Genomic DNA, 72,089 nt, shown 5'->3' with positions numbered 1-72,089 from the left:
TCTTGGTCCAGTTTTTTCAGATAGATATTCGAGCCCTTTAATATGTAGATTATTCTCCCTTTACTTCTAGAGAGCTAATTTTTTTGCAAAAATCTGTAATGATAGTCTGCATATATGTCATTTTACTATTCCAATATTTTATTTCTTTATGTGTGTTGAGTATGCCCATTTTAACTTTTACTTTAAAACTCTTTATTTTTCCCTTTATATTTTTGCTTTAACGTTTCCAAATATTTTCTTTTATCTTCTCTACCTTAGTTTTTATTTTTAGTTAAACTTATCTTAATTTTAATAACTTGGAATTTCAACCTTCACATCTCAGAAGACCTAGTCCTCTTCTTTTTCTTAGTTCCACCAACATTTATCCTAAAATTTTCTCCTCTTCTGTTTATTTCTATTCTGATTTTTTTTAATTTCCAAATTTAGATATTCTGAAATATTTTCAATTAGTTGTTTAATAATTGCATATAATTGCAGTTTTATTATGTTTGGGGCTATTTTAATTGAGAAGAGTATTTTCATCATGAAAACTTTAGCCCTTATATTGCTCATCTTATTCTGTTTGTTTTAACAGGTGTTTGAGAATTTGTGTGTGTGTTTGTGTGTGTCTGTTTGTGTGCTGTTGACTGTCTTTTTTTGGGTCACCAATATCCAAGTTGTTTATGAGAACTGGTAAACATATGAGTCAAATTGTCCAGTAGGTCAGCTTTACTGGTACCTCAGCTGGCAAAGAATACATCTGCAGGAGACCTGGATTCAGTCCCTGGGTTGACAAGATCCCCCCGGAGGAGAGCATGGTAACCCACTCCAGTATTCTTGCCTGGAGAATGCCCATGGACAGAGGAGCCTGGCATGCTACGGTCCATGGAGTCACAGAGGTGGACATGACTAAGCACATGAGTCAACTTATTGTTTTCTTAGCCAAAATCCATCCACTATGTTGGAACTGTGGAGTACAGTTTACTTATTTAACTATTTATTTATTAAGAAGAAATGAGGGAATTCATGCTTTTCTATTTTTTTTAATAGATATGGACTTTGGAATTTTCATTTTTGTAGTAGATTCATTAATTTGCACCTCATGCTCTCTTTTTTTCTTTCTTGCTAAGCCTGTAGACATAGTTTTCTTGTTTAGTTTGTACCACTTACTCCCAGAATCTCTGCCTCCCAGAGGCCCTGGTACATTTCTCACAATTTCTAAGCCTCAGTAGATCTTGCTCTGACCCATCACATCTCCAAACTGTTTTTAATTATCTTCCCACTCTGCGGATCATGCGTGAGGTTAACAAGATCAGGGCCACATCACAGATACCATGGCATGATTCTTTTCAATGTAGTCTCATCTCAACGTTCCTCTGGAAGTATTCCAGCCCTGGCTCTAGTAACTTCAGATTATCCCTCAGCCATTTGTAAGTGAATTAAAGTTTGTAGCACTCTGTGTCTTTTAGTTCTGCTTTAGGCATGGGTTATATGCAGTTTTATTTTCTGTCCTCTATATGTTTCAGTTCAGTTCAGTCGCTCAGTCATGTCCGACTCTTTGTGACCCCATGAATTGCAGCAGGCCAGGCCTCCCTGTCCATCACCAACTCCCAGAGTTCACTCAAACTCACTTCCATCGAGTCGATGATGCCATCTAGCCCTCTTATCCTCTGTCTTCCCCTTCTCCTCCTGCCCCCAATCCCTCCCAGCATCAGAGTCTTTTCCAATGAGTCAACTCTTCGCATGAGGTGGCCAAAATACTGGAGTTTCAGCTTTAGCATCATTCCTGCCAAAGAACATCCAGGACAGATCTTTAGAATGGACTGGTTGGATCTCCTTGCAGTCCAAGGGACTCTCAAGAGTCTTCTCCAACACCACAGTTCAAAAGCATCAATTCTTGGGCTCTCAGCTTTCTTCACAGTCCAACTCTCACATTCATACATGACCCCTGGGAAAACCATAGCCTTGACTAGACGGACCTTTGTTAGCAAAGTAATGTTTATATGTTTAGTTTGTACAAAATGTATTAGGAGATTTGGACATAGATAACTGACTTTGAGTGAGGTCTATTAACCCCTCTCACATGTCCAGAGGTCTCATTTTTCTCAGAGTGGTCTGAAATGCCCTTCCCATGCTGATCATTTCAATTGGGGTAAACAATGGAGAATGTGCTCAGGTTTCAAAGAAACCCTTTGATATTGACATGATGCATGCAATAATTCATCATGAACTATCCCCACCTCCTTCCTCTTATAGTATAGTTCATACATATGACAAAATCTTATACTTAAACACTCAATCTTTAGTCTTATTTTCTACAATGCTATTCAGGTTATTGATTATTTCATTTCTTCTGGGAATTAGCTATTTAATAACACCATTTTTGGAAATTGTTCCAGGTGTTACTTTATTAAGAATCAAGCTCTGAATTCTAAAGCCATCTGTACTTGTTGCACATATTTGTACAATTTGGTATACATTATTGACTGCAATCTAAAGTTTTGATAAACCTAGTATTAAAAGTGAGGCAATGATATATACATGCATGTTATTGACATTTGTAAACATTATGACAAATATTTAAAGAAAACATTATATAATCTTTAAAAATGCTGTAGAGTGTTTTAGTGTATAATAATGTTCTATGTTATTCTATTATTCTTATGAGGACACTGAAGTTGAATATTTAATAAATACTTAATCATGATGACAATTAAGTTAAAGATGAATGCTATTCATTCTTTCCTTATAATATTTCTATACCTGTTAGATATCGTACAAACAAGACATTAATATTCATGAAAGCCAATTAAGAATACATTATTATTTATGCCTTAAGGATTAAGGATTAAGGATTGTATCAGAACCACACAGCTAGCAAATAGCATTTAAGCCTAAGTCTCCTTGAATCAAAAGCTTTTGGTCTAAACAAGTGCATTATATTCTACTGATTAATGAAAAAAGAAGCTTCAGAGTTTAAAAATGCTTTTAATGTGAAATGGGGCTTATCTTAATTTACTGGAAGCAGAATGTATTTGTTTTTCTTTTATTGCTATATTCTGTAAACGCATCCTTTGCACTTGTAAATGGACCTCTTGTTACCTGTGAACTGTTCTTCCAAAGCCAAAAATAAATTGAAACTACCTTCAAATCTTAATTGCCTGAGATGTTTAATCTACACAATAAGGCCAATAACCTTGACACACTTCACAGGGCTGCAGAAAGAGAAAGCAAATAAAAGCACACATACAAACACAGTTGTAAAGCTCTTATAAATAAAATACAGCAATATAAGTGCAAAGTAGCAATAATAATTATAATTGCTCCTCAAACACTGGACTTTCACAATGCAGGTGTTGGTAAATATCTCTTTTTGTGAATTCACATTTGTAGTAGAATAGATAATTGTGTTTTCCCTAGTTTAACGTCAACCACCAATTGTATAAGTTGGGGACTAGCTACTTATGACAGTATACATGTTGTTTGAAGAAACATGTTGTTATTTATAAGAAATAAATCTCTAACCCCCCAGACCATACTTAGACAACTTTATATTTCTACTATTGCTTCAATCTTATGTTCATTGTTCTAAGATTCAAAACTATTCCTTTGAATAAATGAAATTCACCAGGACCTGGGATCATTTTTGTTTTTCTCTCAATTCCACACAGTCATTCGGGCTACACACTAGGGGTTCTTCACTATTCCTAGATTCCCTGCTGTCCTTTCCATCCTCTGAGCTTTTGTTTGTCTTTCTCCTTCCTAGAATCCTTTTCATGTCATTTTGCTCTCTCATGAAGTTTCTTAGCTGCTGTACAGTCTTTGGTGATAACATTGCTCTGCCCCTGTAAAGCATTCTATCTCTATTAGAACCCTCAGCAAAGTGTATCTTCTTTGTGGCTATTCCTCTTCCCAAAGACTTGAGGGGGAGAGTGCTGCCCTATGGTTGTATCTCTCACAGCAGTGCTCAGTTCAGTGATGTGAGGACAAAGATGTAAGTGCCTAATAATTAAGAGTAACACAGGATGCTAACTTAGGAAGATGTGGGAAGGAATGCTCCTTTTCTTTAAATGTGAGGAAATTGAGATGGAATTTTCCCTGGGCCTTTTGACAGAAACCAAAAGAAAAATCAAGAGTCTCATTCTTGATTAAAAAAAAAAAAAATCTAAGGTGCACAAACAAACACACATTCAGTCTTACACAAAGTGTCAGGTCAGTCTACAATGTAAGTATATAGTATGCGGCTGGGTAAATATCTAATAATACTTTATTGGAATTAAAGTCAATAACCTCTACCCCCTTGTACATTCCTACACTTAGAAAGTTAACAAAATATATGCAATTCTACCAACATATAGAAGCTTCCTAGGTGGTGTTAGTGAACCCACATATCAATGCATTAGGTATAAGAGATGTGGGTCCAGTCCCTGGGTTGGGAAGATGCCCTGCAGGAGGCCATGGCAACCCATTCCAGTATTCTTGCCTGGAGAATCCCCATGGACAGAGGAGCCTAGCAGTCTACAGTCCATGGACTCACAAAGAGTCAGACATGACTGAAGTGACTTAGCATGCACCAACATATAAAAATTCTAGATAACATATTTTAAATATTTAATTTATATATGAGTCTAGATAATTAAAATAGATTTCCTGGTATCAGACAAAAGGAGACTTGAAGACAGCACAGTCAACTTCCATACTAATGTAAAGGAAGTTGGGAATGCATTGGAAATGGGTATTTAACTAAGAAATTAGAGATCTTACAAGGAAAGGAAATTTTGGAGTTAGATACCTGCAAAACAGGGATCTGAAACTGAAATCACAACAAAAAGCTGAGACCAAAAAGAGTTGCCCTCTGATGGATCAGGGCCTATGGAGGAGTTCACTGTGCTAGGGAACCACAAGGCAGCTTTTTGCTGCCTCAGGTCACTGCTGGCAAGAGAAATGTCTTTTGGGAAATACAAACTCCGAGTGTATAAAATCAAACTTTGCATTATCCACATGCTTTGGAGCACTCCAACTTGAGATATTATTTTAAAACCTGGACTCAGTCCAGTGATTCTTCAGAGCACCTAGCAGAGGTATTGTACTGTCATGCTGCAGGAACATTTTCTACCAAAGGGAACAGGCCCTGAAGGAGAAACAGAGGTAAATATGACTTTATACCCTTACTCAGAAATTATAGACTAGATGACTAGTGAGAATCATAGCATCAGTCTTGAGGCTGAATGCCTTACAAATGTTTTTAATAGTGTAAACCACAATAAAATAAACATATTTGGTATAAGGAAATAGAGAATTAAAGGTATGTAAAACATCATGAAAGGGTGGAATATCATGGAAAAGTAGGTGGATATATAAAGAAAACAGTAAAATTTGGGAAAAAACAATTATTGAATTTTAAGAATCAATGAGATATAGAAATCTTAGTGAAAGGCATGCTATTATCTCTATTATTTTTTTTAAGATTTTTTTGATGTGAACCATTTTTAAAGTCTTTATTGAATTTGCTACAATACTATTTCTGTATCATGTTTTGCTTTTATTTGGCTTTGAGTCATGTGAGATTTTAGCTCCTTTACCAAAGTTTGAACCTGCAACCTCCTATATTGGAAAGAAGAGTCTTAACCACTAGACTACCAGGGAAGTCCCTCTATTCTATTCTTTGCAACGTCGTGCAAGTCTTTTTTTTTTTTTTTCCCCAAGTATTTTATTTTGTTATTATTATTATTTTGGCTGTGTCTTGCAGCATGTGGTATCCTTGTTCCCCTCCCAAGGATCAAACCCCCACCCCCTGCACTGGAAGCATACTGTCTTAACTACTGGATAGCTAGGGATATCTCTGCAAGTCTCAAATTTAAGTTGTTTCAAAAAAAAAATCAGCGAGAGTTCTGGTTCAAGAAAGAGATGAAGGGAGATTCTGAACCCACAGACACACTGACTCTATAGCTACATATGGAAAAATTTCCTCTGCCATGAACCCTAAAAACTGGTGGAAGGACCTTTTCACATCAGGAAGTGAGTGGGGAAACACGATAAAGCAGGTGAGAAGGCTAAGAGACCATCTTGCTGTAGATCTCAGCAGCAGGGGAGGTAATTAGAAACCTGGGATTTCTCCCTGAAGAGAAAGGGCTCATCCCTCATCAGGCACCCTAACTTTGAAGACCAGCATCTGAAAGGAGAGCCCCTAAAATCTCTGACTTTAAAGGCCAGTGGGGCTCCCATTCATGAGATCCAAGACACTGCGGCAAAAGGAGGAATGTTTCTTAAAGGGCCCAGGCAGGGACTCATCAGGTTCAGAGTCCAGCACAGAGATAACTCTCAGAAAAGCACCCAGACTGTAGGTAAAAGTTTCATTTCCTAATTGTGAGGAATTAGCCGAAGGGGCAGGGGCACCTGTGGTGATAGTCTCCAGGGAACAAAGCTGGCAGGCAGTACCTTCACCCTCTCCTTCATCCTTGAGGAAGTTGCAGGTACCAATCATGTATCCTTACCCCCCAACAGGTGCCATTTTTATGATCCAGCTTGTGAGTACTATCTTTATTTTTTTTTAATTTTTATTTTTCTTTTGTTCTTTTATTTTTTTTTATTTGCCTTTCTCTCCTAGTTCTTCTTTCCCTTCTATTTTTCTTGTTTCTTTTCTTATATATTTATTGAGTTTTCATACTCCCTTTCTGCCTCCCTCCAGCCAGTGGGAGCCATCCATGCTCTCTTTCAATTGTGTTGAAGCTTCAGGTACTATCTTTTCTTTTTCTCTCCTGCAGGTGCCACTTTTATGTTGCAGCTTGTAGGTACAATCTTTTTTTGTTTTTTAATTTATCTTCCTTTTTTTTTAATATTTCTTATTTTCCCCCATTGTCTTTGGCCCAGTATCTCCTGGTGAAGGAAGCACTTACATGTGTCTGGTGTCCTAATTTTTACATCTGGTGACTTGATTTTTTGTGGTCTCCAAGTAAGGGATACTCCTTGATCACCTGTCTCTAGAGACCAGAGGGGCCTATATTCCTGGGTCCCCTGGGATTGTAATCATCAGAGAGATAGTCTTTAGATGACTTCCACACTTAGGGCACTACACAGATAGTTGACTAAAATACACCACTTGTCCTTCTGGGAAAGACACCTATTTGCTTGTTCAGGGGCTCTGGCCTGTGGGGCAGGTTTTTGGTTTGGCAAATATATAGATGTCTATGTATCTATCTATGTATCTATGTATGTGTATATATGGGACTGGGGGCTTCCCTGGTGGCTCAGAAGTAAAGAATCTGCCTATAATGCAGGAGAGACAAATTTGATCCTTGGATTGGGAAGTTCCCCTAGAGAAGGAAATGATGACCCACTCCAATATACTTGCCTGGGAAATTCCATAGACAGAGGAGCCTGGTAGGTTACAGTCCATGGGGTCGCAAAATAGTCAGATGACTTAGTGGCTAAACAGCAACAATAACATGAAAGAGGTAGGAAGGAATGGAGACTAGAGAGTCCAGTGTTTGTGCTTGTCTTCTGCCTCATTCCAGCTCACCAGCAACATAAAGAAAGAAGCTTATTGCCCCTTCTCTGGTGCCCTTATAATGGGATGCTGCCAGAGAACAATTCTGTGTTGCCCGATTCTGGTGGACAGTGGGACTACAGCTCACAGGTCTCCCATGACCCTAACCAACAAAGAAAGAGTTCCAGGCCATAGCAGAGTACTAGGCAACAAAAAGAGGAGCTCAGTCCATCTGGAAGGAGGCTTATTAGATTATAGCTTATAATTATAAACAGCCTGAGGGGCAGGCTTCTAATTAAACACACATCAGATGACTGTAAACATTTCTGGAGAGTTCAGAGAGTAGGCATTATCTTTTCACTTTCCCTCTGCTGTGCTTCAGAATGCCAGCAATTATCAGAGGGGAGCTCATACAATTTAATAGCAATAATAATCCATTTTAAAAATGAGCAAGGATTTCCCTGGCAGTCTAGTACTTGAGACTCCACACTTCCAATGCAGGGGATAGGGGTTCGATCCCTACTCCAGCAACTAAGATCCTACATTTAGCATGGTGTGCCAGAAAGATAAATAAATAAAATTAGAAAATGGGTAGAGGTTCTGAATATACTTTTTCTTTTCTAAGAAACACATATAGATGGCCCCAGTTACATAAAAATATGCTCAACATCATTAATCATCAACAAAATGGAAATAAAAACCACAGAATATCACCATATAACTTTTAGATTAGTTATCAGTAAAAAGATAAGAAATAATAAGTTTTGGCAAGGATATGGTGTCAAGGAGATCCTTGTTCACTGTTGTTTGAATATACATTGGTTCAGTCAGTATGGAAACTGTATGAAGGTTCTTCAAAAGATTTAAAATAGAACAGCCACTTGATCATCAGTGTAAGTGAGATTGTACAGTGTGTGTTTCCCCTTTTGACTTGTTTCACCCAAGTATTTCATAAGACCCAGGCAATACATGTAATATGTTAAGAAGTATCACATTTAAAAGAATACATCCATGTAGATGATGAATATTAAAAGTCATCATCAGATGCAGGATTATGGGCTTATCCTGGATTTAGCTGACAAAGATAGTAGTTTAAAACAGAGAGTTTTGACATTTTTGGAATCAATTCATTTCAATGCACTGACGTTCATTTCAGTCAGAGGAGCTAAAGGAACTTGGAGGGTAGGAGTAGAATTCCTTCCAAAATTTGGCCACTGATCTTCCTTTTTTAAAATTATTTAGCAGAAGCACATTAGATGATTCAGTCTAACCTGCCTTTTTCTTGGTATAGAAACAATGGATTTACATGGTTTGACATTCTCCAATGGGCCAGATGCCACTTAAATTCCCAATTGCTCCTGTAGTATCCAACTTTCAAATTATTCTTAAACGCAAAAATATATCCATCTAAGACCATCTAAACTACAGTTGTCATAAAAAAGACTTGATGGTGATGCTTCCAGAAACATTTCTGTTCTAGCTAAATCAACATTGTTATCAACATAGAAAAAATCATTACTGCTCTATGAAATATTTCCATGTTGAAAGTCTCTCAAGTAGGGAAGAATTAGATGTCACAGATCACCAACCATCTTGGAAGACCTCTCTCAAGGAGCAAATAGTCAGCAAAAGTCTTCAGTATGGTCTATGCTTATTAGGGGACAAAAATGTATATTAAGATTAATAGTAAGAGGCACTAACTGATTAATGAAGGAAATTAACACCAACATCCACGATTTCATTGGATCAGACTTAAAAGCATTCTTGTCCCTGCAAGTTTTGGTAGTTTTATTCCCATTTTACAGATGAGGAAACTGAGTCTAGGTAGTTTAAAGACTTAATCAGTGTTGCAATGAGCATATGTAACAGCACAATTGTGTGGAATAAAGTCTGTTTTCCTCAAAATCTCAATCTCTTTTTAAAGCATTCTGTCATATAGCACTTTCTTCTTGGAAATGTCTTCAGTAACATGTGCTTTCTCTCTCACATACATATATGTTTTTGGTGGTAGGCTACCTTTCTGATTGCTCTTATGTTGGGATAATGTTAGAGTTGGTGTTTCTCACACACACAGCAGTTGGCAGTGAATGTGCTGGATGTTCAGTGAAAACCATTTTGGACTTAAGAATTCTCCAAGGATGGCAATGAAAGTGTGAATGATGGAGTCACTCTTTTCTTCTTCATGCTACCTTCTTCCTGGCTATAACTTTATGCAACATGAGTACAAAGCTATTTATTTGAACTGTTTGAGTCCCCACTGATTAGCACTGCTCTTATAATTTTTTTTTTAATTTTATTTTGACTGTGCTGGGTCTCTGTTGCCATTTATGGGCTTCTCTTATTGAGGTGCAAGGGTTCTCGAGCGTGTGAGCCCAGTAGCTGTGGTGCATGGTCTTAGTTGCCCTGCAGCATGTGGGATCTTAGTTCCCAGACCAGGGATTGAACCCTTGTCCCCTGCATTAGAAGGTGGATACTTAACCACTGGGCCACCAGGAAGTCCCTGCTGTTTTAAATGTTTTTACCAGTTAATCACAGGCATGGTGCTTGGCTAATAATTTTTTACTTGCTTTGCACGGCAAAGCAAACAACAACAAAAAAAATTGAATTAGTATCTCCAATTCTTTTATTAATATTAACTCTGGGAGGTAATAGGACAAGTGAAATTCATGCAACTGCTAATTGGTCCAGGCAGAGAGTCCACATTTCTTATTTGAACACCCTCATTTTGCAGGAAAAGTTCATATTTCAGTTAGACTATAATCAATATATCACCTATATTAGTCTCATGTCAACATACAAGTGTTCATTACTAAGCAGATTCTGAAAGGTTCACTGAATATTGCACTTTGAAATGTGTGTCTGGTGCCGGGGAGTAATTTCCAACCTGTCTTCTGAAAACTAGGACACACTTAAAAGGATTTAGGAGTAGAAATCTTTCACTTCAGAAAATCCATTTCAGCAATTTACACATTAAGGAAATGGGAAATGTTTCTTTACCAATTTCACTGGCATTTGATGGGGGAATCCTCCAGTAAAACACAGGCAATTTTCTTCCACTTGTTACAGCAGTAGATGTATAAGAGGGTGCTTTGTCCTCCTCCACCCTCTTGCAAATATGGAACTGCACGGTCCATCATGGCCACTGTTTATTCATCCATATTCCAAGAACAAGTTTCTTTTAACTGAATTGTATAGTAAAGCCAGTGACTATTGTGCATTTAGTGAGTGTCCGACTTTTGCCAAGAACTTCAAAATGCTTTATGCTATTTAGTCCTTGGACTTCCTAGGTGGCACAGTGGTAAAGAGTCCACCTGCAAAGCAGGAGACAAAAGTTCGATTCCTGGGTCAGGTAGATCCCCTGGAGAAGGAAATGGTAACTTACTCCAGTATTCTTGCCTGGGAAATCCCATGGACAGAGACTGTTGGGCTATAGTCGATGGGGTCGCAAAAGAGTCAGACACAGCTTTGTGACTAGACAACATTTAGTCCTTACAAGAAACAAAAAATGCAGTTGCTGTCATATGTGTAATATGCAGTCATGGGAATTTGGAGTGGTTATGAGATCTGTCTAAAGTCACATGCTTAATATAGTACAAACTTGAATTTTTGATCCACTATTTCTCAAGCTAAAATTTATATCCTTAACCTGTGAATTATATTACCAAGAGAATGACATTAATAGCTGACATTTTTGTGTGTTTACATATGTTTACATATGTTTTACATATATTGACATAATTTTTTAGAAAATATATAGAAATGTGACTTTCAACAACAATAGGAAAAAATGCACAGTTTATAAATTTATTCAAATCAACAGCGAAAGGACCAGTAAAAATGATAGAGCTTGTCCCAAGAACATTTGAGGAGAAACTGGGAGTTCGCAGCATTAAAAAAAGAAAAAGAATGTTAGAATAAAACTGGATAATCCCATATAAGGCAATAAGAATATAATCTTGGAGTTTATCTTTACTACTTAAAATAAATTTGCAAGTTAGCATGCAAGTTCACAATACTGAGCTCTAGTCAAATTGTAAATTATAAATTTGAACCCAAATATATCCTCCAAAATAAATAATATTTTATTGGGCTTACTGTAAGATAGCATTATTTGATATTTAAAGAGTTTTGCCTAACCATCACTACCTTATTTACAAATTTGAGGTAATTTTTCTTAAGAATTTTCAAAAGTAATAATGATGGTATATATATTTTGTTATTTCCAAGCTTTCCAAAATATCTATTCTGAAAGACCGCAGAACTTGAATGGAACTTTGGTTAGACTGTAAGTAAATCAAATTTGTATCTGATTATGTCACTTATTTTTCTCATATCGACTCACTAATTTGGGGATTAAAATTGCACAATAGAATTATTTTTCTAAATTTAGCAATTAAGTTTGTAGGAAACTCCTTTAATTGGCATGTATTTATTAGAGTAGTAGAATAATCATCAATTTTTTTAAATTGTGAATAATGTTGTGGTCTGGGCACGTGTTGGAAAATAATTTCCAGACATGAAACAGAATGAGAAGGAAATAAAGTTTATTAGAGTGGGAGATGCTATTAGTACAGCAGACCAGCTCATGGCAGAACTGACACTGAACAGGGGACCTTAGTCCACTTTTATAGCCAGGGTACAAGGAGTAGGATAGGGGTCTTGCAGGTCATTTGCTGATTGAATGAGGCATGTATCCTGGGTAGTGTGAAGAGTAAGGCAAATACCTTCTCCCTATGGGTAGAAGAGGAGACAGGTTATACTGCCCAGGAGGACATGAAATCCAGTAATAGTTACAACCTTAATTACATTACAACATTATTGCAATATAATGTAATGTAATTACAACATAGGATGATAAGGGTCTGGTTTTTCGATACCTGCATTCCAAGAATTTCCTTGGTTTTATCTGCTCTTTTGTCCTTGGATTACCACAAATAATAGTGGCTTAGATGTAATATGTAAATTATAATATCTTAAAATTTGAAAATCAGTGGAAATAATACTTCAGCTCTTTGTTACTTTTCAATATACACTTGTCCTTCTATTAATCATGTAAAATAATGAACACAGATACAATTGTTCCTGAAATGGAAAAGAAAACATGTACACAGGCTTTGAGGTAAGCCTGCCATCACAAAATTCATGTGGTTCATTTACTAAGAATAGTCTTCACTAACAAGGAGAAATATTTGGTCATGTTAATATAGCAAGATAAAAATCAGTTTCACAATGGTAGATACTTAGTAGCCAAGATTTAAGCTTACACTACCAGTTTTGTCACTTTACATGAGAAACATAGCTGTTTGGGAATTTAGCAATCTATGGGGGCTCATAGTTTCTCTCGCTGGAGAAGGCAATGGCACCCCACTCCAGTACTCTTGCCTGGAAACTCCCATGGATGGAGGTGCCTGGTAGGCTGCAGTCCATGGGGTCGCTAAGAGTCAGACACGACTGAACGACTCCACTTTCACTTTTCACTTTCCACTTTCATGCATTGGAGAAGGAAATGGCAACCCACTCCAGTGTTCTTGCCTGGAGAATCCCAGGGACGGGGGAGCCTGGTGGGCTGCCATCTATGGGGTCGCACAGAGTTCGACACTACTTTAGCAGCAGCAGCAGCTGTGTCTCTCTCCTTGTGGAGAAAGAGTTGAGAAGTCACATTATATTCAATAACTCAAAGGTGCAAGGCTAACAGAGGCTTTCACACAAAAGCTAATGGATATATATTTAAGACATTTGCCTGCTTCAGGTTCTGAAGGTCTGATGTATCCACTCACAACAAGGTTCTCACCTCTCTTGGTCAGTCCTTGGAGAAGCAGCTGGCTCTTTGACTATTAAAGGTTTACTTGTCATTTGCTTGCCCTTCATCCTGGCTTCTTTAAAGTGATTTTGCTGTTAGCTAAATTACTATTGTCCATTTGGTTAACCCATTCTTATTCTGAGCATGCAGGGTATCTTCCCAACTCAGGGATCAAACCCTGGTCTCCTGCATTGAAATCAGATTCTTTACCACCTGAGCTACCAAGTAAGCTCTATTAAGAGCATAAAATAAGCAAATGTTTAGTTCAGTTTATAACATGCTGATTAGCTTATAGCAATAATGGAGATCATTACTAATAACAATTGACAGGAAAGTAGAAGGGGCCAAGCTAATAGCACTGGCAGGAACCTATACCTCAAAGGTGAATCAGGGCATTATTTTCATTATTATAATGGAAATTTACCAGTGATTCTGATGGAAGTAGATGGTTTTGCTTTTCCATTCTTCCTGACCATGACCTGCCGTGTGTAAGGGAGGTTTGTCATTGATGACATACAAAATAGTTCGTATGATCTAGAAGATTCATTATTCTGCCCTCTGTGATCTCCAGACTTTTTCCTCACACACACTCCATCTCACACCAAAAACCGCATTCATCTCTCCAAGCTCATAATACTCTTTATAGTCCCACTACTGTCTACACTGCCAAGTCCAATTGGCATGCCTTTCTCCACCTTTTCTACCTGGAAAATGTTTTGTAATCTTTTAAGATTTAGGGCTTAAGTGTCCCCTCAGCTATGAATCCTCTCCTAACATGTGCCCAGGAAGATTTATCCATATTCTGTTCTGTTCTTATACACTTCTATGACGTTAACTCTGTAACTCATTGCATTACCCTCTCTGTCTCTTTCTCTCCCCAATATAAATAAATTCGTAAGAATACAGATTAAGATCTGATTTCTAAACAAAGACAAAGTCAGTTCATATTAAATTGTTGATAAAACAACAGAAATCTGTAAAACAGAATTCTGGACATTGCCTCAATTTTTCTTCTCTGCACTTCCTGCATTATCTTCCAGGGAGTTAGGAATATTTTCTGTCCTTTGTCCTTATATTTCTGTACCTAAGAGAGTTCTTTACTCTCAGTTAAACTTATGACTGATATAGTAAAATGTCTCATATTACATTTCTTTCTCTGTTCATCTCAATAATACGTGCTATAGAATATCTTTTGTGAGCATGCTATTTCAGATAACAGCCCTGAGGGAAATAGAACACTGATCATTAGTGGTTTTGATTGTGCCAAACTGTGCCTTGGTCTCTTAGATTATTTTGGCTTTGTTCGTGCATTTTATCCTTATTATGAACAGTGTTGAAAACAACACATTGCAAGTGTTAAGGAAAACAATTTATAACTTAGAAATTGGACTAAAGTTGATCAACCGTAGGTACAAGTACACCTAAGAATTACCATTTACTGAAATGTACTTTGTTCAAATCACTATTTTTTTTTAATTAAATGTGCCAGACGTAATGAAACTGCACTTTCATTCATCAACTTTTTTGCTCGTAGAAAAGCAAATGCAAGGCACAGAAGGTTACCCTAAGAGATATGGTTTCTTGTCCTATAGGACAGGTAACAAAAAGATCTTATCTTATTCTAACATTTCTTATTATATTGCCTATAAGTACTCAGTTCCTTAACTATTCTTTGAACTACCATTCCCTTTTTAACTCTTTATGTCATTAATTAATGAATTAAATAACATATTTGACAAGAGTTTATTCTGTATTTATAGAATAATTTTTGAAACTTTTTATAATTATACTTTAAAGCTCCTCCTTTTTTCTGGGGTCTATTGTTCAGAAGGTCGAAAGGGTTCAGAATGGTGTCTTCATTCATGTATTTATTTATAGTATATTTCAACTTTATTGCAGCTTTGTGTGGTTAAAAGAATTTGCAAAGTATGCAATCTAATTTCAACAAAAATAACTGTTAAAAAATATACTGTAATTTCAAGAGATACCTGCAAGGAAACTATAAGGATTATAGTAATGATCTAAACCAACAAGCTAAACCAACAATAAAATACTTAGCAGAATTGACATTTTCTTCACTTGAAACACAGAAGTTAAAAAAATGAGGATGTAATCAGATATAGCAATAAGATCAGCAAAAATATTAAAGTCATAACATCTACTTGAAATATGGATACAAATCCATAGTCACTGTTATTAACAAGAAGTTTACCTAAGTAAATAATGTATAAGTTGTTCCTTGGTGAAGGTTTTTTTTTTTTTTAATGTATGACAATCATTAAAAACAGTATCCATATAAATTAAACTTCAAATCAAGTCTTTGAAATGTTGTATGAAAAATGTTACTAATGTTTTAAAAATAAGCAAAATAAATCACACATATGTATGCTTCATATATATGTGAATATAATGTATATAAACAGACATCCATTCAAGCTGAAAGGATTTTTGAACTTAAAGACATTAAACATTTCAAAACATTTGATTTCAACTTTATAATTTAAAAAATTGTCTTGTGCATGTTTTATAAGGTTTATTTCATATGAGGAAAATAGTACATGCATATAATATACAAATGACTATGACTCTACTGGAAGTCCTCTAAAATTTTGTTTCTTGGTTTGCTTTACTGACCAGGTATGCTACTCAAAAAGTTTGGAGAGCATTTCTTTGAGCCTAAGATGAAGAGATATAAAAGACAGAAGACAATGCATAGTCTTGATGGGGAAGATTGGTGGGCACAGAGTGACAGCATCAGAGGCAACAGCACCTTCCAATCATTCCTGGGCTCCCTCACATTTGTTTTATTTCCATCTATTACACACCTTACCTCGTGGTCCACATAACAACCAGAGCAGATTAAACTTACTTTTTCCCAAAATTTGCCTTCACATGCTGAGCCCACTGCAAGATAAATAGAAATAACAAATTCATAAGGATGCTATACACATTTTGTTTTGTATTGCTTTGCTTTCATTATAATTTTATTCTCTTTATCTTTCTGACTTTTTTATTTCCTTGTCCCTAATTTTTTTAATGCTGACAATCAAAGTTGTTCTTCATCCCAAAATATTTGTTTTACACATTCTATTTCTGTTACCTATACTGCATTTATAAGTATATGTATATACTTATATATATATGTATATTAATAAGTATATGTATATCTGTATCTTTGTTCCATTTGCCAACTCTTTATCATTTAAAATTTGGATTTAACATCCCTCCATCAAATGTGTGTGTGTTTGTATGTGGATTTCAAAAACATTTTCAAAAGTTCAGTCTGAAATCAACAATAAGGCTTATGTTGAAGAAAAGCTTTGGGAATTATAAGGATAGTCATTTAAGTTAAGAATATGTAGATTGAGGAGGGTTAAAATCAAAGTGTCTTACTCATGCTTGCTGCTGCTGCTGCTAAGTTGCTTCAGTCGTGTCCAACTCTGTGCAGCCCCATAGACGGCAGCCCACCAGGCTCCCCAGTCCCTGGGATTCTCCAGGCAAGAACACTGGAGTGGGTTGCCATTTCCTTCTCCAGTGCATGAAAGGAAAAGTGAAAGTGAAGTCGCTCAGTCGTGTCTGACTTTTAGTGACCCCATGGACTGCAGCTTACCAGGCTCCCCCGTCCATGGGATTTTCCTGGCGAGAGTACTGGAGTAGGTTGCCATTGCCTTCTCCACTTACTCATGCTTAGGAAGAAACAAAAAGAAAACCATTAGAAGATAATGAGAGAAATTTCTCTGTGACATAGAAGAAAGTCCAGGAGATATTTTCACACAAAAATTAAAGGAAGGGACTCTTTTAAGAAAGAGGGATAGCAAAGCACTAGAGAGGTCCAGAAAGTGCAGAGATATTTCAAAATATTTTGAAAATGGAATTTATTGGGTGATTTTTAGTAAAAGCAGCATCTGTTCTACAGTGGACTAGTAAGTAAAGGGAAGAGGAAGACATAGAAACTGAGTGGACAGGGTAATTTCAACTTCTCAAGTAAAGAAGGAATTAAATAGGACAAAGAATAGAGTCAAAGATGGAAATTAAGAAGTGTTTCACTATAGTTGTTGCTTCAATTTTTTGAGAAAACTGAGAAGTTTCTGGGTGAAGAGAAAGCATAACGTATGTGAAGTAAGAGGATGGATGTAGAAGGAGGCCACATGCATACCCTAAAGGAAGAGGCACATTTTTCAAATGTGGGAAGGATATAAGAAGATGCTTATTCCCTTAGGATAGAAAGAAAACAGAAGGGTGAGAGGAAAGTAGAAAACTGGAAAGGTCTTCTATCATAGATACTTTTTGATTTTCTCCAAAAGCTTCCTCTGATTTCCACATTTACCCATAAGTATTCATATAAAGTTACTCACTTTCTTCTTTCTGTAATCTCTTCTTGCATATCAATTTTTTTTTCCAGTATACTCTAAATGGGCTTCCTTGGTGGCTTGGAGGTTAAAGCGTCTGCCTACAATGTGGGAGACCCAGGTTTGATCCCTGGGTTGGGAAGATCCCCTGGAGAAGGAAATGGCAACCCATTCCAGTACTCTTGCCTGGAAAATCTCATGGACTGATAAGCCTGATAGGCTACAGTCCATGGGGTCACAAAGAATCAGACACGATTGAGTAACTTCACTTTCTCCTCACTTTCTAAATGTTAATTCTTGATTCAAGTATCTTCATACACAGCCCCCTTCCTCAATTAGCTATGAATTACCTGAGTATTTGACTTGCCATATTTATTCCTACATGTTAAGCTCAGTGAAAAGTGTCCGCCTTATTTTAGGCTCTTAATTTGAGCCTTAGTTCAAAATATGTAGAAGAGTATAATATACATATTTCAAGGCATAACATGTTATTAACACTGTTAAAATTCTGAAAAATCAGATATTTACAGATAAGCAGATTATCAACTGAGAAAATGGTTTAATTTTGTGTATCTGTCATCTACCATCTATTCACTCATTCATTTAAAGGTGAAAGATCCCAGATACTCAGGTCCCTGGGCCCATGAAAGGCATTTACAGAACAGCTCATCTGACTTATGGGTAAAGGGCAAAGCCTATTTTCCTTTCAGATATGAAAACTCAAAACTTGACTTTATTACTACATACTCCATTCAAGTAAGCTAACTAAACTAGAATGAGTTCAGTGCAGTTCAATTGTTCAGTTGTGTCCGACTCTTTGTGACCCCATGAATCGCAGCACACCAGACCTCCCTGTCCATCACCAACTCCCAGAGTTAACCCAAACTCATGTCCATTGAATTGGTGATGCCATCCAACCATCTCATTGTCTGCGGGCCCCTTCTCCTCCTGCCCTCAATCGTTCCCAGCATCAGGGTCTTTTCAAATGGGTCACCTCTTTGCATCAGGTGGCCAAATTATTGGAGTTTCAGCTTCAACATAGGTCCTTCCAATGAATACCCAGGACTGATCTCCTTTAGGATGGACTGGTTGGATCTCCTTGCAGTCCAAGGGACTCTCAAGAGTCTTCTCCAACACCACAGTTCAAAAGCATCAATTCTTCTGCACTCAGCTTTCTTTATAGTCCAACTCTCACATCCATACATGACCACTGGAAAAACCATAGCCTTGACTAGATGGACCTTTGTTGACAAAGTAATGTCTCTGCTTTTTAATACACTGTCTAGGTTGGTCATAGCTTTCCTTCCAAAGAGTCTTCTAGTTTCATGGCTGCAGTCACCATCTGCAGTGATCTTGGAGCCCGAAAAAGTGAAATCTGCCACTGTTTCCACTGTTTCCCCATCTATTTGCCATGAAGTGATGGGACCAGATGCCATGATCTTCGTTTCCTGAATGTTGAGTTTTAAGTCAAATTTTTACTCTCCTCTTTCACTTTCATCAAGAGGCTCTTTAGTTCTTCCTAACTTTCTGCCATAAGGGTGGTGTCATCTGCATATCTGAGGTTATTGATATTTCTCCCGGCAATCTTGATTCCAGCTTGTACTTCTTCCAGCCCAGCATTTCTCCTGATGTACTCTCCATATAACTTAAATAAGCAGGGTGACAATATACAGCCTTGACATACTCATTTCCAGATTTGGAACCAGTCTATTGGTCCATGTCCAGTTCTAACTGTTGCTTCCTGACCTGCATACAGGTTTCTCAAGAGGCAGGTTTAAGTATAGGTCTCCCCATCAGATTTTACAACATGCTCTCTTTGTAATACAAAATGCAAAGCCATTGGTAAAGTGGAAGGATCTCCTCTCCGGACAATGGAAAGGTCCCGACCCATAGCGGTCGAGGGTGTGCTTGTATTTTTCAACAGGACACAGATTCTCCGATTCAGATCTCGGACAGACTGATCCCCCACTGCTTCGAAGGGCACTCCTCTGCCCCTGCTGCCGCTGCCGCCGCACAAACAGCCGCACACCAGGAGCCATGGGCGGGGCCAGCCTGGCTGCTGGGGCCCAGTGCACCGCTGAGCCTGAAGCCTCTTCAGTGAGGGAGAGAGGGTGGCGACCTGGTGCCCGCTGGCAGGAGAGGCAAGATAAGTATCGATATCCTGGGGGGACTGACAGCTGCTGCAGCACAAACTCTGACCAGAAAAAATGATTCTACTTATTCTATCTTAGCTTGTCTATCCTCTCCTTATGTTTTTCTCTTTGTTAAGGATTCTGGGAAACTTAATGGTCATATGAATTACACAGGTGGACTTAATGTAGTGTCTTGTAAACAATGTATGCTCTCATCTTGTTAAGATTTAATGTGATCAGGATGGTTAGTGGGCTTACTAATTTTAGGGAATTCAGCTTTAATAACAACAACTATTACTGTTACTGTGGCAGCAATATCATTGACTCAACAAGTGCAAATGCCCAATATGTTAAAAAATCATATTTTAGGTGTTTGGAATAGCTCAGATATTAGTTTAGACTAAGGGAAACTTCATAATCAGATACAGACCTTGGAACACTCTCGTTTGGATTTTACTGCCGCTGGAGCCGCTAATGACTTTTTCCACACCTTCTCTAACTTTATTTCTGGAAAAAACATTCTGTCTAATGTCTTCAGTTATGTTGCTGTTGGTGCTTTAATTTTGCTTCTTTTAATTATTCTTCCTTTTGTTGTCAGGATTCTTCGGCAGAGCACTCAGATGCTCCTGATTAATTTAAAAAAACAAAAAAGGGGGATATGCCGGGGGCCAGCGTGAGGAACTCCGCCCACGGCAAAGTTCATGAGGAAGGAGGCTTGGCATACGTAAAGGCATGATCAAGCCTCAAGAAACCCCCTGTTCCCGAGCATCTACCCCAAAACCAGAGTCTGTTTTATGCTCTCCCCCATAACCGTTTCTCTCGGAGAAGGAGTAAACGTGCAGCTCCAAGGCAATAAAAATTCCTGGGTGTGACAAGAGTGTTTCAGCTTACGGACTCCTCTGAAGGTTATCTAGCCCACCTGTATAGGTTCGTCCAGCCACATGTGATTGTTTACAGCCTCCCAATCTGAGAGGCACGAGATGTTTTAGACTTACTAAAGGCAAATTCTTTCAGGGAGTTGGAAATTATTAGTATAGTGGGTTGGTTAGGAATTATATTGGTGAAGGGTTTTTCATTTGTTGTGCCAATAATTGCTGCTAATTCCCTGCCCTGGGTGAGACAAGGGTGTCTTAGGTCAAACTTCTCTGCTTGTTTGACAGGATTATCCATACTCCTGCCACTACGCACATGACTGTTTACTACCTCTGAACCATAAACAGCACGAGAGTTTTGGAGTATTTTGAGAGTCTTAATTAGCATAGGGCTTTTCTCATTGTTGAGTCAATGATTGCCACCAGGCCTCCATATCCTTAGGCACCTGGGAATATATTAATCAATGTATTTGGAATATAGAAAAGGAAATATAGTAGTTTTTAAGGTTAGCAATACTAGACTTTTTGAGTTAATGAATTTTCTCTTTTGTAATAGATCACTGTACTTTGTTATAAATCACAGTGTCCTTGCTATGTAAAAATGTAACTTTATCACTACCTTAAGACTAAATAGATCTTAAGGGGAACATTGGTGAAAGGATTTTCATTTGTTGGGTTGATGTTTGCTGCTAAATCTCCATATTCCCTGTCCTTATAATGAATATAACTAGCATATAGGAGAAATAAGTATTAACCTTTAAGCATATAGGAGGAATAAGCATTAACCTTTAAGATTAATCATGTTAACCTTGGGTTAAATAAATGCCTTTCTTGACTGTAACTCACCCTCACCCTATAGGAATGCAACTTTATTTGGAGGGTGGTGCCTGGTTTAAGAAAAAAACATCCTTGGAAAAATAAATTTTTTGGTTATCAGAAAGAAAGGATCATAAAATGTCAGCAGGTCTCATGGCCAGATGATGTAAAATCCCTAAGACCTTTTTAATGTGAAGCACCTGATTTTGATAAAGGTCAGGACTACTGACCCCCGCGTGACTCTGTATTCATTCCTATATGTAACAAAAGGTATATAAGCAAACCCCAAAATAAAGAAATCGGATCAGTTTCTGGAAAGACTGATACCCCTATGTCGTTCTTTCTTGCTCCTCGTTTTTCTGGCTGAATTCCTATCTGGAGCATGGATGCTATTCTACGTAAACCAAGTTATTTAGCCTCTTTTTCTCCACGAATTTTCTTACTACCCTATCTGTTTCTAATCTCTCTATATATCTGTAATTAAATATGTATTTTTCCAAGGACGCCAACGACGTCCCCACCTTCGAATTCCCTGGATCCACAGGGGCTGGACCCCGGCAGCAAGTCAGGTGGTCTGGTATTCCCATCTCTTTCAGAATTTTCCACAGTTAATTGTGATCCACACAGTCAAAGGCTTTGGCATAGTCAATAAAGCAGAAATAGATGTTTTTCTGGAACTCTCTTGCTTTTTCCATGATCCAGCAGATGTTCACAATTTGATCTCTGGTTCCTCTGCCTTTTCTAAAACCAGCTTGAACATCTGGAAGTTCACGATCAACTAGAATAGTTCTTATATAATTGAGTCAATGCCCTTAAAAACAAAGTTTTTCTAAATCAAAAGGCAATGCAATAAGAGGTGAACAAATAAAATATTTGACTAAAATTGGATCTCTCTGGTCTGTGAGAATAAATCATTATCTGGAACTCAAAATCATTAAAATGTAGTTAAGGACATAGGTGAAAAAATATAAGGAATATAGGAATTTAAAAATAGCTTCTTAAATAAAACCAATTTATCCCTCAAAGTCCAGCTATGCAAAACAAAAACAAAAGCAAAAAACAAACCTATGAAACAGAACTTGATTCGTAGATTTCCTTGTACACTGTACACTGTACATGGCACCAAGAATGCAAAATTAAGTTCAAAAAGCCAGTGTTTTCATAAATGAAATCATAAAGGATTTCATGTTTTTTCTTCATGTAAAGTTAAGAAAAGCAGCCCAGAATGTAATGATAATTATACTTATTAATTATACTTAAATAGTTTTATTATAATCATTATTACTGTTGGAATGCAATTGCAGATTAGAATACCCTTTCTAGATAAAGGAGATTTATATGAACCAAAAAAACCTTGATAGTATTTTTCTAATAAAAGGGATTTTGAGATTGTGAACATATATTTTCTTTTAACAAGACAGCTATTGGAATGAAATGTAAGAAGAGCTCATTATTATAAATCTGCCTAAAATCTGAATTCAAGTTGACTGCTGGCTATCTATCCTAATTCACAGGAAGTTGGAAACTGGTTCTACTAGCCACTACAGAACTAGTTCTGGGAAACATAAACCAATCAACTCAGAATAGCCCATTCATACACTTTTTAAAAGATCTAAAACATCTGTGCAATTCTTTCTTTTAAATATGGAATTGAGAAACCATTATCTCTGAATTATTTATTAGGTATCCAATTACTATAGTAATATGCACATTCCTAAATGTATAGTGTTATGAATTTTTACAGATGTTAAGTACAGAGATGGATAAAAGGGAGCATTTCTGGCAGCCCACACATTCTCTTGTAACTCCTGTAATTTAATCTTTCAAAAACCTCCAAATACTTTTTAACTTCTAACACCATAGGTTCAGTTCAGTTCAGTTCAGTTGGTCAATCATGTCCAACTCTTTGTGACCCTGTGACTGCAGCATGCCAGGCTTCCCTGTTCATCACCAACTCCCAGAGCTTGCTAAAACTCATGTCCATCAAGTTGGTGATATCATCCAACCATCTCATCCTCTCTCATCCCCTTATCCTCCTGCCTTCAAACAAGAAAGTTCCAGAGCACCATAGGTAATATTTGTCTATTCTTATATTTTATGGAAATAAAGTCATGCATATGCCCTCTGTTGGGTGTAACTTATTTGCATATCATATCTGTGTGACCCATCTTTATTTTTTCATTTATTGTTAATGGACATTTGGGGCTTTTTCAGGTCTTTTATGAGTATTCTTTCCATGCACAATTTATGCACATGTTTTTAGGGTATATAGAGTCATTTTTGTAGGTATGTACATCTCTCTGTTTTGAGAAAAAATGCTGGATCATAAAATAACATGCTCATCCTTACAAAGTAATGTATATAATGGCCACCAGGACTCTGATTTATGTAATCCTTGTCTATAGTACTGACAGTTTGCAGTCACAATTTAACATACCATTTATTTTTTTCTCACAAAGCACAAAATGTGTGCATTCAAAATGCATGTAGGCATTCAATGTGTATCTACTTTCAAAACTTTTGAGTGGAAGAAGAATTTAAAATTTGCAATCACATAGAAACACCGGATAACTGGATCATATTTTGTCAGGGCATTTCATCAGTGACCCTCAGAAAATAGAGCTGAAATAGTTTCATTTGAAGTCATCATTTCGACCTTTTCAAAGAATGATTTGGCTTTTAATCAGAAATCTCTGTTTCATTCTGAACAAGGAACACATCATCCCAATTCAGCTATTTCCATACAAATGAACTACTTTCCATATCATAAGATTAATAACGAAAAGACTTAGACTCCTATAGACCTGTGTTCAGACACAAAACCACTCTATTCTCGCTGAACATGAAATGTGTCCAGTGTTTTTGAAAGTTAGACTGTTGCAGTGCTCTGAAGTGATAAGGGAATAAGTGCCTATTGGCTATGATTAACCTCCACTGTGTCAATCACCCTTGAATTTATCAAGAATATTTTGCAGTAAAAATGTCGATCTCAACCCTATTGTAAATGGAAATTACAGACAGCAATTTAGGACAAGCCCAATGTAAATGGAAAGGGAAGGGGATGAAAGAGGTATAACTTTTTAGTTTGTATACATGTGAAATTGTAGCTTAGAAGAGTTCTCTCTTTGATTACCTGTGTACACTTAGACAAATAAGAATTTCTCTAAGCCTCAGTCTTCTCATCTGAAAATGTCATCCATATAATTTCTTTGCAAGAATATGTGTCAAATATGATAAACTAGTTATCCTATAAATGGAATGTATTTTTTCATGTTATTACCATGATGATAATTTATTTTATGCTTTTCCAAGCATTTTCTCATTATTTTATTTTAATATTAAAGATATTTTGAGGGTGAGTAGAACATGCATTATTATTACCATGTACAGAGAGGAAGTTCTGTCCTGGCTTATGACTGAATGGGAGAAATAGGACAAAGGTCAATCACTTCTAGTTTACTTACTTTCTCCCCCATCTTTTTTTCTTCTAATAAATTGATTTATAAGTGCATCATATTTCCATCTTATTGGGTATAATTATATGTGTTCTTCAAAGATTCTCATCCTTCCCTTGTCAGTAAATATAAATCCTTTATAATGGAAGCTTTTCATTTAGATGCTTATTTCTCCTCCACTACTGCTCAACCACTGTTTAACTTTTTTCCCCCTTTTCTCTGCATCATGTTTTTATCTTATCCCTTGCTTATAAAACATATTTTGAATTGAATGAGCTGATGCTGATTATCTACATTCTTTATTCTACCAATTCCTTGTCAATAAAAAGATGAACAGAAAGAAGACAGGCAAGAAGGAAGGCAGGGAGGGAGGAAGGAAGCAAGGGAAAAAAAAAATTGCTAATTTTTCCACTGGCTCTACTCACCAAAACCATGTTTCAGAGACTCAACATTTAATGCAGCTCTTTTTCTGGAGGTCCTGTGGTTCCCAGTGTAGTTAATTCATAAACTGACAAGTCTTCTATTTCCAGATTTTCACCATGCCTACTCAAGTCAGTGGTATGGTTTTCGGGTTTTACATTCGTATGGCTGTATGATGGCCCTTATTCTTCCAGGTTACCACAGCTTTATGAAGCCAGGTCCAAGGACAAGATGAGGGAAAAAAATGTCACCCTCAACTAGTTTTAAAGAGGGATAGGAGTGTTTCTTGGGGACTTTACTTTTTGTCTTATTGACCCAAACTTCACCCCAAGCCCATCCTAAATCCTGTTGTGGAACATATAATAATCATGATTATCTTAGATGGATCCAGATTTACCTCTTGGGCTAGACATGAACACATACTCACTTGAAAATTGTGTGATCTTCCCCAATACTTGAAAATAAGGTTTTGTTTCAAAGGAAAAAGATTAAATACCTTTTGCCCTGGAAGCTGACAGTGTCTGCCATGGCCCTCTCATGACTAGAGTGGGATATGTCACAGAAGTGAGAGGTTGCCAAATTTCCTATTGACCTGATGTCTCTTGTTGTTCTTTATTATGGCCTGCTGAGTGAAATCATTAGGAAGTGCTTTACCTTCATTTGTGAGAAATAGTGTTTTCTAATATTATTTCTTGATCTACAGAGCAGAGAGATCCTGGACAACTTATTTGCCCTCCATGGTCTGTGTCAGACCTAAAGCATGGTGGTTATGTGAACTCTTGTTATTTGTAGAAATATTTTCCTTCTCTTTCTCTCCTTTCTCTTGTGGTACTTAATCTTGTATGTTTCCCATTTTGGTGAGTGCCTTCTGGGGCACTAGTTTCAATTAGCAGCTTTTCACAAGCTATTGCTTCAAGTACTTTTTTTCCTTGGTCTTATTATTAAATTATAAGTCTATTACTATTGGTGTTTTTGAAATTCATAATCTATTATAATGCTTTGCAGGTTTATGTTGTGTCTCAGCTGAGACGCCAAAGAGAAATGAGTTTTTCTTGTCACAGAAATTTAGTTTCAACTGCAGGGAAAACTGACTGGAAAGGTTATTAGCCTCTGAATTAGCTACTGAGAAAGCTTCGAAGTTACCTTCCTAAGAGATCTTTCATAAAAGGCTAAGTGTGCCTGTGATGATTTAGAAATTTTTAACTGTCTGTAAAAAAGAAAAAAGAGGACTCTTAAGTTGTATACAATTATATCCTAATTATTCAAAGCCTCTAAATCTTCTGTAAAACCCAATGATTGGCCAGCTTAAGAGAATGGCCAAAACTCTGGAGGCCTATAGAGACATGAGGGTAATGTCAGGATACCCTACCCAACTGTTGAATGGTAATTAATCACATAAGGCTGTATAAAGTGGTCAAGGCTGCCCCAAGGTTCTCTAGGAAAGACACTCATCCAGGGAGCGTCTCCTATCTCATTGAAAGAATGTAAGAACTATGTGCCCCAAGTCCCATCCTTGATGGTATGCAAGTAATAAGAGCAAATTTCATCTTTTCAATCATGAAAGTATTATTTGCTTTGAAGTAGGGTTAGTGAATTTGAGATACAAATCATAGTACTTTGAGGAAATCCTTTTAACAGTCTGAGACTCATTTTCTTCATTTATGAAAGGCAATAATATCTTAGAATACTATTGTAAACATGAAATTCTGTAAATGCCTGAAACAATCTGTGATACTGTTGATTCCTTATTAAAGTTACTTCTTTTAGTTCTTCCATTTCGTGTCTCAGAAACATTGATAATAGATTAGTTACAGAGCATGACCCCTAGAAAACAGAGCTTTGAGCCGTGTCATCCAGGTTGAAGACTGCAATCTCAGGGTAGCAAGAGGAGGAAAAATGGGATTTGAAGCAGGAGAGAGAGAGAGAGAGAGAGAGAGAGAGAGAGAGAGAGAGAGAGAGAGAGAGAAGGACTACAAAGCAGTTCACAAAATATTTAGGTACACAGTCTTGAGAGAACACAAACCATTGCTTGACTCCATGGTGCACTCTCCAGAAAGGCCCTGTGAAGTCACTGGGACTAGAAACAGTCCTTTAAAGACAGCAAGGATAGAGAATATATCTGCTTGGTCCTGCATACCTATGTTTCATCTGACAAGGTTCACTCCCTAGTGATTGATTCCCCACGCTTTTAGGTTGGGTAACCCAACTCCTCCAGGTGGCTTCTAGAAAGTCATCTTGCAAGGTTAAAGTTTCATCTGAGCCACCTGACTTCTCAGATTTCAGAAGTAGAGAGAAGTCAGGGATTCCCTATATCTGCCATTGCTGAAGATCACTGGGGTCAGTGGAAGTCACATTGGAGTGTAGCTTTGATAAATTCCCTTGGGAAGATAGCACAGTCAAGCTCATGAGAGCTTATGGAATTTCTTCAGGTTGTTTCCATTTGGAAATAGAAAGAGTTGTGCCAGTGTTAGATGTTAGCAAAATTAGTGTATTAATGCTAGATGATTCATTTTATACTCAAAAGCCTAAACATCTAGTTTTGAAAATAAAAAAGGTAAAAATTTCAAAGCATACTATTAGTAGCAATTTACTAACCCAGATAATAAGCACACTAAAATCTCAGCAGAGAGAACACTAAGATGAAGCATAATCAGGAAATGTATGGACTTGAGCCAGTCCAGAGAGAACAGGTAATACTAATAAGCTGTGATGCAGAAAACAGGGACATAGAAGCCAGGCCAACCACATAGGCAAAAGTGAGGCTATGAAGAAAGACTTCTTATTTCTTATAAATAGATATGACTGATGAGACTGTAACTGAGCAGGACCTCTATGGGGCCTTCCTGGGACAAGACATTCCCCTGCCATGTCCTCTGCCTATCTCTTGTTTGCAGAAAAACTTTAGCCTCCTAAAGATTCCCCTATTTCTAAAGAATAAATTTAATCAGAGAAGCACAAAAACACAAAAGCAAAGGAAAATGGTCAGGCAAGACAAAATAATCAAAATTTAGCTATTAAACAAAACCAACACCTTTAATTCCTTCTCAGGAGCTATATAATATTCTGAGCAATATCCTGTGAGCTGTCTTGTAGATACTGAAACACCACCAGGTAGAGGAAGTTAATGATATGATAACCAGACTATAGTCATGACATAAGCTGCTTCATCTAACACCATTACAAGAAAACTGAATTCAAGTAGAAAAAAAGTAACCCTGGAACTGAAGATTAACAGTACTTAAAACAATCAAGATGATGATTAACCCAAATTCAAAGAGATCAGTGAGACATGCTTCCTTTAAGCTGGGTAACTGAGGATAATTTTATCAAGAGAATATATACAATTATTAGAGCAGGGGAATACAAGGCATCCAGGAGTAATAATGGAGAGCCATCGCCTCTCCAAGCCAGGCTTCAATAGTACGTGAACCGAGAACTTCCAGATGTTCAAGCTGGATTTAGAAAAGGCAAAGCAACCAGAGATCAAATTGCCAACAACCACTGAATCATTGAAAAAGCAAGAGAGTTCCAGAAAAACATCTACTTCTGTTTTATTAACTATGCCAAAGTCTTTGACTGTATGCATTAAAACAAACTGTGGAAAATTCTTAAAGATATGGTAATACCAGATCACCTTACCTGCCTCCTGAGAAGTCTGTATGCAGGTCAAGAAGCAACAGTTAAAACTGGACATGGAACAACAGACTGCTACTGTCATCCTGCCTTTTTAACTTATATGCATAGTATATTGTGAAAAATGCCAGGCTAGATGAAGCACAAGCTGGAATCAAGATTACTAGGAGAAATATCAACAACCTCATATATGCAGATGATGCCACCATTATGGCAGAAAGCAAAGAGGAACTAAAGAGCCTCTTGATGAAAGTGAAAGAGGACAGTGAAAAAGCTGGCTTAAAACTAAACATTCAGAAAACTAAGATCATGGCATCCAGTCCCATCACTTCATGGCAAATAGATGGGGAAACAGTGGAAACAGTGACAGATTTTATTTTCTTGGGCTCTAAAATTGCTGTCGATGCTGACTGCAGTCATGAAATTAAAAGATACTTGCTTCTTGGAAGAAAAGCTATGATAAACCTAGACAGCATACTAAAAAGCAGAGACATTACTTTGCTGGCATCTAGGTGATGACTAGGTTCATCTAGTCAAAGCTATGGTTTTTCCAGTAGTCATCTATGGATGTGAGAGTTGAACCATAAAGAAAGCTGAGTGCCAATGAAGTGATGCTTTTGAACTGGTGTTGGAGAATGCTCTTAAGAGTCCTGTGAACTGCAAGGAGATCAAACCAGTCAATCTTAAAGGAGATCAATCCTGAATACCCATTGGAAGGACTGATGCTGAAGCTGAGGCACCAATACTTTGGCTACCTGATGGGAAGAACTGACTCATTTGGAAAGCCCCTGATGCTGGGGAAGATTGAAGGCAGGAAGAGAAGGGGATGACAGAGGATGAGATGGTTGCCTGGCATCACCAACTCAATGAACATGAGTTTGAGTAAGCTCCAGGAGTTAGTGATGGACAGGGTAGCCTGGTGTGCTGCAGCACTTGGGGTTGCAAAGAGTTGGACACTACTGAGCAACTGAACTGAATGGATCACCTCTCCTAAGGTTATAGGAGCAAGGAGGGGGGAAAAATTACCAGAAGGCAGAAAGAAAATTCTGTAGAGAAGGATTTATGACAGTAAATCTAAGGTAATAAAGAATCATAGCCAAAACCAGGTGATGCAAGAAGAGTATACTAACCTCACTCTGTTCATCTGTATGATCTCCTGCCAGCACCAACAAGAGGCCAAAGAACAGGGATATCATAGATATAATTCATATGGGTTAGCATCCCAAGAATAGAGCAGGTAGAAAAAACCATGAATGGATCAAGAGGAACAAACATTAAGACGTCCAACCCAGAACCATTGAGCTGGGAAAATCTTCTTTTGCTTCAAATATTTCAAATTAGGGTTGTACATTTGCAAGCTAGAACAGTCACCACTAACGCACTTGAAATTCTCCTTTCCAGTTTTCATCAAGTGCCTATCTTGTCCACTTCAGTGATCTCTAATACAGGACTTCCACAAAAAGAGTGATAATGAAAGAAGTGGGATTAGCAGCTGATATACTAAATAGTCAATTAACCCAGTGGAACCACTCTATTTTTCCCCAAAACAGGCAGTAAAGGCAGCATGGCTTAAAACATTCTCTAAGCCAGTGAAAGACCTGATCATTTCTATTCTTTCACTCAATCTTAACAGTGATTAAATCTCTCCAAATTGGTTTCTTCCTTTACTGTGTCTGCCTGCTTAAATCACAAATATTTTATTTGACTCCATCCCAGTCAATCAACCCACTGCTCCACCATATCAGCTTCTGGTGGAAATCAATCACACAGCTTCCATAATCTGAGCTTGTATACACACCCACACATGCTCATCAGAGAGTTTTACCCTCAGCGCACCTCATTCATCAGTCTTAAAACCAGGCAGAATGAGAACGTGAAGTTCTGCAATATAAATTTTTAATGACTTAAATGAAAAAGTTGTCCCCAGAACTTCAAGGTCTTGAACTCTGAAATTCAATCAAAGCAAAAACATAGTGAAAACAAGATCTGTTGCCAGAAGAATCCCTGCCCATCTGTTCCTGCCGTTTCCCCGCCCCCCCAAGTCCAGCTTCCTGCTCTTTCTGTTGTTAGAGAAGACTGAAAGGGAGCAGGTAGTTGGAGGAAACTCTATCTTGTGAACACAGCTGGGTGCAAGCTGTCCTTCAGAGCAATCCAGCCATTTTATGGAGCATAGCCATTTTCTAAACTCTCCTTCATTTTTTAAATAAACTAGATTCATATCTGCTTCTGGGTATGGTAAAAAATGAGTAGTAGAAAAATGGACCAACATTCAGAAATAAAGCCATGCCAGTTTCATGGAAAAATATGGAAAGGAAAAGGAGATTTATTTTCTAACTTTTTTCTTTTCTAATGTGTGTCCTATGAATAAATAACTGTTAAGTGCTTCAAATAACATGCTTGCATTAGATCTTGAAAACACACAAATAAGACATATATTATTTACTTTTGATGAAGATTACTTGCACTTAGTCCAAACTAAGTCACAGCAGGGCAAACAAAGGTAATGACAGTTGTAGATTTCCAAGATGCATCTGTGGGTCATTCTGAAACATTTGAGTAAGACCACAAATTGAGGTGTCCTTAGAAAACAATGAGCATGAGCATTCACTATGTGTCAGACACTCTTCTAAACATTCTATATTTAATTCTTGTAACACACTGTGATGTAGCTGCTTACTGTCATTACCGAGTTTGCAGAGAGGGAAACTGAGACACAGGGATTTTTAATGATTTATCAGCATCATAGGGCTAGTAGCAAACAGAATCACGATTCAAATTTGGCCAATCTGGGTCCAGAATATCTGCAAACTTTCTTTTTTTTCTTTTTTTTTTTAAAGAAATTACGGTCACTGATATTTCTCATGAAGGAGTAGTTAATTCAGATAAGAGCATACTTTAACAATTGTGTTCATTTAAAGGTGTTTTCTAATACTCAAGAAAAGTTAAAAAAATTATGGCCATTTTATATTTTAAAGGTAGATAAAAAATGATATTACACTATTTGATAACAATCTTATAGAAAGAGATTTGGTTCTTAGTTATTCCATGACTTATTCCATAATTTAGCCTAATATAGTTTTCTGCTGTTGTTTTTCAGTTGCTAAGTTGTGTCCAACTCTGTGACAGCATGGACTGCAACATGCCAGACTTTCCTGTCATTCACTATCTCCTGGAATTTGCTCAAAGTCATGTCCTTTGAGTCGGTGATGCTATCAAACCATCTCATCCTCTGCCACCATCTTTTCCTGTCCTCAATCTTACCAGACATCAGGTTCTTTTCTAATGAATTGGTTCTTCCCATTATGTGGCCAAAGTATTGGAGATTCAGCTTCAACAACAGTCCTTCCAATGAATATTTGGGGTTGATTTCCTCTGGGATTAACTAGTTTGATCTCTTTATTGTCCAAGAGAATCTCAAGAGTCTTCTCCAGCACCACAATCTGAAAGCATCAATTCTTCAGTGCTCAGTCTTCTTCATGGTCCAACTTTCACATTCGAGTATCTCTTTCCCAGTCATTTCCACAAATCAAGCATAGTCTTAAGAGTAAAGGACCACTTTATAGTCTCTATATATGTCAAATTCAAATGTGGCACACCTGAAACTTGTATAAAGCTATATATTAATTTTATCTTAATAAAAAATAGTAAAAGGACATGTGAGAGATTGATACACAAGTTTATGTTTTCAGTGAAGTCTTGAATTGCTTGAAACCCAAAAGTGAAATCTCTGCCTAGCACTTTTCAATTATGAAACATTATTTTCATTTGTTTCATAAAAAGTATAGACTCATGTTGTACATCCAAAATAACAAAGCCAACATCAGAGTCATAATTCACAATCAAATCTGTTTGACTTCAAATCTTACAGTCTAAAGACAATATCAGAAAACGGGGCTAGAAAGCTTGAAAGTCCACTAATCCAGAAATTGTAGTCAATTAAAGTCAACTATTCCTTTCAAAACTAGGGAAAGTTTTGAAAAGTTTGTTGAGCAAAATCCAGTGTAGTTAGGTCATTCACAGGACACTAAGTATTCACTGATCTCACGAATGTGACAGTTTCTTCAACATAGTAGTAGTCAGTCACACAAGATGGAACAAAGTCTAGCTCTCTCTCATCCCTGGCACATGGTATGAAAGCAACCTTACAATTCTCCCTCTGTCTGAAATATCTGAGGATTGACTTAGCACAGAAAGATGGAGAGATGGATTTTACCAGCAGAAATCTAGTGATGAAGTTCTGTTAATAAAGTTTAATGTGAATTTCTGTAAGAAGAGGATTTAAGTGATGCTGGGGACATACAGAGGTGAGGTATCCTCAAATCTAGATAATTAGATTTCTTTGTGTGGTGAAGCTCTGCCAGTATTTTGAAATAATTTTGGCTCATCAAGGAGTCCAGGATTCAAACAACATGCACAAAAACCAACCTCATATGCTGTCTGTTTTATCACTGATTTTCTCAGGCACTTATAAAAAGAGGCTGTCACAGAATTAGTACTTAATAAACATTTCTGAGTATAAGGTACAAACTACATACATTCTTAAACAGATCTTCTTTGGGTGTGAAATGTATTTATGTATTTATTCATACTTCCGCCATGATTATTTGTCATCGTTGTTGTTTAGTCACTAAGTCATATCCAACTCTTGTGTAACCTCATGGACTGTACCTCCACCAGGCTCCTCTGTCTATGAGATTTCCCAGGCAAGAATATCAGAGTGGGTTGCCATTTCTTTCTCTAGGGGATCTTCCCAACCGAGCGAGTGAACCCACGTCTCCTGCATTGGCAGGAAAATTCTTTACCACTAAGGCCACCTGGGAAGCCCATTACTTTTTGTATCATCTTTAAAAATGCTATATATATAGCTGGAGGTAATTACTAAATAATTATATTTAAGGTTAAGCACCTGATACCTATAGAGGACAAAGCAGGGACACTGACACTAAGAAGGGGCTGGAAATTATTCAAATTTCCCTTTATTCACTTGTTCACTCTACAGTCAATTTGTGAAAATCTACAGTTTTTCAGGAGCTAAAGAATATCAGAATAAATCAGTTTTTAATGTCTTAGCCCTACAACGGTCTTATAGACTTTGGTGATTCTGTGTAGCACTTGTCCTTGCTGTTCAGTTTCTAAGTCATGTCTGACTCTTTGTGACCCCATGGACTGCAGCATGCCAGGTTCCTCTGTCATCCACTAGCTCCTGGAGTCAGGTTTTTGAATCAGGTAATCAAAATATTGGAGCTTCAACTTCAGCAACAGTCCTTCCAATGAATATTCAGGGTTGACTTCCTTTAGGGTTGACTGGTTTGAACTTGCAGTTAGAGTGGCACTCAAGAATCTTCTCCACCACAATTGGAAAGTATCAGTTCTTCAGCACTTGGTCTTCTTTATGATCTACCTCTCACATCCATACATGACTACAGGAAAAACCAGAGCTTTGACTGTACAGACCTTTGTCAACAAAGTGATGTTTCTGCTTTTTAATATGCTATCTATGTTGTCCTAGTTTTCCTTCCAATGAACATGTGTCTTTTAATTTTCATGGGTGCAGTCACAGTCTGAAGGTATTTTGAAGCCCAAGAAAATAAAATCTGTCATTGCTTCCATTTTTTTACCCTTGTATTTGCCATGAAGTGATGGGACTGAATCCCAGGTGACACTAGTGGTAAAGAATCTGCCTGCCAATGTAGGAGACGTAGGAAATGCAGGTTTGATCCCTGGGTTGGGAAGATTCCCTACAGAAGGCATGATAAAAACCCACTCCAATATTCTTGCCTGAAGAATCTCATGGATAGAGGAGACTCCTAGATACAGTCAATAGGGTCACAAAGAGTTGGAGAAGACTGAATCAAATTAGCACAATGGGGCCAAATGCTCTGATCTTAACTTTTTGTTTTTCATTTAAATGTTGTGTTTCAGGCCAGCTTTTACATGCTCTTTTTCCCCCCTCTTCAAGAGGCCCTTTAGTTCCTCTTCACTTTTTGCCAATAGAGTAATATCATCTGCACATCTGAGGTTGTTGATATTTCTCTTGGCAACTGTGTAGAATGGCCTTCCCCAATTCCTCTGGGATTTTCAAAGGCACATCATCAACAATCTGGATGTGCAGTTCTGCCTTGTACAGGACACTCCAATGCCTTTAGCAACTCTGCCTTGTGCTCACCAAATGGCAGGGGCATTTTTCACTCCTTGGGACAAACAATAATGTGCCTTTAAGTTTTCAAATACTTCCTTACAAAACAGAACAACTTCTAGCTGAGAATCTTATTTGATAAAAAGAAAACCTAAATCATAGCTTCATCTAAAGATTAAATCATCAGTGAATCAAGAGAAGCAGAGATTGTGGAGAGGTTTATGAGTAAATATCACTACTGCTTCTTCTCTGACTCCTGTTTCTGCTAAAAGCCATTCCACACCCAAACCAGAATACCTAGAAAGTTTCCCATTTTCAAGAGCTGTTTGCTGTTCAGTTCATCTGAAGTGTAGGTTTGGAGGGTACCAGGGGTCAAGAGAATGAGAACAGGTGAGAAGGTGAAATTGGCATCCAGATTTGACAGTGGTCAATGGAGCCACTCATGACTGAGGATCTTGCTCTCTCTCTCTCTCCCTCTCTCTATATATATTTGTATATACCAAATACATATCTATATCTACCTATCAATACATGAATATATATGTATGACTATATACCCTTATATGTTATTTCATATGACTCTTAAAAGGATTATTAATACACTTATTTGTTATGTGTGAGATCAAGGACAGAACAATAGAAGACACATTTCCCTCAGAAGTCTGTAATTTTTCTGCAATTGCCAAGTTCATAGGACCCATGTGGTAGTTCAGTTCACCTGAGTTCAGTCACTCAGTCGTGTTCCAACTCTTTGCAACCCCATGAACAGCAGCATGACAGGCCTCCCTGTCCATTACCAACTCCTGGAGTTCACCCAAACTCATGCCCATTGAGTTGGTGATGCCTTCCAACCATCTCATGCTCTTTCATCCCCTTCTCCTCCTACCTTCAGTCTTTCCCAGCATCAGGGTCTTTTCCAATGAGTCAGCTCTTAACATCAGGTGGAAGACTGGAGTCTCAGCTTCAACATCAGTCCTTCCAATGAACACCCAGGACTGATCTCCTTTATGACAGACTGGTTGGATCTCCTTGCAGTCCAAGGGACTCTCACGAGTCTTCTCCAATACTACAGTTCAATAGTATCAGTTCTTTGGTGCTCAGCTTTCTTTATAGTCCAACTCTCACATCCATACATGACCACTGGAAAAACCATAGCTTGTACTAGATGGAACTTTGTTGACAAAGTAGTGTCTCTGCTTTTTAATATGCTGTCTAGGTTGGTCATAACTTTCCTTCCAAGGAGCAATCATCTTATAATTCCAATGATGCAATCACCATCTGCAGTGATTTTGGAGCCCCCAAAATAAAGTCAGCTTTATTTTTATAAATAAAACAGTTTCTACTGTTTCCCCATCTATTTGCCATGAAGTGATGGGACCGGATGTCATGATCTTAGTTTTCTGAACGTTGCACTTTAAGCTAAATTTCACTCTCCTCTTTCACTTTCACCGAGAGTCTCTTTAGTTCTTCTTCACTTTCTGCCATAAGGGTGGTGTCATCTACATATCTGAGGTTATTGACATTTCTCCCAGGAATCTTGATTCCAGCTTGTACTTCTTCCAGCCCAGTGTTTCTCATGGTGTACTCTGCATGTAAGTTAAATAAGCAGGGTGATAATATACAGCCTTGACGTACTCCTTTCCCAATTTGCAACCAGTCTGTTGTTCCATGTCCAGTTCTAACTGTTGCTTCTTGACCTGCATATGGGTGTCTCAAGAGGCAGGTCAGGTGGTCTGGTATCCCCATCTCTTTCAGAATTTTCCAGTTTCCACATCGCCAGTGTCTTTGGTGTAGTCAATAAAGCAATTATGATGTTTTTCTGGAACTCCCTTGTTTTTTCGATGATCCAGCAGATGTTGGCAATTTGATCTCTGGTTCCTCTGCCTTTTCTAAAACCAGCTTGAACATCTGGAAGTTCACGGTTCACGTATTGCTGAAGCCTGGCTTGGGGAATTTTGACCATTACTTTACTAGCATGTGAGATGTGTGCAATTGTGTGGTAGTTTGAGCATTCTTTGTCATTGCCTTTCTTTGGGATTGGAATGAAAACTGAGCTTTTCCAGTCCTGTGGCCACTGTTGAGTTTTCCAAATTTGCTGGCATATTGAGTGCAGCACTTTCACAGCATCATCTTTCAGGATTTGAAATAGCTCAACTGGAATTCCATCACCTCCACTAGCTTTGTTCATAGTAATGCTTCCTAAGGCCCACTTGACTTTGTATTCCAGGATGTCTGGCTCTAGGTGAGTGATTACACCATCGTGATTATCTGGGTCATGAAGATCTTTTTTGTACAGTTCTTCTGTGTATTCTTGCCACCTCTTCTTAATATCTTCTGCTTCTGTTAGGTCCATACAATTTCTGTCCTTTATTCTGCTTATCTTTGCATGAAATATTTCCTTGGTATCTCTAATTTTCTTGAAGAGATCTCTAGTCTTTCCCATTCTATTGTTTTCCTCTATTTCTTTACAGTAATTGCTGGGGAATGTGGTAAGCTTCCTTTAATCCCTGAATATGCATTGTTTAGGCATATTGCAGATACAGTAAGTCCCCTACATAAGAACGAATTCTGTTCCAAGAGCATGCTGGTAAGTCCTATTTGTTCATATGTCCAACAATGTTAGCCTAGGTACTGACTAACATAATTGGCTATATAGTGCTATTCTGTAATGGGTTTATAATACTTTTCACACAAATAATACTTTAAAAATATATAAAAAGTAAACATTTTAAACCTTGCAGCACAGTACCTTGAAAAGTACAGTAGTACAGTTCAACTGTTGACATCCATTGGCTGGTGTTGAGTGAACAAGCTAGATGAATTACAGACTTGAGGAGGGAGAGAAGGTGGGAGATGGTGGAACAAAGGATCATCAGCAATATGAGAGGGAAGGCAAGCTACAGTTTAACTCACACCTAATGCTGATGGCACCGGGTTCTGGTTCCTTGCCTGAACCCAGATGCATGTTTGCACCTTTGAAAATTTAAAACTTGAAGGTTCATATGTAGAGGGTGTACTGTATTAGTAACAGTGCATTGAATTGAATATGTTAGTGTGATTTATTAGGAGTTGTTAAAGCTTCTCAATCCAGAATACCTTGTCTGATTCAGCCCTACTAGATATTATAACTGAAGTTGTATCAAGGGTGATATTAACATATGTTTCCATTCATTGTTTCCATAATCCAGGGGCAAGAAGCTCACTTACTAAATCAATACCTCTTATTTATTAGGTAAATACAGGGTATGCATCACATTTAAAGGCAGTTGAAAAGACAGCATCAATACATCTTACCTTTAAAAAAATTATTAACTTTTGAAGTAGAGAAATAGATTTTTCTCAGTAATAATTGTTTTTAAAATTAGATCTTTTGTTTAACAAGTGTGAAAAATATGGGTGTTTAGATTAGTATCATGGTTCATGAAGAATCCAGTTGAGAAGACTGTTAGCCTTTCACTGAGATAGGAAATACAATGGAATTTAGGTTGCACTAGTTCCATAAAACTTTGTTTTTTTCCTTTTTTTTTTTTTTCATGAACAGTCAAACTAGCAGATAGAGGAATATTTCCTTCATTTATATTCATTCAGGGGTATTGTTTGTAGAAAATTGAGCGTGCATTCAGAAGAAAGCTATGGAGTGGTATCACTCTTTAACATTTCACAGATCTAGTGTGTTTGGATATACATAGTGTGTGTGAATTTCTAGGGAGCATTTTAATTAAATAGTTTATAAGCATTCATATTTGTAAATGAATATGTTTAAAATATATTTGGATTTTAATTTATGGCATATTCTATGATTTCCCTTCATATCTTAATAATCATTTCAATTGTAACCTGAGGGTTCTAGCCAGGAGTACATGCTCATTTCTGTTCTTCTAAGTTAATTATTTTATTTCTTCCTTATTTGGCAGCATTTTATACAGATTGGAAAATGCATCTGCTAACCACATAGCATAAGTCTTGACAGTAAAGATTGTCATACATGTACATATGTAGACCTATGTACCCATCTCCTACTATGAAGGACTTAAGGAAAACATGTCTATTAATTATATTAGCTTTTAAGGTGTATATTTCTTAATTATAATGTTTTATGATTCTTTAATAAAATAAAAGTGTTGTGATGATCCAGCCCTGTTTATTTAAATTAATTTTTCTTTAGTAAAAATGTTAGTTTAATAATGATGATCTATAACAAAAAAATACCACATTTGCTTCTGATTTTAGGTCTATCACATCTAAAACTAAATATTTCATATATAAGATCAATTAGTGAGGTCACAATTTGAATGAATAAACTGTTATTCAGGAACCAAGTCATGTCTGACTCTTTGTGACCCCATGGACTACAGCATGCCAGGCTTCCCTACCTCTCACCATCTCCTGAAGTTTGCCCAAGTTCATATCCATTGAATTGGTGATGCCATCCAATCATCTCATCCTCTGTCACCCTTTTTTACTTCTGTCTTCAATCTTTCCTAGCATCTGGGTCTTTTCCAATGAGTTGGCTCTTCACATCAGGTGGCCAACATATTTGAGCTTCACCTTCAGCACCAATTCTTCCAATAAGTATTCAGGGTTGATTTCCTTTAAGGTTGACTTGTTTGATCTCCTTGCTGTCCAAGGGACTCTCAAGAGTCTTCTGCAGAACCACAGTCCTAAAGAATGAATTCTTTGGTGCTCTGCCTTCCTACGGTCCAGCTCTCATGGCTACTGGAAAGACCACAACCTTGACTATATGGACATTTATCAGTTGGTAAAATGATTTCTCTGCTTTTTAACACACTGTCTAGGGTGGTCGTAGCTTTCCTGCCAAGAAGAAATCTTCTAATTCCATGGCTGTAATCACCATCCGCAGTGATTTTAGAACCAAAGAAGAGGAAATCTGTCACTGCTTCCACATTTCCCCCCTCTATTTGCCATGACGTTATGGAACCAGATGACATGATCTTAGTTTTCTGAATGTTGAGTTCTAAGCCAACTTTTTCACTCTCCTCTTTCACTTTCATCAAGAGGCTCTTTAGTTATTCACTTTCTGCCATAAGAGTGGTATCATCTGCATATCTGAAGCTATTGATATTTCTCCCAGTATTCTTGACTACTGTGCTTCATCCAACCCGGCATTTCACATGATGTACTCTGTATATAAGTTAAATAAGCAGAGTGACAATACACAGCCTTGACATCTCCTTTCCCAATTTGGAACCAGTGTGTTGTTCCATGTTAAGTTCTGATTTGTTTCTTGACATGCATACAAATTTCTCAGGAAGCAGGTAATGTAGTCTGGTATTCCTATCTTTTAAGAGTTTTCCGTTGTTTGTTATGTTCCTTTGTTTGTTATGAATCAAAGACTTTAGTGTAGTCATGGAACAGAGGTAGACATATTTCTGGAATTCCCTTGATTTCTCTATGAGCCAGCAAATGTTGGCAATTTGATCTCTGGTTCCTCTGATTTTCTGAACCCAGCTTGAACATCTGGAAGTTCTCAGTTCATGTAATACTGAAGCCTAACTTGAAGGATTTTAAGTATAACTTTACTAACATAGGAGATGAGTACAATGGTCCAGTAGTTCGAGCACTCTTTAGTACTGCCCTTATTCCATAAATAAGGTCAATTAATGAGGTCACAATCTGAATAAGTAAATAAGTACTTTAAAATTTGAATTTTACTCAGATGAGCTTTTTGATATTTTTTTTCTACAAATACAATATTTTCTGAAATTCACCTTTTAGATGATGTGCTGTTTTATTTGTCCTTTGGAGAGAGTATAGAGTATTTAGAATTGAGACTTAGTAACCCTGGATTTTATTAAAGTTTTGGCCATCCATACCTATTGCAAATACATAAGTAATAACTGGAAAATATGTCCTGTTAGAATTCACAATGAAGTTTTATAATCATCACACTAAATCGATTGATGTATTTTTGGTTCAGTCAGGTCAGTTTGGAGAAGGCAATGGCAACCCACTCCAGTACTCTTGCCTGGAAAATCCCATGGACGGAGGAGCCTGATAGCCTTCAGTCCATGGGGTTGCCAAGAGTCAGACACCACTGAGCGACTTCACTTTCACTTTTCACTTTCATTCATTGGAGAAGGAAATGGCAACCCACTCCAGTGTTCTTGCCTGGAGAATCCCAGGGATGGGGAACCCTGGTAGGGTGCCATCTCTGGGGTCGCACAGAGTCAGACATGACTGAAGCAACTTAGCAGCAGCAGCAGGTCAGTTCAGTCACTCAGTTGTGTCTGAATCTTTGCAACCCCATGGATTACAGCACACCAGCCTTCCCTGTCCATCACCAATTCCTGGAGTTTACTCAAACTCATGTCCATTGAGTCAGTGATGCCATCCAGTCTCATCCTCTGTCATCCCCTACCCCACCCACCTTTAATCTTTCCCAGAATCAGGGTTTTTTCCAATGAGTCAGTTCTTCACATCAGGTGGCTAAAGTGTTGGAGTTTCAGCTTCCACGTCAGTCCTTCCAATGAATATTCAGGACTGATCTCCTTTAGGATGGTCTGGTTGGATCTCCTTGCAGTCCAAGGGACTCTCAAGAGTCTTCTCCAACAAGACAGGTCAAAAGCATCAATTCTTTGGTGCTCAACTTTCTTTATAGTCCAACTTTCACACCCATGCATGACTACTGGAAAAACCATAGTTTTGACTAGATGGACCTTTGTTGGCAAATTAATGTCTCTGCTTTTAATATGCTGTCTAGGTTGGTCATAACTTTTCTTCCAAGAGGCAAGTGTCTTTTAGTTTCACAGCTGCAGTCACCATCTGCAATGATTTTGGAGCCCCCCAAAATAAAGCCTGCCTCTGTTTCCATTGTTTCCCATCTATTTCCCATGAAGTGATGGGACCAGATGCCATGATCTTAGTTTTCTGAATGTTGAGTTCTAAGTCAACTTTCTCACTCTCCTCTTTCACTTTCATCAAGAGGCTCTTTAGTTTTTCTTCACTTTCAGTCATAAGGGTGGTGCCCTCTGCATATCTGGGGCCCTGGCAATCTTGATTCCAGCTTGTACTTCATCCATCCTAGCATTTCTCATGATGTACTCTGCATATAAGTTAAATAAGCAGGGTGACAATATACAGCCTTGACATACCCCTTTCCCGATTTGGAACCAGTCTGTTGTTCCATGTCCAGTTCTAGCTGTTGCTTCCTGACCTGCATAAAGATTTCTTAAGAGGCAGGTCGAGTGATCTGGTATTCCCATCTCTTAAAGTTTGTGGTGATCCACACAGTCAAAGGCTTGGACATAGTCAATAAAACAGAAGTATATGTTTTTCTGGAACTCTCTTGCTTTTTCAATGATCCAGTGGTTGTTGGCAATTTGATCTGGTTCCTGTGCCATTTCTAAATCCAGCTTGAATATCTAGAAGTTCACGGTTCAAGTACTGCTGAAGCCTGGCTTGGAGAATTTTGAGTATTATTTTGCTAGCATGTGAGTTGTATTTTAGCACCCCTTTTTTTCTAAATAGATCTTTCATGATGAAATGAAATCAGATTAAATATTAACTGGGAATACAATTTTGGAGGCCCTTTGGTGCTACAAATTAGTGTAGATATGTCTGTGAAATGTAGTGAATTGTGATTTTTGGTCACTAAGTTGTGTTGATTCTTTTGTGACCCCATGAATTATAGCCTGCCAGGCTCCTCTCTTCACAGATATCTCCAGGCAAGAATATTGGAGTGGGTTTCTATTTCTTTCTCCAGGGGATCTTCCTAACCTAGGCATTGAACTCATGCCTTCTGTATTAGCAGGCGTGTTCTTTACCACTGAGCTACCAGGGAAGCTTTGAATAGTGATTTGGAAATCTCTCCAAATTTATTTTTTAAATGTAAAAGACCCATTTGTCTGTTGACTGTAGCTTCAAGTAGATCTGCTTGGATCTTGTTATAATCACAATAGAAATATTGATGATCAAAATAAAATATCTTTCTGTCTGAATTTTTAATTCCAGCATGGGAAAGAAAATTGATATTCACTGGACGTAATCCTTCCATGTGAAGACCACATAATACCTAGCAGCTCTACAGGATTTTGTCAAGTTACTCTAAAGACATGTGACTGGATATGAGATAATCATATAGAATTAATAAGCATAATTTTATGATAACATTTATCTTATAATTTTACATTCTTAAGGATTTTTATTACTATTTTTTGAACCTTTGCAGTTCTTTCCTGTGGAAAATTTTAAGGTCTATAATGTAGTAAAAAAGTATGGACATTTGTTATGTCTGACATCCATCATTGTTTCTGTCTAGTTCAGTTTCCTTAGTTGTGTAATTCACCCTGGGGAACAGATTCTATAACTAATCAATCATTCATCTATCTATGTATTCATTGAGTAGCTGTCATCTAAACACCTAAGAAATCAGACAGAGAGGTATGTCTGCAAAACAAAATATGAGCAAAAGTCTTCATTTTTCTTTAGAGATCTAGAAGTTTTTTAAAAGAAAAACCACCCTAAATATTGAAATAGGTCATTTCTAGACTCAAAAGTTCTTCCAGGAGGCCTAGAACATTCATTATTCAGTCTAAGAGAATTATCTCTTTATGGAAGAATAAATATAGAAGAAAAACATGCAATGGACAACTGTTTTTCTGATAGACTATGACAGTAATATTTGCTGTTATTAGTTTTACTTCAATGATAAATGCTCTGCTAGACAAGAAGTGCACTGTATCCAGTCATCCAATCCCCAGATACCAAGACAACACTGAATGTTATGCAAACAGTCCCAGCTTACGGGGGTTCAACTTAGCAATTCTCTATAGTGTTGTAAAAGCAATACGCTTTCAATAGAAACCATATTTTGACTCTTGAGTTATGAAATTTTCCTGGGTTAGTTATATGTTGTAGCATGCTGTCTTAGGACCCTGGGCAATGTCAGTGATTCACACTCTCAGTCATCATTAGGATGGAAAGGGTAAACAATCCATAGACTTAAAACCATTCTATACCCATACAATCAGTCTGTTTTTCACTTTTAGCACAGAATTTAATAAATTATATGAAATATTCAGCACTTTATTATAAAATAAGCTTTGTGTTAGATGATTTTGCCCAACTGTAGCCTAATCTAAGTGTTCTGAGCATGTTTAAGGTAGGCTGGGCTAAGCTATGCTGTTTGGTAAGTTAGGTATATCATATATATTTTCTTTTTCTTTTTTTTGGAAAAGCAGAGTATCCCTTTTACTATAATTTCTTTTTACATAAACTTTTCAACTTAGATTCAGATAGTAACCTGTCTCCTCCATCAAAGGAGAAAAGTCTTACATATTAAAAAATGCCAAAAAAAAAAAAAAGCACTTTTTGGAAATAATGATTTTAAATTTTAGATTCATTAAAATTTTTCATTTTCTTGAGTACATTGGAAAGTACAGAAGGAGGGAAAAGTGGTGCTTCAAACAGCAAATTTCTAAATATTTTTCAAATGCATTTTTGACTTTTGATATTTTTAGCTTACAGTAGATTTATTAGTGCATGTGCTGTGTGTTGTGCTTAGTCACTCAGTCATGTCTGACTCTTTGCAACCCCGTGGACTATAGCCTGTAAGGCTCTATGGGGATTCTCCAGGCAAGAATATTGGAGTGGGTTGCCATCTCCTCCTCCAGGGGATCTTCCCAACCCAGGGACTGAACTCAGGTCTCCTTCATTGCAGGTGGATTCTTTACCAGCTGAGCTACCTGGGAAGCGCCTTATCAGCACCTAACCCCATGGCAAATCTTGGAAGATCTGTACTTAGTTCCTTGTTCCTTTTTCATTTTCTGTTTTTATTTTTAGCATTTCTTATGCTTTCTTCTATAAAAGCTTGCCACTTTCTTCCTTCCTTTGCAGTTCTCCACGTGGGTCCCTTCAAGAAGTGTTCAATAAAGTTTCTATATATCACTCAAACTGTACATTTTAAATCATTTTAACAGAAGCAAAAATAAACCAAAAAATAAAAACAAAAAACACAAGTTATAGGGAAGCATAGGCATGTTTTTGTGGGATTCTGAGGCCCTGACTATATCTGTGCAAGATCTCCAGACTGCAGTCCTTCCCCCACACATACAATCTCCATCTTTGAGATGCATTTTTTTTTTCTTGATGTAGACAGATATTTTCTAAGTCTTTTGTAAAATTCTAAGTAAAAATGGTTTCAACTCCTGGTCTTGAAGCCCTACTGCACATTTCTCTCCATCCAAACCTACAAACACTTGGTAATTCTGTGTGCAAAACTGCCCACTCCCTTGGACAACATCCTAAATCTTTTGTGAAAATCTGCTATACTTGTGTTTTACTGAACTTCCAAAAGCCAAAAATAATTTAGCATAGCAAATACTTTTTTATTTTTGGTTTTTGAGTAATTGCTTTCAGTCTTTAAGACCTTGCTCATTTTGAGGTGAGGGAAATAAGCAAATCCTTAGTAAGTACAATTAGCTTTTATATTTCTTTTCTAGGACTTTTCTTCTGCTTTCTACTCAGTTATCTTCCAATTTCACCTTTTCCTATCTTGTTAGTCAAACAAATTTCTACCTTTCTGGCTTCTAAATACAAATCTTCTATACAGAGCAAACCAGGAAAGGAGTTAAGTAAGCACAGAGGTGTGTGAATCTGGTGTGTACATTCCTGTGTATGCTGAATGTTTGTAGTTCTATCTGTTCATGAGCCCTTATGCTAGAGGTTTGGAGGCAGTCAGTAAATGAGATGATGAAAAATGATAGCTGTCATGGTTACTAAACCACTGGGAAACTTAAACTCTTCCAAGACATATTAATTAGCAAAATAAGTGTAATGATGATAACATCCGTAAGATAATTCACACATTCAAAAACTTTTTTTTTAATTACTAATTGGACTCTCAACATATGCTATGAAATGACTAAAGAAGCTATTATTTTTCACTTGTGATGTATAAGAAGACTGAGTAGAAAAAAATTAAATAAATTACCTGGAGACCCTTATTGGGTTCACAGTGAAACCAGAACTAAACTTACCCCAAATAGCTACCTCCTTAACACACCCTTACTCTTTGTTTTTTATTGTTTTCCCTCATGTTTTTGTTTCTGATTTTTTTTTTTTTTTTTAGACATTAAAAGTAAATCAAGCTAGCCAATCCTGAAGGAAAACAACCCTGAATATTCACTGGAATGACTGATGCTGAAGCTGAAGTGTAAGTTGCTCAGTCACGTCCGACTCTTTGCAACGCCATGAACTATACAATCCAGGGAATTCTCCAGGCCAGAATACTGGAGTGGGTCACCTTTCCCTTCTCCAAGGGGATCTTCTCAACCTAGGGATCTAACCCAGGTCTCCCTCACTGTAGGCAGATTCTTCACCAGCTGAGCCACAGGGAAGTCCAAGAGTACTGGAGTGGGTAGCCTATCTCTTCTCCAGCGCATCTTCCCCACCCAGGAATCAATCCGGGGTCTCCTGCATTGCAGGCGAATTCTTTACCAAGCAATAATTTGGCCACCTCATACAAAGAGTTGACTCATTGGAAAAGACCCTGATGCTTGGACAGATTGAGGGCAAAAGGAGAAGACGGTGGCAGATGAGATGGTTAGATAGTATCACCGATTCAATGGACATGAATCTGAGTAAATTCTGGAAGATAGTAAAGGACAGGAGAACCTGGTGTGTTGCAGTCTATGGGGTCCAAGGAGTCAGACACGACTCAGTGACTCAACCACATCAACATAGAGTGCTTCATTCAGAATTTGAAGATAAACCTTGGTGATATATGCTTATAGGCTTAAACTAAATTAGATTTAAAACAAATCTGTGGTCTGACAATTTTCAGACCAGAACTGATTTTGAAGTAACTCAGAAAATGAAGATTTATAAGGGTACCAGAGACTACATCTTCATTAGAGAAGGGCTGGAGGAGATTGCAAAACTATGCCACAACCCTCCAAGCTTTTTCTACCTCCAAGATGTCCTCAAGGCTGTAGAGTAATTAATTTGCTTAGTTAGATAATAATTAAAGTATTTTCAATATGTGCTGCTCAACCCATATGCAAGCACATCTGGGAAGAAGTGTCTTTATGGCTGCCTTCTGTTTATTCTTGACAAATCTTTTATTGTGCCAAAGAAAATGACTCATCATGCTGCCTGTTTGACCTAAGTTGAGTACCCTTTCTGCTATAGTTAATATGCCCAGACAGTGGGGGCCATTACCAGTTTGTCACAATTAGCTGGTAGGGACAAAAGTTGCTAGTGTGATATGACAGTATAAACAAAAGGATACACATATTTGAATAATATTGTCTTCTGGATAGCTTCTGGTTTGCACAGGAGCTTAATATAAAGCTGGTAGTATCTAATGATATATGAAAATAACAAACTAGTTTTTCAAGTGTGTATATTCACATATCCAAAGTCTACCATATTCTAGACATATGAAATTAAATCCTGGGGTTGTTGCACTGAAATTAAAAAAAAGTAAATTAAAAAATATTAAATCCTGGTGTTTGTTGCACTGAAAGGATGAAAAAAGAATGGCTTTTACTATTATGTTGATAAAACAAGCTTGAGCAATTGCAATTTTTGATTTACAGTTACTAATATTTTCCTGCATTAATGCTTGCATCCAGCTTCTGTTTTCTGGGTTTAATTTACTCCTGATTGAAATATACCCTTTAGTAATTCTTCCAAGAAGAGTCTGTGTGGTAAATCTGCAGAGTTTTGTCAAAATATACCTTTATTTAGACTTGCTCTTGAAGTGTACTTTAATGAAACAAAGAATTTTGGAAGCAGGTGGCAGACCTCAATGGCAGGGGAGGAAGACTCCATGCTCACTTCCTCCTACAAACACATCCAAATTACACTTCTTACCAAGCAACTACCTATGAGAACAACTTGAAGACTAGAAGAAAATATTTTCTACAACTAAAGACTTAAAGAAGGACCAAAACAATTGAGATACAATGAGTGGAGAGTCAGTAGAGTCAGAATCAACATTCCCAGGCAGATAGATGACCTACAAATAGGAGGAATATTCCAGCCTCTGAGTCCTCCCAAGGAATGAGTTGTCCAAGCTCCACATCAGACTCCCCAGCCTAGGGATCCTTCACCAGAAAGACCAGTTCCCAGAACATCTGGCTTACAGGGCAGAAGGGCTTGTGTATGAAAGAACAAGAGGGCAATAGGAAACAAGTTTTCTTCTTAAAAGGCAAACAGACTTTGAGTCGCAGGGCACCAGAAGAAGTTTGAAAGAAGTCCAAGTCAGACCTACCTGCTGGTCTTAGAGAGTGTCCTGAAGAGACAGGAGGAAACTGAACTCCCTTTGGGAGTAGAGATGTTGATGGTAGCCATTTTAGGGAAATTGTTCTACTATAATAACCCTGGTTTAAGCCATTTTGGAATCCTCCCACTAACCTGTGGACTTGGGCTTGCCTGCCTACCAGTGGGCTGTCACAAGTCCTGGGCCACCCAGATCACACAGACATCTATGCGGGACCCAAACTTACTCTCCAGTGGGCTGGCACACAAGTAGGCACCCACCACCAGGGGCCCACATTCATCTTTTTTTTTCCTTTTCCCTACTGTGACAAGTCTTAGTTGAAGCACTTGGGATATTTAGTTGCAGTACCTGGGAAGAAAAGTTATGACCAACCTAGATAGTATATTCAAAAGCAGAGACATTACTTTGCCGACTAAGGTCCATTTAGTCAAGGCTATGGTTTTTCCTGTGGCCATGTATGGATGTGAGAGTTGGACTGTGAAGAAGGCTGAGTGCCGAAGAATTGATGCTTTTGAGCTGTGGTGTTGGAGAAGACTCTTGAGAGTCCCTTGGACTGCAAGGAGATCCAACCAGTCCATTCTGAAGGAGATCAGCCCTAGGATTTCTTTGGAAGGAATGATGCTAAAGCTGAAGCTCCAGTACTTTGGCCACCTCATGCAAAGAGTTGACTCATTGGAAAAGACTCTGATGCTGGGAGGGATTGGGGGCAGGAGGAGAAGGGGACGACCGAGGATGAGATGGCTGGATGGCATCACAAACTCGATGGACATGAGTCTGAGTGAACTCTGGGATTTGGTGATGGACAGGGAGGCCTGGTGTGCTGCGATTCATGAGGTCGCAGAGTCGGACACGACTGAGCGACTGAACTGAACTGAAGGTGTTTAGACACGACTGAGCGACTTAACTGAACTGAACTGAACTGAAGGTGTTCTATGGAAAATGTTTTCTCTTCTCTGACTTCTTTCTAGATTTTTCCTTTCTCTTTGGTTTTCTGCAGTTTGAATGAAGTATATACCAAAGTATAGATTTTTAAAAATATATTTATTGTCCTTGATGTTCTCTGAGATTTTAAAATATTATTTGGTGTCTATTATTAGATGAGAAAATTCTCAACAATTTTTCTTTAGAATACTTCTTCTGTTGCTTTTGTTCTATGTTATTCTTATATTCCCACTATGTATCTGTTCCACTCTTTGTAATAGTCTCATTCTTCTAGCATTTTGTTTCTATTTATTATAATTCTTTTTACATGTTTTCTTTAAGTTTGATAAATTTCTACTGATATATCTTAAAGTTCCCTAATTCTTTACTTCTATTCAATATACTGAGAAGTATATTCAAGACATTATTTATATATTTTTCTTATCTCTAGCATTTCCTTTAGATTCTTAGAGTTTTTCGTGATCCATTACAGTTCAGTTCAGTTCAGTCACTCAGGTGTGTCTGACTCTTTGAGACCCCATGAACCAAAGCACACCAGGCCTCCCTGTCCATCACCAACTCCTGGAGTTCACCCAAACTCATGTCCATTGAGTCGGTGATGCCATCTGACCATCTCATCCTCTGTGTCTCCTTCTCCTCCTGCCCTCAATCTTTCCCAGTATCAGGGTCTTTTCCAATGAGTCAGCTCTTTGCATCAGGTGGCTAATCTTGTAATTAGGTATAAATCTTCAGTGAGCCTGGGTCCATGGGCTGTGACTTTCACAAAAGTCTGAGATTTTGAGGTTCCCCCTTCCCTCCATTTTTAGTTGAAACAAGAAGGGTAGAATGGGCTTAAGGTGGGTATATCCATTCTTCCAAGTCAGTTAGGCTTCGGGAAAATATTTTTATTTGAAGTCAGGCATTTGTTAAGAGCATGATACTTTGTGCATATTTTGATATTTTCATTCCTCCTACAGCTGGAAGCAAGATGGAATTTTTCTTTGATCTTCACCCCAAGAATCTCGTAAGGCTAAATGGTAAAATTCCTGATAGTGTGTGGGTCCTTTTAAGGTTGGGCCTCCAGGAGCTTTTTCCTTCCAACTCCAAGTGCTCAAGTCCAAAAATTAGTCAATTACTATTTAAGTGCTTATCATTTAAGCAGGTTCTGCTCCCAGAAAGCTGAATTCTCTGTTCTGTGTTTCTAGGTTTTGGAGTGGTGATTTACCCTGTTACCTCAGTTCTCTGAAAAATTTAAGAAGAGATGCTGATTTTAATTTTTTCAGAATTTTTTCTTACCTGAGTATGGAGTGATGCCCTTCAAAAGGTCTAAACATGTCAAACTATAATGTGGAATCTGACAGTTTTCTTTCAAAATTTTGTCTTTGTCTATGGTGTTCTGCAATTTTAGTGAGATACGTAGTGCATTTAATTTTATTTAGTTTGTTTGGTATACGGTATACATCTTTAATCTGGATAGTTATCTCATTCTTAAATCCTGGAGTATCCTTAGACTTGAGCTCTTTAAGAATGCATTCATTTATTTCATCTCCTTATCTATTCCTCTGGAACCTCTGATTCCATCTTTCATATCTCTTAACCCCTTCTCTCGTAATTTCCATTTCTTTAGCAAGCTGTAACAAATTTTTAAAAATCAATTAGCCTATTCTTGAATTCTTTCTTCAGTTGAGTGTAATCAGTAGTTACCCACTGAAAGTAAGCTTTATATATTCAAAACTGAATTTTCATTGTGTAATTGTTCTAGTTGATTCATTTTCAATTAAACTATTCTTTCTTATAGCATTCTATTCCTTCATTATGCATACTTTTTTTTCTTTTTCCTGAAATCATTAATCATTTCAGCAATGATTTTGTAGCCTCTCCAAATGATTTCATTTTTTATCATTCTTGGCACATTAATTCTGTTTATTGTGTACACTAACTCTTCCAAATAAAATTCCATTTTTATTTATTTTTATTGTGAACTTACTTCAATGGAATTTGATCATTCTGTAGAGTGTTGCAAAGCCTGGAAAATGAACAATTTATTATACAGGAGTTTTAACTTTATTCCAAGTCAAGCCTCCAAAGATTGTAGCAATCCAGGATCAATTTTCATTTAATTTGGAAACTTGTGGATTGATGCATAGTAAACTCATTCTCCGTTTGGATTATGAATCTTAATGAAAAAATGTTTGGCTTTTCAATTTCTCATTGATAATATTTTATTTTTCTACACAATGCTGTAGAAAAGTGTCAAGATTTCTCACCATTTCACTAACTTTGACTTGAAATTTTTCTATTTTATAAAAAATGAATTTTTTTTAATAAAAAAAATATCTTCTTGAGGTTTCAGATTCTAAGAGGCACTTAGGTATAGCTTCCTCATGTTGAATGGTCAACCAGTCTCCTGTCCTAGCACTTGGACCTCAGTGTCCTACCCTTGGCTCAGTACAGTGTATGACAACACCTTGAGCATTGATCACATTCAGTTCAATTGAGTTTAGTCACTGAGTCCTGTCTGACTCTTTGTGACCTTATGAACTGCAGCACGCCAGGCACATCCTGTCCATCACCAACTCCAGGAGTTCAACCAAACTCATGTCCATTGAGTCGGTGATGCCATTCAACCATCTTTCCTCTGTTGTCCCTTTTTCCTCCTGCCCCCAATCCCTCCCAGCACCAGGGTCTTTTCAAATGAGTCAGCTCTTCTCATCAGGTGGCCAAAGTATTGGATCTTTATTTTCAACATCAGTCCTTCCAATGAACACTGAGGACTGATCTCCTTTAGGATGGACTGGTTGGATCTCCTTGCAGTCCAAGGGACTCTCAAGAGTCTTCTCTAACACCACAGTTCAAAAGCATCAATTCTTTGGCACTCAGCTTTCTTCACAGTCCAACTCTCACATCCATACATGACCACTGGAAAAACAATACCTTGACTAGACAGACCTTTGCTGACAAAGTAATGTCTCTGCTTTTTAATATACTGTCTAGGTTGGTCATAACTTTCCTTCCAAAGAGCAAGCGTCTTTTAATTTCATGGCTCCAATCACCATCGGCGGTGATTTTGGAGCCCAGAAAAATAAAGTCAGCCATTGTTTCCACTGTTTCTTCATCTGCTTGCCATGAAGTGACGGGACCCGATGCCATGATCTTTGTTTTCTGAATGTTGAGCTTTAAGCCAACTTTTTCGCTCTCCACTTTCACTTTCATCAAGAGGCTCTTTAGTTCTTCTTCACTTTCTGCCATAAAGGTGGTGTCATCTGCATATCTGAAGTGATTGATATTTCTCCCTGCCATTGTGATTCCAGCTTGTGCTTCCTCCAGCCCAGCGTTTCTCATGATTTACTCTGCATATAAGTTAAATAAGCAGGGAGACAATATACAGCCTTGACGTACTCCTTTTCCTGTTTGGAACCAATCTGTTGTTCCATGTCCAGTTCTAACTGTTGCTTCCTGACCTGCATACAGGTTTCTCAAGAGGCAGGTCAGGTGGGCTGGTATTCCCATCTCTTTCAGAATTTTCCACAGTTTATTGTGATCCACACAGTCAAAGGCTTTGGCATAGTCAATAAAGCAGAAATAGATGTTTTTCTGGAACTCTCTTGCTTTTTCGATGATCCGATGCCAGCGGATGTTGCTAATTTGATCTCTGGTTCCTCTGCCTTTTCTAAAACCAGCTTGAACATCTGGAAGTTCACAGCAGTGGTTACATCCATCACTCCCTGTTTTATTCTCTAGTTCAGACAGGTTTTTATTGCATTTCTTTAAGTTCAGTGATGTAATGATTTTTGTCATTTTAATTTATTCAGCATCTCAATGTGATGGGGTTGGAAAGACATGTGTATGTACTCAGTCAGTCATCCCACTCAAAATCATGACTTGACTGTATATATCATTTTAATATGGATATTTTTCCAGAATTAGTTTTAAATTTTATAAGGTCTTTATTAGGATATGTGTGCTCAGTTGCTTCAGTTGTGTCTGATCCTCTGTGACCTCATGGATTGTAGCCCGTCAGCCTCCTCTATCCATGGGATTCTTAAGGCAAGAATACTGAAGTCAGTTGCCATGCCCTCCTCCTGTATATCATCCCCACCCAGGGGTCGAACCCATGTCTACTGCCTCTCCTGCATTACAAATGGATTCTTTACCCACTGAGCCACCTGGAAAGACTTTGTTTAGAATAGCATCATGGTCATGTGAAAACAGCAAGATCTCTGGAATAAAACCATTCTCACTTGAATCCTCACCTAAAATTTTCTGGCCATAGAGAAACTATTTAAACTTTTGAATTTGATTTAAAATAACATAGTAGAATACCACTTTGCTTTTTATCTTGGACTCAAAGTAAACAAGAAAGGGAATATCCTATTCCTAGCACTGATAAAACAATGATAGAAGGACTTATGAGGCACAACACATAGAATTAGTTATAAAATTTGTAGGGCCCAGTGCAAAATGATAATGTGAAATGCCTTTTGGAAAATTAGTGCAAATTTTAAGACATTAAAAGTATGGCATTGAAGCAAGCACCAGCATCATGCTTGCGGCCCGTGGGCACAATGCTTATAAAACCAGCTCTGATGGAGTATTTGGAAGAGATTCTAAAGGCAGTAGTGCTCAAATGGGGCACAAGAAAGTCCTGTTAGGGGACTCTGCAGCTATAGATCACAAATCTGTATAACACAGATTTCCAAAATTAATGGCACATATGAATGGGAGAAATCATTAGCAAGTTCACAGGGATTTCTTTCAGTGAATGTCTTGTGGTAAAGACTTTGGATTGAGACTCTGAGCTTGCACCCCTGCCCCACAACTTCTGGTCATATGGACTTGGACACATTATATAACCACTCTGACTCTTCTTCTTCATCTTGAATGTTTAATAGAATTTACCAGTAATGTCCTTGGTTTCTGAACTTTATTAGTTCTGACATGTCCCTCTTATTGAGGGTGCACTGAGACCCATCAGTTCACCAAGAAGAGGATGTGCATTCAGCACCTAGTTTCAGACTATTGAAAGCCATATATATATATACACAGTCCTATGGGTTTTCAATTATAATCCCTACTGGCCTTCAGTCCAGGAAATCTGGAGGTGTCTCCTGGATGACAGTGGTAAAAAATTGTGACACCAAACATACATATATATATATATATATATGAATGATCCTTTCTGGGAGAAATTTTAGCTGTAGCAAGGCCACAGGGGTGCACAAGGATGATATCTTACTGGTTACATTCTCTAGAATGCCTCCTTAGCCTCTGAATGTATTGGAAAGCTGAAGCCTATACTTTAGGCTACAGCTCTAGGCTATATAAACAGGCCTTTCATTATTTCATTTGTTATTTATTCATTTTACAGGAAAACAGGAGTTATGTTTTAGTCAGCTGTGTGTGCGATACCCTGGGGATGGAGGCCTGCCAAGTACTGTCTTTCTGATTGTCCCAGTCTGGGCAACTCAAGAATGTCAGCCCCCTTGGCCACCAAGTAAGGCAATCAAGTAGCCTCTATGTGGATTGTATGTGTCCAGTGGTTTTAGCTAGGCAGCCGGAGAGTATAGGGGACACTGAACATTCACTAGCTTCAGAAAAGCAGCAGGAAAATGTCTTTACTGTGTACACCTACGAGTTTCAGTAATGCATTGGTGGGTTAGTGCTCTGCCTATGCACATGTGAATTTTAGGCTGGAAGGGGGAAAATGTCATGATCAGTCAGTTCCAATAAGGAATTGAGGCAGTATTGCATCTGTGGGTACTCTCCAGCTTTAGTAAGGCAATGGGATAGCATCCCAATCCATTGCCCCTCTATGTCTTTCAAGGCTGTGAAATGGTGTTACCTCTGAGCTCACTTACCTATCCTTGTAGGGCATGTGAAGAGTGAAATAATGGTATCTGCCAGTACCCCTGTCACCCAGGAGAGTTTCAACTATCCCTTGATCCTCAACAGATATTTTTGGATGAGTTTCCTTCACATAGAGTTTAGAAGCTTTCAAACTTTTTCTCACTGGATCTCAGAGTAAGTGGGACTGCATGTGAGCCCTTTAAAAAGAGGGTCTCATTTTCTTAAAGTATTTCTGTGGGTGCTTAGTCACTGAGTCATGTCCAATTCTTTGTGACCCCGTGGACTATAGCCTGCCAGGTTCCTCTGCCCATGGGCTTCTCCAGGCAAGAATATTGGAATATGTTGCCATTTCCTCCTCCAGGGGATCTTCCCAACCCAAGGACTGAGGCTGTGTCTCCTGTGTCTCCTGCATTGCAGGCAGATTCTTTATCTACTGAGCCATCAAGGAAGCCCCTTGAATTTTAGTTCTGTTCCTTTTCTCTGGCAGATATTTTGGGGCTTCATTTCTCCACTACAGATTCCAAGAGCATCAACCCCTCACTCCTCCAGGGGAAGCAACAGACTGATGAGATCCCTCCATATTTTGTATCGTGTGTCACCACACCAGGGGTTCACAGTGAGACTGTCTTTGCTTTGTCTTGATGTGGTCTTTTATCCCTATCTTGTGAAGAAGCAGTTCATCTATTTTGTTTTTTTTTTTTATCTTTTTCAGTGAGGAATAATTCACATATAGATGTAGATCTGGTGTGTCCAGGGGAAGAGATGCATTCAGGACCTTCCTATGCTGCCATCTCTGACCCCTTCACCTAATTTTATTCCTTTCTGTTCTTCTAATATTTTCTTTTCCTGTTTGTATTCACTCGCTTCTCTTTTTAAATTTAGCTTATTCTTCTATTCCTAGTTCCTTAAGTTTGGAGCGTATATCATTTATTTAACACTGTTCTTCTTTAGTAGGCATTAATGTTATAAATTTCCCTTTAATCACTGCTTCTGCTATTTTCCACATTTGAGCTTTCACTTTTATTCAATTTAAAATATTTTATAACTTCCCTTGTTACTTCCATTTTAACCCTTCAGTGATTTAGACATAAATTATTTAATCCCCAAATATTTTAAGCTTATCAAATATTACTTTTGTATTAATGCTATTATATACTATAGTCTAAAAAAGACTTTGAATAGTTTCTAGTCTTTTAGATTCACTAGTGGTTTCCATGGCCTAGAATATGATTTATCTTGGTGAATGTCCCAGGTGTTTTTGAAAATATTTTCTATTTTGATGTCATGCTGGTGCTGCTGCTGCTAAGTCGCTTCAGTTGTGTCTGACTCTGTGCCACCCCATAGACAGCAAGCCCACCAGGCTCCCAGGTCCCTGGGGTTCTCCAGGCAAGAATACTGGAGTGAGTTGCCATTTCCTTCTCCAATGCATGAAAGTGAAAGTGAAGTCGCTCAGTCGTGTCCAACTCCTAGCGACTCCATGGACTCAGCCTATCAGGCTCCTCTGTTCATGGGATTTTTCAGGCAAGAGTATTGGAGTGGGTTGCCTTTGCCTCTCCATAGTTGTGCTGTATAAATGACAGTTTAGTTCATTTGTTGACACGTTGATTCAATCTTCTATACTTTTATTGCTTTTCTATCTACTTGCTCTATTGATTGTGAAAAGAGATACTGATGTTTCCAACTATAATTGTGGAATTGTTTATTTCTTATTTTAGTTCTATCATTTTTTCTTTCATTTACTTTGAAACTCTGTTACTAAGTGCTATTTAGGAACCATGACAGTTATTGGACAATTGATTTTTCATAACTGCTTAATGTCTCTTGTTATCCTTAGTAATAGTCATTGTTCTGAAGCCTACCACTTATCATATTAATATAGTTATTCCAGACCTCTTTTGATTATTGTTTGCATGGTATATAGTTTTACATTTTCTTTGACTTTTGCATTTACGTGACTTTATATTACAGCTGAGTTTCTTTTATACAGCTTTTGGTTGAGTCTTTTTTATTTTTTACACAGTCAGGTAAAATCTATCTTTAAATATCTATTTAGATCCATTTACTTTCTATGCAGTTATTTATATCAGTTTCTTTAGATCTTACATTTTATTACTCATTTTCTCTTTTCTCTTTATTTTTTTTGCCTGTTTATTGCCACTTTATTATTTTTCATTTTATAAATAAGTTTTAGCATTTCATTTTAATTTATATACTAAGCTTCTAGTGATATTTCTTTGTATTACTGCTTCATTCTTTGCTTTAAGGATTACAACATACATATGTCTAGCCTTTTGCAACCTAATTGGCTTAATATTTTAATACTTCACATGAAATTTAGGTGTCTTAAAAACATGTAAGACTCCTTACTATTATCACTCTCCTTTATTTTATAGTTGTCAAATATATCTATATACACTTAAACCTACTGTCAGTGTGGTAATTTTTATTTTCAATATTTATGCATATATTTACAAATAAAAAATAAAAATTTTGAATATACACATAAATATTAAATATATTTTATGTGTATATTGGTGGCTCAGAGGTTAAAGCGTCTGCCTGCAAAGCGGGAGACCTGGGTTCGATCCCTGAGTTGGGAAGATCCCTTGGAGAAGGAAATGGTAACCCACTCCAGTATTCTTGCCTGGAGAATCCCATGGACTGAGGAGCCTAGTAGGCTACAGTCCACGGGTCACAAAGAGCAGGACATGACTGAGTGACTTCACTTTCACTTTAAATATACACATAAATACTAAAAATAAAAATTACCACATTGACAGTAGGTTTTTATTTTCAGTTCAGTTCAGCTCAGTTCAGTCTCTCAGTCGTGTCCAACTCTTTGTGACCCCATGAATTGCAGCACACCAGGCCTCCCTGTCCATCACCAACTCCCGGAGTTCACTCACACTCACGTCCATCGAGTCAGTGATGCCATCCAGCCATCTCATCCTCTGTCATCCCCTTCTCCTCCTGCCCCCAATCCCTCCCAGCATCAGAGTCTTTTCCAATGAGTCAACTCTTTGCATGAGGTGGCCAAAGTACTGGAGTTTCAGCTTTAGCATCATTCCTTCCAAAGAAATCCCAGGGCTGATCTCCTTCAGAATGGACTGGTTGGATCTCCTTGCAGGCCAAGGGACTCTCAAGAGTCTTCTCCAACACCACAGTTCAAAAGCATCAATTCTTTGGCACTCAGCCTTCTTCACAGTCCAACTCTCACATCCATACATGACTACTGGAAAAACCATAGCCTTGACTAGATGGACCTTAGTCGGCAAAGTAATATTTCTGCTTTAGAATATGCTATCTAGGTTGGTCATAACTTTTCTTCCAAGGAGTAAGCATCTTTTAATTTCATGGCTGCAGTCACCATCTGCAGTGATTTTGGAGCCCCCAAAAATAAAGTCTGACACTGTTTCCACTGTTTCCCCATCTATTTCCCATGAAGTGATGGGACCGGATGCTAGATATAATAGTTTGAGAACTAAATATTTATACGTATATTTAGAGACTTCCCCAGTGGCTCAGTGGTAAAGAATCTGCTTGCAGTGCAGGAGCCACAGAAGACTCAGGTTCAATCCTTGGGTCAGGAAGATCTCCTAAATGAGAGCATGGCAATCCACTCCAGTATTCTTGCCTATAGAATCTGATGGACGGAGGAGACTGGTGGGCTACTGTCCAAAGGGTTGCAAAGAGCTGGGCATGACTAAAGAGACTTAAACACACATGCACATGTGCATATCTGAAAAAATATACACATAAATATTACAAAAATAATAGTTATATATTGACCGAAGCACTCCCACCCAAGTCATGGAACTCCCTAGTTGAGTTTCACTATCGGAAATGGCACGAGGAAAGATAAAAATAAAATATGGATACCCCCTGCCCTCTTTGGAACATGTGGTCTGTTTTTCCTTATTCCTGTGGCTAGAAAGATGGGATTTCAATTGGAGATTTAGCTGACAGCATACTCACTGCTACACAGCCTCATGACTGGGGAGTTCCTTCAAAGTAAAGCACAAAAGAAACAGAAAATTGAGAATCCAACCCACATACAGCTTGTTCTCATATTTTTTACTTTTATCTATAGATTACTTGTAAGGGTCCTCAGGTAGTTGATTTTTTGCTTCTTATCCAGTTGCTTAGCAGAAGACACAGACTAAAGAGGGTATACTTGGCTGAAAGAAACATAATTCCATGTATGTTTCCCAGGATGATAAAAAGAGTCATGACAAAATGAAAAACTACTCATGTTATGTGTAAAATAGAGCACATGACATATTGATTTCATATAAGACTTTGGATTTATGCAGTAAACAAGATATACAAGTTTTATGTAAATTTAATGAAAAACATAGTATTTAAATTGAAAGGTACTGTGTGAGGATAAAAGCATTTGTGTGTGTGTGAATTGCTAGGAACCAGATAAACTGGATGTCATGTGAATCTATAGAAAATGTTTCTCCTTAACCTTTCTGAGTAAATTTTACTGCTATGATGTGTGCTGCATACTTAGTCATTTAAAAAAATTATCTTTACTAAAAAATACACATGAGAAAAAAAAGGACATGCTTAAATGGAGTTTTCATGATTTGACACATATGGATTCTGGCTCTTAAATATTTTATTAATTTGTTTTTTAAATGATGCAAAAAATACATACAGTGAAATTACAGAGGTCTGTGTTTGGGATTTAAACTTTCAAAGGAATGATGGACAACAAGCATAAATGCTATACCTATAAAAGAGTGATTTGACCTCTGTAAACCTTGATTTCATCATCTCTAAAAATGGAATAATAACTTTACTCTTTGTTAAATTTATTTGGCAGGTTATATAAGCAAGCATTTACAAAGTACTTCACCATGCTTCTAGTGCTTGATGCTCAGTAAATGACTGTTGATGTCATTATTATATTCCAGTATTATATCAGATACTAGGGAAATGAACCATAATGAAAACACATACCAAGTCTGAAGAAACAGTAGAAAAACATACTAGTGAAAAGCTATGTAACCACATTTTAATCAAGTTATTGAATTATAACACATTAATTGTAAAGGCTTTAATATAACAAATACAACTGAACTTGGAGATGGAAGCAAAAGGCCATTTTCATATGTATATTATCTCACACTACCTACATGAAGTTTTCCATCAGTATGAAAAAAGATTATGTAAAATGTTAAAAAAAATGAGATCTCATCAATGTTGGGATAAGAAAAATCTCTAAGGTATTTTATTATGAAGATGCAGAGATACAAGTGATTGTATGTGATTATGCTGCCATTTGAGTAAAATTAAATACACTAATGCACACATATATGATTATTATTGTAATGATATGTAGAGAAAAACCACAAACAGTATTTATCCTGGAAGAGAGATGGGGTACAGTAACAAAACGGAGATTTGCTTTTCAACTTAAAGTTTTCAAAATATTTTCCATTACTTTATATTATGTCTATTTAGAATTTTAATAACACAGTTAGGGAAAACATAATATTGGAAAGTATTTTGATGTATTAATAAAATGTATATAGAGTAGTCATTCAATACCTAATTAATAGTATCACTTAATTAAAGAGTTCCTTCTAAGATCCATCAGCTAATTAAATTTTTTATTTATTATTATCATCCTTCAAAATTCTTGGTGAATTTCCAGAACTTCTTAGGGTGTCAGAAATATTCATTGATCTGCATACAAACTAAACTATTTATCAAATGTCTTACAATTTTCCAATATTTCTACCATTCCTTTCATTTTTCCTATAGTTTGCTAAGCTCAGAATGACATTCTCTGCTTCCTTTATGACTTTTTTATACCTGAGTGAAGAAGGGATTTCTGAGACTCCAAAGTCCAAGGGCTTTACTTGAGTAAACTTTGCTCAGGTAACCACGCATCTCTCCAAGTAGGTCACCTGGACTCTGGATTGAGGCCATCACTTCATCTTTGCTGCTCTAAGACATACATTGGGTCTCTTGGACTTTTCCAATATTTTAGTTTGACTTCTGCATGGCAGCATGGCATGAACATATTTTTTGTATGTGTATTTTGTCACAAATATGTATATATTTTTAAATGTGCATATATAAATTATGTATATGTATACACATATGTGTATATATATATACATATATATGTAATTTCAACCTAAAGCACATTGGGCCTTCTATAACACTCATGATTTTAAAGTAAGTTGTTAAACTATAGGAGTTTGAAGCAGACGCAGCAGGCTGCCTATTAAATACCCATTTTCTCTTTGTGCTTACTAAGACAGCCCCAGTTCTAATTGGGGTGACATTATGCTTTGCTAAAAATATGCTTTTTACCAGGCCATCTGGCTGCTAGGTAACAGCAATGTTGCACAGTTCTGTACAGGGCCACCCCTCAGTAGTTCAGGGCTCCAAGCAAGTGTTTTGTGGGCCTCTCTTTCTATAAACAGTTTGATTAAAAATATATTACAGACTTCTGGTGAGCTGTATTAGACATATTTTTCCTATTTCTCCTGATGAATGCAACTTAAAATCCTGATTATTAAATATAAAACAAACATAGAAATATGCTGAATGGTGAAGAAAAGTAGATAGCCTGTCTAGGAATATGGTAACAAAGGGATGATATAAGGTATAAATTATTTCGGTTTTCTCTTTGTCTTGTATATACCAGACTGTGAAGCCAACCACACAGAAATGTCAATGGACACAGATTTAAGAAAAATAAATAAAAAATAAACAAGAAAAGCATGCCTTCTCTGTTAAAAGGCCAAGAAAGGGTAGACATGCAGAGCAAAAAGTTTTGGAAATAACCACTCTACTCCAGTAAAACAGCACATTAAAAAAAAAAAAAAAAAGGAAGGACCCCACTCTCAATTCCATCAGCAAAAACTGAGTGGAAAACCAAAATTTCATAAGGTGTCCCAAACTCCTGGTCAGGGTGATGTCAGAGAAGGCATGGTCAGGAGCCAGCACTCTCCTCACCAAAGGTCTTGGAGTGTCTTAACAAGCTCGCTGCTCTGTTCAGACTAAGTTGACAGCGTAAAGGAAATCTATAGGTCTCTCCCGCCTATGAGTAGCAAAACGCCTCTTTCCTGCCTGCATGGAGGGATGGCAGAGGGGCTCTTACGGAGAGTTCCATTTCTGCTAAGGCTTACTGAGAACAGTGCTACCTTCTCCATGGTGTCAGTGGAGGCCACATGTAGAACAGTAAAAGTACATCTCTGTCCTTCCTAGCCAGGTTGGTATAAGTGGCTGCCTAGATAGGAAGGAATTTGGTCTACATATAAATACCTCTGAGGAGTGTGTTTTTTTAATTTTTTATGTTTTTCCACTTTGGCCACACGGCTTTTATTCAGTCAAAACGAGTATGACAAAACCCAAGGTGGGGCAGGTGACCCCCATATCCCCTCCCACAGATTCAAGCTTCTTAGGGGGAGGGGGTTCCAGGAGGAAGGGGGTGTGGAGACGGTACTGCAGGGACCAGGGGCACTGCCTGGGAGGGTTGAGGTGCCTGGGTCTCAGGTCCAGCATTGGGGAGAAGGGACGATGCCCTTCCCCAAGTCCACAGGTACAAGACTGCAACCTTTCACGAAAATGCCACCGAGAGTACCTTCTTCAGCAAATTCACTAAAGTTTGGGGCAGGCGTTCCTAGAGGGTTGGGAGTCAGGGATTTTATGCTCTAATCTATACTTAAGGAATATACATTTTTTTCTTAAAAAACATTTTGTTTCTTCTATTTAAAAATATGTTTGAGTGTAACCAAAAATATATATTTGTTTCCATTTAGTTTTTCCTCATCTCTAAGTCTTTCAAAAAGCAACACAATGGAAAAGAGAAACAAGAAGTCACAAGAACATAAATTCTTAAATACACCTTATAGAAAAATAGTTACCAGCCACAACTGCTGATAGTGGTTGCTCCACTGCCCAGGGGGTGAGTCAAGCCAGCAGTGTCCCAGGGAACAGAGAGCTGGCCCCCCCTCCCACACACACACACCCACACGCACACAACTGGCACACACAGTACATTTCAGGGGCCAGTCTGCTGCAGTAGCTCTGCGGGCAAGACAAGGGGCAGGCGGGCTGTGGGGTGATGGCCCACCCTTCCAAGGCCCAGGTTCAGAGAAGGCCCTGGGGGGTCCCAGTAAAGGATGAGTTGGCTGAGAGGGTCAAAATGGGAGTGGACGGGCAGATGAGATGGAGCCCTGGTAGCATGCTGAGAAGTTTCTAGTCTAGAGCAACAACTTATACTTTCAGGAACAAATGTTCCTCTTATTTTTAGAGAGGAGCCAGGAAGGAAGGTCCAGTGATACAACACAGGCCGAACAAGAACCAGTGAACCTCAAGGTAGACGTTTTCTTTAACACCTGGAAATTGGGACTTTTTTTTTTTTTTTTTTTTAACTCTGGACTACAATATGAGGAAAGAAGGGGTGCCCCTAAAGGGGCTTAAAGCAGGAATGCATTCAGGGTTCTGTGGAGCAGGGTGCTGAGGCCATGGCCCTGCTCCCCCAAGGACATACATTCCCGCTGAGGTAAGCACTGGAAACCAAAACAGCAAAACTCCATCCTGAGAAAATAAAGTCGTGGAGAGTGACAGTGTCAGGCACCCAGCCACAGCAGGGGCATTATTTTTGTCTAATTCACCTTCCTCTCTCTCTCTCTTTTTTTTTTTTTTTTGATTTTATGTTTGTTCTTTTTTTTAAAGGAAAACATTAGTTCAGTTCCAAGTCATGTGAGCACAAGCAGAGGTGAAGGGGGGCCTTGGCCCAAGGTGGGGGCTCCTGAAGGAACCACTCTGGGTCCTTGGAGGGGTTTCTTGCTGAGGCTACTTTAGGTCTTGACAATAAGAGGGTCAGTCAGGACAGAAACGCAGAGAAGCCCCTAGGTGAATTCCACATAAAAGGAGAAATCTTGCCTTTAACCTGAGAATGCGGGGTTGCTCCCTCCAGAACCTGCCAGACACTGACTACCAGTCCTCCACTCAGGAGGCCAGGGCCTATGTCCCCTAGAGTGACAGGGAAGTGGGGGCGTTGGCTCTGATGTCATCTCCTCCAGAAGGTGGAACCCCTGAAGCAGCAGCATGGAGAGCTGGGTCTCCTCACACAGAGGCAGGGCCTTGGGGAACAGCTGTTCCAGTTCCTTCGTGTCCACACGTTTCCTGCCTTGGCCCAGCTGGCCCCTCTCTCCCTGTCCCACCCCATTCAGTGCTGGGACACCAGGGTTCCTCTGGCTCCAGGGGCCCTAAGTTGGGGAGAGGTGGTTTTCCACACCCTTACTCAACAGGACCCTGCCCCTTTGGCCAAATAAAAGGAAGAGGACACAAAAGATGATGCAGGTGACCTCAATGTGGATGCCGATGACAATGCCCATGGTGGATGTCTAGTTGTGGCCTCCTCTTTCCGACAGTCACATAGTGGGCTCAGGGGTGCCCTTTTAGATGCTCCCCTCAAAGACACAAAGCAGACTGTGGCAGTGCCATCCCCATGCTGGCTGTAGGCAAGCAGCTTCACATGGTATACTGCAGTGGGGTCAAGCTGGCTTAGGCAATAAGAGAAGACAGTTCCAGGCAGCAGGATGGGGCCTGTGAAGGGGGCTTTGCTTGCTGGGTGGTAAAAACACCTTGAAGCCACCCTCTTGCTAGGCCAGTGGGTTCCAGGGCTCCCACAGCAGCTACAGGGTGGAGCTGCCCAGGACCCTCACTGACATTTGAGGAGGGAGTCGCAGTTCGCCTAGAGTGCTGGTCAGGGTGGGAGTGAAGGCTGAACTGCACCCGCCCCCCTCCACCCCAAGGTGTGTAGACTTTGATGTAGAAACTGTAGGCAGTGGAAGGCTCCAGGTGGCTCACCAGGTGCTAGAAGGTGCTCTTGCTGATGACTTCCTGATGCTCCAGCTCTAGGGAGTCGGCAGCCTTCCTGATGTATAGACCCACAATCTCCTTGGTCTTCACCAGGGGCTAGGTCCAGGACACGTGGACCTCAGTGGACAACAGGGGCCTGCAGCCCCTCAACCCACAGCAGAGTCAGTTTGAGAAGCTGACACTGTTCTATGAGAAGCTGAAACTGTTCTCAGCCACTGTTCTCATGGTAAATGGCCTCATCTTCCAGGCGATTCCAGAAATGGTCAGGGCCTCTGGTCTCCAGCACCTGTCGATTCTTCAACCACATCACATGAGGGGGCAGCTCACCCTGGGCTTGGCAGGTGAACATGGCTGTAGTCCCAGCCAGCCTGGAGATGGACTGAGGGTGCTGGACAAACTCTGCTGGGCTTGCACCACCAGCCGGCTCTGGGCCCTTCTCACCCAGGTGCCAGGCCTTTTGGCAGCGTAGACATAAAGACGCCTGAGCACTGGACAGTTACCTCTGAGATGATGAAGTTCCCCATGCCTGGCACCTGGGTGCCCTCTTCCTCGATGGGGTGTTCATGCAGGGGACTCCAGGACACAATGGGCACGGTAACACACTCAAGCACGGCAGTCTGGTGCACAGTCAGGGTGAGGTTCTCAGGCCCCACGAGGACTGTAGGCTCCTTGCAGCCCCAGAGCCCAAGCTTGTCACGGTGAAGACTCCGCTGTCCTTGGATCGAAGGCCGGTTATCTGAAGCACCCTCCTGGGCTGCAGCGTGTACCTCTCCTCGTCCATGTCACTGAGGACCTTGTTCTTCTTCCAAGTGATGAGGGGTTTGGGGAGCACATGGATTTGGCACTGGAAGCAGAACACACCGCCCTCCACATGCCCAGTGGCCTAGGGATACACTTGGAAGTCTGACATGGTTGCAGCCTGAATTCAAGACTTCCAACTGACCACCAGCCCAAAGTGGTTCTTAGCCACCTAAGTATAGTCCCCCTTATCTGAAGGGCTGCCTCCTCCATCCAGCAGGAAGTGGAAGATCATCAAGGACCTATTGTCCAGCACAGGGGAGTGGGGACTGTCCAGCAGCTCCACCTCATCCTTCTTCCAGGTGATTAGCACTGGAGGAGTCCCCTCCACCTCGCAGCCCAGCATTAAAAACAGGCTGCCCGGGGACTGCAACATCACTGCTTGGCTCCACAGCAAATGCCGTTTCAACAGAGTGGTCAAGACCTTCACTCGCTGCAGGCAAGAGCAGCAACACCAGCAGCGGCAGCAGGAGGCGGGACGGCAGCTCTGGGGTGCGGTGCAAGGAGCAACAGTGGGGCTCACGGTCTGCTAAACTCGGCGACGCCCAGCTCTGGGGTCTCTAGCAGGCTCACAGTGTTCCGTGGGGCCAGTGCCGAGGCTGAGCCAGAGGGGCTGGGGGCTGGGGCCCAGTGCTTGCCTCAGAGCACTGAGGGCGCAGGGGGAGCACTGCCCCTGAAGCCATCTTGCACCCCGGTGATCAGGAATGTATTTTGAAGAAAGAAATCTCAAGTATTGATAATTGAGTCCACCAAAACCCCAAGATATAAAATCAACACCCTAAAATTAATTGCATTTTTATATACTAGCAATAAACTTGCAGAATCCAAAAATAAAAATGCAATACCATTTACAACTCAAAAGAAAAAAAAAAAAGAAACCCAGAGGTTTAAATCTAACAAAACACATCAGGTAAACCAAAAACTATAAAAGATGAATGAAGGAAACAAAAAACTATCTGAAAGATGAAATACATTACGCCTCAAAAAGAACCTAAATAAATGGTGAGACATACCATGGATTGAAGGGATTCAACAAAGTTCAGATGTCAATTCTTTGAAAATTATTATACAAGTTTATCCTATCAAAATGTGAGCAAACTTTTTTTTTGATTTTTTAAATATAAATTTATTTATTTTAATTGGAGGTTAATTACAGTTTATTCTAAAATTTCTATGGAAAGTCAAAGGAACTACAATAGCCAATATTCTGGTAAAGTAGATTAACAGAGTTATTCAAGATTTATTACATAGCTTCAGTAGTCAGGATGGGACTCGGGATAGACAGACAGATCTATTGTGCAGAAGAGAGAATTCAGAAACAGTTCCATACATTTACAACCAACTGATTTTTGACAAAGGTGAAAACACTTTAACAAATTGTGCTGGACCAATGTATACTCATACTAAAGAATTATACTTCAGCTTAAACTTCAAAACTTATACAAAAAGCGTGGAATGAATGATAGATTTAAGTGTAAAACTATAAAAGTATAAAAGTTAAGAGATAAGATAACATAGAGAAATATTCTGGACTTGGGGCTTGTTGAAGAGTTCCTAGACATGACATAGAATCCACAATCCATCAATGAAAAAATAGACATTTGATTTTATCAAAATTAAAAACTTAATCCATTTAAGGTTTAGAACTTGGTGAGGAGTTCATTGATATGACACCAAAACCATAATCTATTAATTAAAAAATAGAATCTAAATTTATCAAAATTACCAACCTAATCCAACTGGAAATGGGAAAAGCCATGAAGGGACATTTTATTGAAGAGAATTTTTAGATGGTAAATAAACACAAGAAAACATGTTTAACATCACTAGCCATTCAGTTCAGTTCAGTCGCTCAGTTGGGTCTGACTCTTTGCGACCCCATGAATCACAGCACACCAGGTCTCCCTGTCCATCACCAACTCCCGGAGTTCATCAGACTCATGTCCACTGAGTCTGTGATGCCATCCAGCCATCTCATCCTCCGTCGTCCCCTTCTCTTCCTGCCCCCAATCCCTCCCAGCATCAGAGTCTTTTCCAATGAGTCAACTCTTTGCATGAGGTGGCCAAAGAGAATGGTAATTTTATACCACAATGGAATATCACCACACACTTCATAGAACAGCTAAAATTAGCAACAGTGACTAAATATCAAATGCTGGCAAGGATACAGAGAAACAGGATCTCTTATACATTGCTGATGGGAATGTGAAATAATACTACCATTCTGGAAAATAGTTTGACCTTCCCTTAAAAAATAGGTTAAACTTACACTTAACAAATGACCCAGCAATTATTCGGGCTTCCCTTGTGGCTCAGATGGGAAAGAGTCTGCCTGCAACGTGGGATACCTTGGTTCAATCTCTGGGTTGGGAAGATCCCTGGAGAAGAGAATGGCTACCCATTCCAGTATTCCAGTCAAGAGAATTCCATAGACAGTGGTGCCTGGCAGGCTACAGTCCATGAGGTTGCAAAGAGTCGGACATGACTGAGCAACATTCACTCAGACTCACTGGGCAATTATCTCAGCAAAATGAAATCTTATGTCCACATAAAAACCTACACATGGTTGTTCATAGAAGCCCTATTTGGAGTGGTCAAAACTGGAAACAACTCATAAATTAATGGCTAAACATCTGTGATACTCTGGAATTTCACTTAGAAATAAAATTGATTGAATTACCAACTTGAAAGGATCTCAAGGGCATTGTGTTGAGTGAAAAAGGTCAATCTCAAAATGGCCACACACTACTTAAGTATATTTATATAGCATTCTCTAAAAAAAATATTATAGAGCTGACAAAGGAATTAGTGATGGCCAAGATTTATGAAATGTTGGGGGAGAGGTGTGTATATAAGGATAAAAAGGTAACATGAGAGAGTCACAGATGTAGAAAACAATCCTATGGTTACCAAACTGGGGAAAGGGAGTCGGGATGAATTAGGAGACTGGGATTGACATATACATACTGCTATATATAAAATGGATAACTAATAAGGGCCTGCTGTATAGCACAGGGAACTACATTCAATACTCTGTAATAGCCTAAATGAGAAACAAATCTAGGAAAGAGTAGATATACATATAACTGATTCACTTTGCTGTATACCTGAAACTAACATAGCATTAAAAATAAATGACCCAATCAAAAAATGGGCCAAAGAACTAAATAGACATTTCTCCAAAGAAGACATACAGATGGCTAACAAACACATGAAACGATGCTCAACATCACTCATTATCAGAGAAATGCAAATCAAAAACACAATGAGGTACCATTTCACACCAGTCAGAATGGCTGCGATCCAAAAGTCTACAAGGAATAAATGCTGGAAAGGGTGTGGAGAAAAGGGAACCCTCTTACACTGTTGATGGGAATGCAAACTAGTACAGCCACTATGGAGAACAGTGTGGAGATTCCTTAAAAAACTACAAATAGAATTGCCTTATGACCCAGCAATTCCCCTGCTGGGAATACACACCAAGGAAACCAGAAGTGAAAGAGACACGTGTACCCCAATGTTCATTGCAGCACTGTTTATAATAGCCAGGACATGGAAGCAACCTAGATGTCCATCAGCAGATGAATGGATAAGAAAACTGTGGTACATATACACAATGGAGTATTACTCAGCCATCAAAAAGAATACCTTTGAATCAGTTCTAATGAGGTGGATGAAACTGGAGCCGATCATACAGAGTGAAGTAAGCCAGAAAGAAAAACACCAATACAGTATACTAACACATATATATGGAATTTAGAAAGATGGTAATGATAACCCTATATGTGAGACAGCAAAAGAGTCACAGATGTAAAGAACAGACTTTTGGACTCCGCCAGAGAGGGAGAGGGTGGTATGCTTTGGGAAAATGGCATTGTAACATGTATCCTATCATGTAAGAAATGAATCGCTAGTCTAGGTTTGATACAGGATACAGGATGCTTGGGGTTGGTGCACTGGGATGACCCAGAGAGATGGTATGGGGAGGGTGGTGGGAGGGAGGTTCAGGGTTGAGAATTCATGTACACCTGTGGTGGATTCATGTCAATGTATGGCAAAACCAATACAGTATTGTAAAGTAAAAGAATAAAATTTAAATTAAAATAAAATTAATAATAATAATAATAAATAAATCAACTGTACTCTAATAAAATTTAGTAAAAAAGATAATGAGGAAAAATTTGTGGTGATGGAATGGTTCTGAATCTTGATATAGTGTGGTGGTGATTACATGAACTTTTGCATGTAGTAAAAAGACAATGATAAATCCTTGGATTTGATATTGTACTCTAATTATACAAGATGTAACACTTGGGGAAACTTGGATGAAGGGTATGGCACATGTCCGTGTATTATATTTGCAACTTTCTACAAGACTGTTATTATTTCAAAATAATAATGCATATTGATATAAATTATATACATACATATTATATGCATGTGCATTATAAACATATAATTTTATAAATAATGCATATTATACAAAGCATGTTATATATAATTGATTTAATGTGCCCATATAAAGTATACTGATTTACCAATTGATATATATGACAGTGTGAAAAGAGAGGTTGTTACATATTTTTTATTATCTAATCAGTATATATGAAGATTCTTCATGAATCCCACCCAATGTGAGGTGTGGTAATACATGCTGTCTACTTTCCTTACAAATGTTCTTACTGAAGGACCCTAGTTTACTCTTGAGCTTTTTCCTCTGCTCCTTTTTTACAAAAATAGGAGTTTTCAGGGGAACCTAATACATAGTTTTTGCCTCTCAAATGCTCTGCTTTCAGTATTGACTTCACTTGGTTCCCTTCTTGATGTGTGTTGCTTTTCTTTATGAGATTAACTGTTCTCTTTGTTCACTGCCATATTCCCTGGATCTAAAACATATTAAGAAATCACAGTAAAATTTTCAGTGTCTGGATGTGTAAATATGCACTAAAGAAATTAAACAAATGTTTTTCATATGTGCCAACAAAGTACAAGATGGTCTATGTTGGGTTTCAGAAGGATATATAGGCATCAAATGAAAACATGTGAATGGCTTCACCACCCTTTTTTTCTTTTTTAACACTTATCTTTAAAATTTTTTTTGAAGTACAGTTGATTTACAATGTTGTGCATTTTTTAAAATTAAGTTATCCTTTGATTGATTAATGAGACATTGTACCTTTGCTTGATTTCTGTAGTAAGCATTCATAGGAAAACTCAAATTATTAATCAAACAGAAATATCTTTTAGGCATTTAAATAAACAAAAAGAACCATGGTGAGATAAATTTCTAAATCCAAAAGTTTTGGAAGAAACAGTAAGGATGAAACAAAAGGACTGCATATGTATTTTCATTTTATTTATTTATTTGGCTGTGCCAGGTCTTATTTGCAGCACATGGAACCTTTTTTAGCTGCTGAATGTGGAATTTTAGTTCCCTGTCCAAGGACTGAACCTGGGGTCCCTAAATTGGGAGTGTGGATTCTTAGCCACTGGACCACCAGGGAAGTCCCAAGAATATATATTTTTAAAATAGAAGAATGTAGAGAAATGAAGAGGAAGAAGGATAAAAAAAAAAAACTGAAATACAAGAGTCAGAATAATAGACAGGCTGCACAATGCTCACCCTCATCTTAGTCACCCATAATAACTCTTGCATAATGAAAAGCTTTTATGTAACAACATAAGAGATTCATCCCGCAGGACATGATTCAGTACAACAAAAATAAAATAAAGGTAATTAGTTCAATGATTTTTCAAGGAGAAACTGGCTGTTCTGCATTGTGCCATGTTGTGATATGCCTGTAGGAGGGACAATAAAATGGGGAAAGAAAAGATAAATGAAAAATGAACTTAATTAAGAATACATGTCATCTCCAGACAAACTGATTTAAATCATCCAAGTTGTAGAAAAACAATTTTAAACATGCAACAATTTATAGACTATTGTTTGTTAATCTGACCTAAGAAATCTAATGAAGATGACCTTTCCAATCAAAGGCTGAGGGAAACTTTGTTTTATAAAATGTTGTATAAAATTATCCATGGGGACTCCCCAGGTGGTTCAGCAGTTCAGACTCCATGCTTCTACTGCTGAGGTCATGAGTTCCACTCTTGTCCTTGAAACAAGATCCTTCATGCCAAGGGATAGGAGGCTTCCCAGTTGGCACAGCGGTAAAGAATCCGCCCACCAACACAAGAGACATGGGTTCAATCCTTGCCTTGGGATGATCCTCTTGAGTAGGAAATGGCAACTCGCTCCAGTGTTCTTACCTGGAAAATTCCATGGACAGAGGAGCCTGAAGGGCTATAGTCTGTGGGATTGCAGGGTGTCCGATATGACT

At 38.3% G+C, this 72,089-nt stretch overlaps 1 pseudogene; it reads right to left on the bottom strand.

Annotated features, from left to right (window-relative positions):
• Window positions 1-19,407: 19,407 nt before the first annotated feature.
• Window positions 19,408-66,431, bottom strand: LOC138432440 (immunoglobulin superfamily DCC subclass member 3 pseudogene; annotated as a pseudogene).
• Window positions 66,432-72,089: the final 5,658 nt, after the last annotated feature.

Source organism: Ovis canadensis, chromosome 2, assembly GCF_042477335.2.
Source record: "Ovis canadensis isolate MfBH-ARS-UI-01 breed Bighorn chromosome 2, ARS-UI_OviCan_v2, whole genome shotgun sequence".
Lineage (NCBI taxonomy): Eukaryota > Metazoa > Chordata > Mammalia > Artiodactyla > Bovidae > Ovis > Ovis canadensis.
This window is presented reverse-complemented; position numbering and strand designations above follow the sequence as displayed.